This window comes from Styela clava, chromosome 12 (genome assembly GCF_964204865.1).
Source record: "Styela clava chromosome 12, kaStyClav1.hap1.2, whole genome shotgun sequence".
NCBI lineage: Eukaryota > Metazoa > Chordata > Ascidiacea > Stolidobranchia > Styelidae > Styela > Styela clava.
In genome coordinates, this window is record NC_135261.1 from 331,747 (window position 1) to 403,835 (window position 72,089).

Below are 72,089 nucleotides of genomic sequence, written 5' to 3' on the forward strand. Positions count from 1 at the left end.
GCTCCGCGGGCCACAAAATTATTTTTGCATTGTTCGCGGGCCACAATATTGCCAAGAATAGTTAGACAGTGCAATACAAAACAAACACCTTTATTATGCAAACACATAGTTATCAGGCATAGCCATTCTAGGCTAATAGAATCCACATTGATTTTTAGTTTTCTACGATGCCCATATTGTTTGTATATATTCCCAACCAAAAAGTTAGAAAGCCAGCCATAACACTATTTAATTCAGTGGCATTAGTGATGACAATATGTCAAAAGATTTTTCTGATTAATTTTATGACGAAACACCACGAAATGCGATTTTTTGATTACTCTCCGAATGTGACGCGGGCCACAGTTAATGAAGCGGCGGGTCACATGTGGCCCGCCGGCCTGGGCTTGGACCGCCCTGGTGTAAGACATTGGATAGGCAATGCCAAATCCAACAGATCACTGTCTCATTGAACTTAATCAGTGTCTGCTTATACAGCTGCCTTGTTCGGAGCGAAATGCGTCAATACACGTCGTATATAAACAAAACGCTGTCTCGGCCTACTCGTTTATTCCGATGGAAAGATGGTGGCTGTGGTTATGGGCAAGGATTCCTTCTAACGTGCCAACTGCACCATTGCGCAGTAAAATCTCATTTTCACGCGCTTGCACATTGCGTTTTAAAAGCGTAGCTCGTCATATTTTCTTACGCCTCGCTAGAATGCCCATTCCATGTTTTTGAGTTAAATGTGTAATTTGTTAGCATGCTGATAATATATAATACTGTTGTAATATTTCACAAAGTTTGTAGACACTGCCCAGTCTTGAAATATTCATGCTCAGTGAAAGTCATGCTCTCATTTGCCAAGTGTGACATTTTCATTAGAGAGAACACTGGTATGGGCGAATCCATAGACCAGACATATAATCTGTGACGACAACGCAAGGCGGTGAAACATTGCGCATTCATAACAGAACCACGGCACCCTATTTCAAAATCTTTGACAAAACAATGCGCTCACGTAAAAAAGGTCGTACATAAAATTTAGAATTCACGTCGGTCGTTAATCTCAATCAATTATAACCACCATCTGCCAATCAACCAAAAAACGCTTATTCAGCAAAAATTGCAAAGCCTGAGTGACAAGGTATTTTGTCAATATTGCAATAATGCGTCGTGACCTGTGTTACAGAAAGTAAAAGCGTCGTGGCTTTCAAAGTTATTAAATATAATACATTAACATCAAAACTATTTTTAAACATAACATAGTAACACATGCAACTTGGCAACATAACAATAGCGAGTTGGACGCAAAGCAATATGTTTTTGATTAATTCGAGAGCCATTTGCAAAATGATTTTGCGTTAACAAAATTTCATTTCATTCACCGATTGGGCAAATAAAATAGACACCGGCTATCGTCCATGAAAAACGGAATTCGAATGCCGAGCTGTTTTTGTGATTGTTTCGCAAGTTTTAACGTCGAATCTGCGAAGTTTAAAATTAAACTCCGACATCCACCGGGTTTGAAAAAATGACTCCGATTCGACTTCGACCTATACTGGATTCATAAACATGACTCCGGTTTTGACTCCGACTCCTACAAACAAGAGTCCGGTTTCTGAGACTATTTCAAACATAATTTATTAACTGCTGCACAAAGGTAACAATCCCGTTAAGTTCAAGTGATAAAATAATCTATTATTAAACTAACGCCTACACTCTCCCTCAATTACTATGTTCAGGTTGTGCGTCATCTTGGTGCACATACTTCTGGAGCACCGATGCTATACCTTCCAGTCCGTATTTAGTTTTACTATTCCGGAAACTCAGTGTTTAATTAAGATAACATTTCTTCAAAAATAATTTTAGTGGATGCTCCTTTGATATGATTCTAGATTTAATTGCCGTGATAACTAGTTTTACCCCAGAGTGGGGCCCGGATCTGGTTAGTTCAAAATTCAGACTCCGACCTCCACCGGAATCTATGCTGTGAATTCGAAAAAGGTTACTTTCAACTCAACGGAGTCAAAAAAAAAAACTTTTTGTTAAAAAAAATTACAACCTTGGATCCGGATTCACAAATAAAAATTGACTCCGGTTATTGCACCCCTGGAAACCGACGAGGGCAAGCGTTTCTGAATCCGGGGACCTCAAAAGTTTGACGCTGACCTCCATCAAGTATAAAATCCGGACGGCCTTAGTTTATTGTAAATAGTCGAGACTTCTTTTTAAACCTAATTTAGTAACAATCGCACGTTCAGTTCAAGAAATATAATAGTTCGTTGTTAATTACCCAAACGCCCACACTCTCCCCCAATCAGTGAAATAATTCCTAGTCCGTATTTAGATCTGTTAATCCGGAAACAGAACAAGCGTTTAATTTAAACCGAATTTCTGAAGACTGTAATTTCTGTCTTGATAGTTGAAAAAGCTGAAAAAATCTCATCTTCACGCGCTTGCACATTGCGTTTTAAAAGCATGGCTCGTCATATTTTCTAACGCCTCGCTAGAATGCCCATTCCATGTTTTTGAGTTGATTGTGTCATTTGTTAGCATTCTGATAATATATAATACTGTTGTAATATTTCACAAAGTTTGTAGACACTATGCTGTAAATTCGAAAAAGGTTACTTTCAACTCAACGGAGTCAAAAAAAAAAAACTTTTTGTTAAAAAAAATTACAACCTTGGATCCGGATTCACAAATAAAAATTGACTCCGGTTATTGCACCCCTGGAAACCGACGAGGGCAAGCGTTTCTGAATCCGGGGACCTCAAAAGTTTGACGCTGACCTCCATCAAGTATAAAATCCGGACGGCCTTAGTTTATTGTAAATAGTCGAGACTTCTTTTTAAACCTAATTTAGTAACAATCGCACGTTCAGTTCAAGGAATATAATAGTTCGTTGTTAATTACCCAAACGCCCACACTCTCCCCCAATCAGTGAAATAATTCCTAGTCCGTATTTAGATCTGTTAATCCGGAAACAGAACAAGCGTTTAATTTAAACCGAATTTCTGAAGACTGTAATTTCTGTCTTGATAGTTGAAAAAGCTGGGCAATTAACTTGAGATTAATAGTCACTCGATATCTCTCATAAAGCGGCAATTACTTCTATTCGCAATACTAATGAATAAATGCGGGTTTATCACTCAAAATCCACTTAAAATTATTCGAGTGATAAATGAAACCATAAAAGCAGGCGTGCTTATGAGGTTTTTTACACTTTCGCTCCGAATAAGTATCTGTACAGTACATGAGTCGGTGATACGTAAGGAGTAATCAATTTATTGAATGATTGGAGTATTTCTTAATTACCCACTCTGGGGAAAATGAGGGATTTGGCGTTTGAATCCGAGTTATTTTACCCGGGTCGTCATGATGAGAAGCGATAGCGATTCGAGGAAGGAGAGACGATAAGACGGCTTAATCGCATAGCCAACCACGGCCTCCCGTTCGATTACCAGTCCATGGATGATATGGGATTGGTTAGGATAGGATTTACATATTTACCCCAGGGGAGAGGAAGTCGATGAGAATCCTGAATAATATGGTGTACCGTGGCCTCTTGACCGGTTACCAGTCCATGTCGGGTATGGGATTAGTTGGACAATTATTTGTTTTCGGATTCATGGACTTGATGGTGGGGAAGCTGTAATCGACCAGCGCCTGTACAAACCACCTTACGGCGAGGAGTCCAACAATCCTTCTCGCACATAATTATCCAATCCAGCAAAACTCGGACGCGTTATATTTTAATATTTTCGTTTCCAAACCATTTAATTAACAGATTTTATTAGATCAAGCTCCAACACAATAATGCTATGTTTTGAAATGTCACGTAACCGCTCGCCTTCATTTCCACACATTTATATTGAACCACCGTCCTGTAAGGCGTCTGTAATTGGTGGTTAGATGTTTTTTCCTGGCGATCTTGCACGCAACGTTTGACTGTTACTAGTCTGTTACCACTACGGCTGGACATTTCGAATCGAATAGTAAAGTATTCGAATCATTCGAATTCCTTTCATTACAATTTTGATCTCTTAAATGTTACGCTATTTGCAATAACTTATTAGTAGCATATCTTCACAATAACGCCCAGCTTAGTGGAATGCCCACATTCACTCAGAAGTAAAAGACTCATTCCTGAGCTAAAAATTTACAGTTAAACTTACTGAATATTTTTATTATTCTAATCCAGAAACCAATTATCACTTTTGCATCTAATTAAGCTGCAATTAAGCCTAAGCCTGCTAATTAGTCTAAAAACAATGTTAAACATCAGTTTGAATTACTTTGCCGGAAACATGGAACAACATGTTAATATGCCACGACGTTTCCGAAAGGTTTGCTATGAACAAAGCAGTAGACAAGCAAGGAGTTGGATAAACCGTGATAGTCTAAAGCAGTGGTTCCTAAAGTTGATAGACCGGGGGGGACAAAATTAGAAGCGAAAGGATATTCGCGGATCGGGAGAAGGAAGCGTCCGCTAGGAACCGATACCGGTACCAGTATTCATAATTAAGATACCGGTTCAATTGTACTGTTACGAATATACACGTGCTTAATTAAACTGTGATAATGCCATAACATATGGTGTCATCTAGAACGCAGAATTAAAATCATAAAGTGCTAAAATGTCCGGCGGGCCACATCAAATCGTTACGCGGGCCGAAATTTTGAGAACCACTTCCTGTTCCCGAACAATCTGAATTTTTTTTTGCCAAGTTAGATTGAAACAGCAAGCAAGTCCGATCGAACGCTGGAATACGCGTGTTTTTATTAGTCATGGGGTCTAAAAAGCGTTTCAAGCTACGAAAAATTGCTATCTATGATCCCTAAAATGATGTTATTTATTTTACATTTTAAAAGAGGGGGGTTCAACCCGCAAAACCACCCCCTGGCCACGCCACTGGTAGCAACGAATAATGATGCCTTTTTTGCTACGGAGTGGTGATTTACATTTTAATTATTAAGAATTTTTTGTGTTTTTTCTTTCTCTTTCATGAAAAAGTTAATTGAGCCACAGAAGTTGGAAATACCTGCACTAGACATAAAACGATTGAAAAGCGGTTAAAAAACGCGGGAGCTCAGTGATCAAGAGTATCAACAAAATGTTGGAATCGTGGGGTCCAAATCCAACGTCTAACTCCCCACCAGGGTGAAATAAATGCCGATACAGATGCTTCTGAAATATTGGCTGCTTGCACAAAGAACTGCTCGAAGAAAAAGCATGGAAACCCAGTTTTAAAAATAATTTTCAGGTTGTCGTCTTCCCCATGTATGGGGCACAAAATGGCTACATTTCTGTGGTCTCATCATTCAAAAACAAAATACATACAAATTCAACTTAATTTACTGAAAACATTTAATTACATACTTCCCGTCAAAATCTATTTGTGTTGTCATAATTAACCGGCAACCGGATACTCAGAGGTGCAAAAACATAAATTATTGCTGACCGCAAATTGGTCTCAAATTTCACTTTTTCGGAATTATTTTCTAAAAAATCGACCTCAAAAAGGAAACTGTATTTATTGTTCGCTTTTCTATTATTTCAACAGTTATTATAGATTATCTAAACAAGAAAGCCTGCTTTGTGTTTAATAATATAATTTCAACGGCCAATATGCTGCAAAAAATCGTGAATTTAATGTGATTTCACTGTGATTTAAGTTGTGTGCCGATCCCGTCAAAAGCGCCTTGAAATAGCATAAACCAGCTTTTTACAAACAGTGGGCTCTGAAGGATCTGCAAATTAAAACAATTACTCATTAAAGCGACTCATCTCTGTCAGCAAAGTTACGTGCACTCACTCAGAAGTAAAGCGACTCATCTCTGTCAGCAAAGTTACGTGCACTCACTCAGAAGTAAAGCGACTCATCTCTGAGTAAAGTTACGGGCACTCACTCAGAAATAAAGCGACTCATCTCTGAGTAAAGTTACAAGCACTCACTCAGAAGTAAACAAGACTCATCTCTAAGTAAAGTTACGGGCACTCACTCAGAAGTAAAGCGACTCATCTCTAAGCAAAGTTATGGGCATTTACTCAGATGTAAGGAGATTCATCTCTGAGCAAAGTTACGGGCACTCACTCAGAAGTAAAGAAGACTCATCTATGAGCAAAGTTACGGGCACTCACTCAGAAGTAAAGAAGAATCATCTATGAGCAAAGTTACGGGCACTCACTCAGAATAAAAGAGACTCATCTCTCAGCAAAGTTACGGGCACTCACTCGGAAGTAAAAGAGACTCATCTCTGAGGAAAGTTACGCGCACTCACTCAAAAGTAAACTCATCTCTGAGCAAAGTTAAGGGCACTCACTCAGAAGTAAAGCGACTCATCTCTTAGCAAATTTACGCGCACTCACTCAAAAGTAAAGAGAATCACTTTTAGCAAAGTTACAGCTAATCACTTAAAAGTAAAGAAGACTCATCTCTGAGCCAAGTTACAGTCACTCACTCAGAAGTAAAGAGACTCAGTTTTAGCAAAGTTACGAGCACTCACTCAGAATTTAAAGTGACTCATCTCTGAACAAAGTTACGTTCCGGTAAATTTTTGTAAAATAATTTATTTTTAGCGGTCGCACACCTGTGATTCCGAAAACGATTATTACAGCCTTTCGAAAGCACCAAAAGATCAAAGGTTGCGCGACTTTAAATACCTGATCCAACAAATGTAATCTTATAATTAAGAATAAATAGACGCAGCTGAGGAATTTACATTTAGCTAGTAATAAGACACGTGTTTGTGAAAGTTTGCTCAAAGTGAGGTCCCGAAAAATTAATCAAAAGTGGAAAAAGTACTGATAAAGAAGTTATAGAAAGCCAAGAACCACTGACGCACTGAGTTGATATATATCGGTTTCACGGAAGTTTGCAAAATATGACAACACAATTTGAAACGACGTTAATCACTTATTGTGAAACTGCTAGAAAAAACGATCTTCCAATACAAATCAATATTGCCATAGAAACAGCTATGATGGAGAAAGAGTGAATTCCACAGATAAATTGAACATGATGTTAAAAAAACTACGAGTAGATAACAATTTTGATAATTTTTGATGCGACGCTGACGGAATCCCTAATAGCAATCAAGCCAAAAGTTCTATATGTCTCATCAGTGTCGAGTAATAAGAAGTAAGACGTAAACACAATTATCTATCAAACCTACAGATTTCCATAAAAACAAGAATTACCTGTCTGGTGCTAAAATTTCGTCAAATTCTCCACGTCATCAAAAATCACGTGACTTCTATCCTTGAACGACCGGTTCCTCACTAATGGAGTCGCATTAGGTCCCGGGTTATCACAATACACTATCTATAGCAAATTACATGGGTTAGGCTATGAAAATAAAAACAATGTTATTGAAATTACATTTATAATAGAGATACCATCGCTAGTTCGCTGTATTACATGGTATACAGATGGTATCTTGATTTGCTCAACATTCAATTTCAAACGGACCTGTGATTTGAAAGTCTACAGCTTGTGGCGAGGTGAACTGGGGGTTAAAGCTTACATGGGCAAACTAAGGCTGAAACCGGCCCGTTGGGTAATTCAATCTGGCCCGCCCGATGCTGCCACAGGCCACAACCAAACTAAAATCAAATTTTGACGTTTTAGATGAAAAAAATGGCTCAAGAAATTTGTTGAGATTACGATTAAATTTAGTGTTGGCATAAGGTTTATTGCTTTCCACTTTTGTAACACTAAATCTTTTTCCTAAAATTAAATTTTTTACATTACACTTTTATGGCCCGCCAGTCTAGGTGGGGGAAATTGTTGGCCCCTGGTCAAAAAAACTTTGCCAATTCCTATGCGGATACCCAGGATTCCGTCAGTACAGTACGGGGTTCCATTCAATTTGAGATTCTATATTAATCCACGTGTATACTTTATTGTTTGAATATATTCAAATTGAACTTGCCATTAATTTTTCAGTAGGCTTTAAAGATCATTTTGTCTTGTCGATATCGGGATTTCTTATATATATATTTAATGTTTAAACCAGTTTCCAACCTTTTGCGGCTCAGGCCCCCATCCGATGCCTTTTTTTTTGTAAGGTGAAAAGTGAAATCTGTTTTGCGTCTAGCATTATAGCCCCATCTAACTGCTCTGTGGTCACGTGCCCCCGGTTGGAAACCTCTGGTTTAAACAAATAAAGCAATAAAATACAACAACCTATTGCACAGAGGTCCCTAGAGCTTGAAGTGTTTCCGCGCCACCTATGTTGAAAACCATCGGCGTATTATAACGACATGGATAAAACGTGATTTTATGTTCTTACTCTCGATTCCATTGTTTATTATTGTACGGGAAGATAAAACGACGGGATTGCCACAACAACACGAAACTGCAGAATCCGATAGGAATTGACAAGCAAGCGATATACGCGGTCTAAAATAAACAAACAAAACAACTCCATTGAAGATATTCTGTCTACGAAATTTGTTGTTTGAGCAATCAAATGGAAACGGGCAGAAATTTAAATGGAATTTCACTGTCATGCCGCTTGTCTTTTTAGCCAGAATGTATTAGTTGACAAGGCTGAAACGGGAAAACTTACGTCAATTCAACAATAGTATCTGCAAGCATATGACTGTTTGCTTAATCAGGCTCGTTCGGAATAAAATGCCAAGGTTTATCTATATCAGACGTTCCAACCGGGGACTGTGGCCCTCAAAGGGGCGACACAGCAGTTTGGGGGGCCACAATGTTTGGCGTAAAACTGATTTTACTTCCCCTTTGTACGATAAGGTTATTTCACAGGGTGTTTTCACTTTGTAGAGCATGAATTGCTTGAACATAATTTTCCAATCAAAATAACACTCAAAATATCACTGGAATGATAGACAGAAGGCCATGAGTGCCAAAAGCCTCTGTGGAGCCGTGAGCCATGACAGGTTGAAAACCACTGATTCATATAGAGTTGGTGCATTGGGAGGATTCAATCACAAGTAAAGGAGACTTCACGGGAAATAATTGAAATACCAATAGTTATTGAAGAATCTTGGGGGTACATTACCCGCCCATAAATGGCAAACTGTCGCTTTTTTTTCTCCGCAGAATAAATCTCAAACTTCGTTCATTCAAATCTTAGCTGAAATCATAACTGACATAACAAAACCATATGTCTGAAAGCTTTTCAAACATAACACACATGTTAAAGATTTTATCAGACCTGACAGTACAGAGGTTTTCTGTGTTCTGCTGAAGGCGTGATATACATTGTGATAAAATCAGTTATTGCTCTGTGAATAACAGTTTGAATTTGAATACTCCGGTGTCCTAGGTTGGAGATCCGGGTCTAGTATAGTTTAGTACCACAAGTACTTCCCGTTGGCGTAGCATAACGAATTTTGCATATGCTATTCCTAACCCCCACCTGACTATGCCATCCAAAGATTACGTCACTACGACGTTACCATCACGTCATGGGACTTGCCAAATTATAATTACGATTGCCCGAAATGGCATCTGCGCCGCCGATAACGAACTCGCCCAAGCTGGCGATCTCTCTCCTATCGTGATCGTTGTGACGAGAAACGAGATAAATCGCTTGCTCGATTTCGGGTGATCGTCTGCGCGTTTTGGACGACCATCCGCATATTTTGATGGGCCCTGTTACGCCACTGTGACGTCGAAATGATGTAATTTTTTAATGACGTAGTCAGGTGGTGGTTAGGATTGACATATGCCAAAATTGTTGAGCCAGGCAAACTAAAAGTGCATGTGGTACCAAACTATACCAGACCCGGAGATCCTATACCCATCCCCCAACCCATGGTGTAATAAATTGGGAGGGCAATGTCAAACCGGAACGGTTATGGTTCTTATGTTATGTATCAGTGGTAGCCAATACAGAAAAACATTACGATAGTCTAGTTAGGACGAAGGGCAGGGGTGGGCCAATTACGGCCCGCGGGCCACCAAAGTGTTTCATCCAACCCACTTATGTCTGCTGAAATTACGACTATAGTTTCCATGAATATAAAATTTCTGTTCAAAATACCGATTCGTCGGCTACATCAGACCCATTAATCATTGTGTACTTTGGCACAATAGATCAGGGCTACTCAACTATTTTTTACGGAAAATCCGCATGAAACTTGAAAAATATTTGGGTCCGGTCTTTCCAGAAATTATATTTTGGCAACCTTACGCACTTCTTCGGCGGACTAATGATTATTAGCTAATCAAGATTGTTTGTTATGGCATTATCGTTCTTTTCATACGTTTTTGAATCTATAAAAGAGTGATTTTCAAAAAAAAACTTCAAAAGTGGGGCTAATGATCCAAAATAAAAAAAATTAGGCGCGGTCCGAATCGAATACCCGAAAGGTCCAAATTCGGACCGCGGTCCGCCAGTTGAGTAGCCCTGCAATAGATGTTCGTTATACATTATCAGTGACGCTAGTTTTTTGTAAATAACTGTTTTATTCATAGTTGCTTTTTGAGCTTCCGGCTCAGTAACCAAGTCTATTATCAGAAACTGGCCCACTCAAGAAAGTAATTGCCCATCTCTGGCGTAAGGTATTCCCATGTTGGGGCCGCAGGTTTAGAATATCGATAACCAAACACGTGCCAAACTCGAAACGTAACAAATTGGGTTGGCTATGGCGAACTGGAAATGCCCTGTCCTTCTAAAATCAAGGCTTTTTAAGTTTCTATTAGCACAGGGCCTCTTTGATCCCCGTTCAAACGACTGAAATGTATTACGACATAGCACCGTTAATACCTACTAAATTTTGTCTATTTTCTGAAGTTTTAGAGCAATAATTGTCTGTAAAGGAGAAAAAATTTGTTTTGTTGATAAATTTAAAAATTGGATGTTATAGCTATTTTTTTTTTCAGAAACGATTGACCTATAAATTCGTTTATTTTCTGCGATTTTTAATAGGTATGAATAATTGTTTGGAAAAGGAGAAATAAATTGTTTTTGATAAATTTAAAATTTGGACGAAAGCCGACTTACGTAACTGAATATAGATCAGATAAAAGCGGTTTCATGTTTTGCTTGAGAAATGTTATCACAGAAAATATTAGGAAGGTTGCGACTGTTGAGTTTTTGATTCGAAACAGGACTTTGGAATGACGTTTGAATTCCAGTATGCTTCGAACCTGGGATTTCGGTGAACAAGAATTTTAGAGTTTTATAATTTTTCATCAAACATCAAAATGTAATTTCTCAAAATCGGAGAATATTAATTAAAAAATTAATTGAATTTTGATTCGTAACGGGCAATCGGAATTTAGATTACAGCACGCTTCGACATTGAACAAGAATTTTGTTCTAGAAATTCAAGAGTTTTATTATTTTTTAAACCAAAATATAATTTCTCAAAATTCAAGAATACGAACACAAAATAAAAGGAAAAATAATCACTGCTGTGGTGGCATTAACAAGACATATACCGGAAAATGTTATGTGATGTTATAAAACTCACACCAAAGCATATAATATTTTTCTTAATATCATTGTTTGGATTCGATTAGAAACGGTTTGATTATGTCGAAATGAACCCGCCGACTCATCGTTTATGCTTCAACAATAAGTTTATTTTTTCAGCATTGAAACTAGATAACGATTCTCGCTTAATTGTCAGTATTTCGTCTTGCGATTTTATCAGCAGTCGCTTTCAATGTACGGTATGCCGTTGAAAGTAGGAGAAACGGAGAATATTTCATCACGGGTTACCGTTTGAAGTTCTATCGCGCCGATTAGGGGGGGGGGGGGGGGGGGGCGTAGATAATATGGCTTAATCGTATTGGTATAGGATTTTATATTTATCATGGAGGAGAGGAGAGCCGATGGCCCAATCATAGGGTAGGGTTTTTATATTTACTTCGGGCGGAGGAAAGAAATGCCGATATGTGATGGTTTAATCATTGGGATAGGTTTTTCATTTTATCCGAGGGGAGGTGAAAGCCGATAACGTGGGCTTATGATTGGAATAGGTATTTCCTATACAAGCAGGGGTGTAGCCATGTTGTAACCCCCTTTTTAAAATATAAAAAAAAAATTCGCCCGTAACAGAGTGCTAAGAAGGTTAAGTAAACATAATGCTTGTCGGGATTCTCTTGCCTACTCATATCCTGAATGGAAAGTCTGAAATTGCGATTTCGACAGGTTCACGACTTCAGCTACAAATACCAGGTAACCATGCCAACCTCCTGTTTATTGGGTCGTATGCGCAGATAAAGACACAACGCCCTATATAATATTCCTTGTTAAATTAATTAATACTGCATATTTTCACTATTTACGATTTCTTTTGGAAAAAAATGAAAAACTTGGCTAAAAAAAGATCAATACAATGAATAATGGATCGACTTCAATGGAATCATGCCACACTCTGACTCTGCAGACCTGGTCATTGGGTCGCATGCGCAGTTCAATATACAATACCGGATACAATAGCCTTTGTTGAATGAATTACTTTGAAAATTCCCTCATTTTACGATTCTATTTAAAACTGAAAATGATAAAAACTAAGCTGAAGATACAATCTCCATAAATCACGTTGCCATAATTAACTATATCAATTGGTCGCTTCCGTCCGGTTTCAGTACAAAATAAATAAACGATTCCAGTTTTGGATCTAAATGGCTACTGAAGTATGACACAAACACAATTCTCGAATACATAGACAGGATGGTTGTATATCAAGTAAAAATGCTCCCTCATGATATATAAAAGTGTTCCCAGAATAATCAGATAAAACAGTAACGATTCGTTGAGATTTCTGAATACACGGACCGGATGGTTGAATCTCATGCGAGAGTGCTCCCTTATGTTATATAAAAGTGTCACTAAAAAATAGATAAAACAGCAAAGATTTGGGTGACATAGCGGGCCCATAGGATTCGAAGAAAAATTAATGCGCCTTCTTTCATCTTCAGGTATCGAAAATTCGAAACGATTGGTCCGTTAAATTGGGAGAAAAGCGATAAATTATGTCGCCATAATTAACCTTATCGATTCGTCGTCCGGTTTCAATATAAAACAAATAAACGATTCTGATTTACGTCGTTTTTGGACGTTCAGTAGCACCATGGTCACAACCCAGCCCACCATGCCATTTAGTGTGGCCCAACATCCAGATTTTCCATTATCAAGCATGAAATCCTAACTCGACAGTTAATGTTGAAAATAGCACTTACATGGACAAAAATACATAATGTTTTTCTCCTTTATTACTGTATTTCGTTGTGTACATAGAAAAACTATTTTTTTGTGGCCAGCTAGTTGTCTGAAGTTTTCTCTATTTCCCGCCGACAAAAAAATGTTGCACACCCATGGCGTAAAGTCCAGGGCAACTCAACTGGCAGAACGCAGTCCAAATCCGTACCTTTCGGGTATTCGATTCGGTCCGCGTCTAATTCTTTATTTTGAATTATTAGCCGCACTTTTAAAGTTTCCTTTTATAAAATCCCTTTTATAGATTTAAATATATATAAAATTAACTAGAACACCATAACAAACAATCTTGATTAGCTAACAATCATTGGTCGGCCGAGGAAGTGCGTGTTTAAGGATGCCGAAATATAATTTCTGGAAAGACCGGACCCAAATATTTTTACAGTTTTGTATGCGAATCTTCGGTAAAAATAGTTGAGTACCCATGGCGTAAGCCGTAAACCATGCAATTATATTGTGGTGCATTACGCACTGTTAAATGCCGACTGACACAAGACTCGAAGCCACGTCTACGTTAATATTGTCAGGAAAGCAGTGTTAATGAATCAACATAACGTAAATTTCAAGGGAAAACCTCAAAATTGACAGAAAAAAGAAAAACTACTCTCTATTATTAAGAAATTTTCTCCTAATGCATGTTAACATGTCCTGTATATTGATAGCGATCATACTGTTTTGACCAAAACAAAAGTGCGTGAAACAAAAATTTTATCATCAAAGAAAAATCTCATGTTAACATGATGTAGGTTTTCGAATATGTGATGCAGAAAAGCCCGGCAGTTTCAAGGGTGCATATGAAGTATGCGTACCAAGATGGCGAACACCGGAACGTAGTATGTGTACCAGGTTAGGCCATATTTTTATTCCTATTTGTCTTATTTTAGTTCTATTACGATTTCGGGGACTAGTCAATTGATTACCGTAGTATTTGTACCTAAAATTATGGCCTAACCATAACCTGGTACACATACTACGTGCCGGTGTCCGCTGTACGCATACCTCAAGAGTACCGTTTCAAGCTGTGTTGCGACATCACTCGGATAATTGTTTGTTTAGATTAGATATTCTCGCCACTATCTGCGCGTGAGTTTATTTATAGGACTTCAGATATATTTCGGAGGGCGGGAAGGCCGTAAAGAATAATACACTCCATTAAAATGCTGACTAGAGACTTGTCCGGTCCCGAAATAAAGAAGACTCATCGCTGGGCAGAGTTGCGGGCACTCACTCAGAAGTAAAGGAGACTCATCTGTCAGCAACGAAATGCCACGAAACTATAAAAGTTATGGCGCAATACACTCCAGTAAATACCAAACAACCGTAGTTGTGAAGCAATTCGAGTCAATATAAACAGAACCAACTACATGTCTCAACCAGTCGTGTTTTGTTACTTTTGCGCCGTCTTTAACGATCTTAAAAGGAGACAGTTATAGCACTAGTACGCGCCATTTATCACAATATGTTTGTTTTGCTATGAAAACTCCTACTTGGATTCGACATACTGAAATATCAAGGCTGGAAATTTTCTCACACTTTTTATCATATAAGTTCGTAAGCAAGGTCCGACGCCCTGCCTTGGAGCAGACTAATGAAAAAGCGGACCTCCTCTAGGTATTCCCAACTAATATCAATACTTTTTTTTCTGCTTGATAATGCTGGAAATTTTTAAAATTGAGCCAAATAATGGGGAATGCATTGATAAAGATAAATGTGCCCTATAAACAAAATACTTTTATTAGTAAGCGTGAGTATTCATATATTAGTGTGGGAGGGGGAGGGGAAGGTTCGAAAAATCAGTAAACAGACCCTGATTCACTAAGTGCAATATATATTTTTATATACAAAATTTCTCAAAAAAGAGATGTTCCATACAGATGTAACCAAGTCAAAAATAACACCAAACTATTGGACATTTTCATTTATTTTGTCAAATCGAATACACTTAATGGGATTTCTGCTGTTGCATATCAGAAGCAAGTCTTGAAACATGTGGTCTTGTTTTTGATAACGATAGACGCATATCGTCTTCGACGTTTAGTTGGTTACGAGCCTTGGATTTGATAAAGACGAGAGCAGAAAATTCATTTTCACAAAGATAAGTGGAGGCGAATGGAACAATAACACGTAATGCTTCCATCGATACTTTTGGGTACGACGGAAAAATGGCGCACCAAAACTGAAAAAGTGATCACTGTAGCTGCGTTCTCGTATTTATCATTGTTATGTCATAACTCATATTTGTCACAATAGGTCTACGGGAGATAAATCAAAATAGTTTTTGTAGGCTACTGTCACATGGACCTTTCCCCGAGCATCGACTGCCATGTTTACTTCGTGACATTGGCCAATCAGCAAAAATGCAATAAGTGACGTAACAATGCCCCCTTTTCGCATCCGCTCAGACACTTTTTTCACTCAGACAGATTTTCAAGCGTGGTTGTAAACATTATCTCGTTTTCGCGTTGGTTGGTTTGAAACATATGCCCCATTTTACAGACGCCAACTTGCAAAAGCACTCTTAAAATAGCCCCGAAAATTTTGCAATGGTAAAGTATAGAAAGAATTTTCAGGGGGTTAAAGGTCGGGGAAAGATCCATTGTCATAGGCAGCAAATGTTCGATCGTATTACAAAAAAAAGGGTATTGAACTGCAAATAATTTCCTAAAATCTAAGCCGTAACAATTTCTGTGCTTGACCATCGAGGATGATAATGTTTCATTAACAACACAAAATACATTAATATGATGAATGGGGTTGCTTTTCACTGCAATTTGCGACAAGCAAACTCGTAGGCCCGACTCTACGGCAAGTCTCGACCTGTATTTTGTCATCATACTGGTAAAAGCTGAAAACGCTGCCTCACCCACGTAGTTTGTTGCAAAGGGAAATAAAATTTTAATTGCTTTTTCTGACAGCAATAGACGCAACGCCAATCAAAAAGATGCAAGAGCTTTTTGATTGAAAACAGTCATTAAAGATCGATCAGACTCATTTTATATCGTTGCGTAACCCCCCCCCCCCTCGTACAGTCGTAACAGACCCCCAGGGGTCCGAGGAGCCCAGTTTTAGACCCTGTATTAGTGGGTGCTTATACAGCGCCGTTTTCGTAATAGAGTTGCGTGCTCAATTTTATATAAAAAACAGTAAATCTTTAAGAGCGACGGCAGTTACGATTTCCGATTGTGAAATATTAATTTGATATTCAACACGTCGTCAGCTGAATCAACAACAACCAGTGTGAAGTAACAATCGGGTTTATTTTGTCATAAAACCAGTACATTGTGATCTCATAAAAGTCTTGTAATTGTATATCGCTTAGCAACCGAGTAAACAGTCCACCCACACAGTAACGTTTTCAAAATTACGGGGCAAGCTACGAAGTTCTGCTACAAAATTGAAGGCGAATCCACTATTGACTATTAAATTATGCGCAGTCGTAATTCTATATGACTTGTCTCGCCACGGCAGTCGCTTTTAGAACTTCTTTTTATCCTTTTATAGTTAAAGACTCAGGGCTTTGTTTTAAGCTAACTCGCATAAAAACCTATATAGCCTATAGGTAGGATTTAGATACTTTGCTTTGTAAAAACTTTCAATAAGTGCTTACGTACAATAAAATCGCAAAACAGATTCTTAAAATACCAAACTATCTATATTTTGTCAAAGTAAGAAACTTATCTAAGAGTTATAATTGTAATAGTCAGTTATTCCAATACAAAAGCCCATACAAATAAATTATTAAACGCTTTTGAAGTTTTTTTTATTGAGAATTAGGGTTTCTTAAAACTTTCCTATAACTACCCTACTACTTTGAGGTCCAGGACTTTGAACTCGTATTATAACTCTACATATGGCTTTCACGGGAACAGCGTTAGCCTGCATTCTTCTATCAGTACTATTAACATTTTAAGTAAATTATGATGCCCTACTTTTGAGACTTGGGCTAACTTTAAACATAAATAATAATTGCAATGGCACTTCTTCATTATCATCCAACCCTATTTTAGGGAAAATAAGAGAATTGGGTCCCAATTAATACTTTTTCATAATCATTTACAAATATGCATAAATATATATAAAATAACTCCAATTGTAACGCTACATTATCAGATATAACTAGTCTCAGCAAAAAAAATTCTTTCCGAATTATTTCTTCACTTATGCACAAGAGCCGACACAATTACACATCCATAAAATATTCGCATTACAAGTTTTACACAATCAAACTAAACAAGTATCCGACATAATTAAATATCCTCTTCGTACCGATGTCACCCCCCTTATGAAAATAATCATCCTTTTATATTCCGAATATAAAACATGTTTCAGACGCTTTTAAGTGGTTCTTTTGTTAGTCAGTTCGCCACAAGCGTCATTCGGCCCAGTACAAAGAACAGGACATTGTTATTTCGGATTCTTTGTTTGCTTCGTGATGTCATACACACGTGACTAATTCGCTGACAATCGTTTCCAAACTTACCACAAATGTTAGTGTAAATATTTTTGCGTCTATATTGACGAAGTACGATACCCTCATAGCTCCAGATTTTACTAAAAATTCCATGCATGGATTCAAGACATTTGATTTGATAGATCCTAAACGCGACAAGCACTACTTAGAACTTTTTAACACCAGCAAAGTAATGTTAGAAAGTTTGAAGCAAGCCCTATGAAAAAATTTTTTTAGTCAAAATTATCGACAAATTTTCAAATATGCTTCTATCCTGGCCCACCTCAATTTTTCTGGTCTGTTTTCTTCGGTTCAGCCTGTCTTACGTCTGACTACAACCCCATCTGACTATATTGTAGAGCAGGGGGGGGGGGGGTCGCACTTACATGGCCCGCAAGTTTGGGTGATGGGCGGGCTCTTTTGGCCCGCGGTGCAAAAAGCCTCGCCCACCCCATCTGACTATATTGTAGAGTCTTTATTACAAACATTATTCTGTTTGAAGTTCATCTTTAAATTTTTTCATCGTTTTCTCCAAGTTTATTCAAGTCGGATTAAAACCCGTGATTCCCAGACTTTATTGGCCGCGAGCCAGAATTAGAATCGGAGGGATCTTCGCGGATCGGATGAGTGTAGCGCCCCAAAGTGCGTTACGGTTTAGCTGGGGTTCAGTGGATTCACCACTGTTACCAAATAATGTCTGTTTACGGAGTCTAGTTTTCGTTTGTGCTTTTATATCTCTAAGCTTTCTCATGTGGTTGATAACTGCATTACTGCCCTATGTAATCCTAATACCGGTTCGTATGATTAATTGAATTGTTACAATAAACACATGCTTAAACTGTGATAGTGACGTAACACACTAGAACGCAAACAAAATCTGTTGAACACTATTTCACCCGAGCTCGGCGGGCCATTTTAAATCGTTAGGAGCCGGATTTGGCGCGCGGGCCGCGGTTTAAGAACCCCTGAATTAAACAGAGAAAGAGTATGTGTGTACCATCTTGCCAAAGCCCCCCACAAAATTTGTTGATCTGTTCCTTTTGATTAGATCAGGGGTGGTCAGGTACTAGTTACCCCAGCCCTAATTATTTCGGTATTCTTTGTTTATATTATGGTGAGTTAGAATACCCTAATCCAACCTATCTTAAGCAAAATCAATAAATCAGCAACATGACAATAACGAATGGTACTCTACCTACTACAGGCACTAAAGCTCGTGTTATGGCATCGCTAAACACAAACTATTATCAAGCGACATCACGATGCTCTATGTACATAAGGTTAATATATGACTAGGGTAGACAAACGTAAATCATTTTGTATTCTGTTGAACACGCACGGTACGGAGATAATATGACTGATATACTATGAAACATGCTTGATCGCAAGATGTTTAAATTGAAAAGAAAATGGAATAGAAAGCACCCAAACGAAAGCATAAACGTAATTCCAACATGACAGAAACACAGATCCAAACAAATTATCGTTTTATGCTCTTGGTGGGCCATGTTATGATGCGATAGTCTGGCGCCATAATAAGCTAATATGGTGTCATAATACATTTTTGCTGAGGCGACAGATAAAACACCCCACCTCAACAGAACAGTTTGTTCTCTCCTAAGAAGCCTTCAATCAAGCACATACTTCTAAACACCGCGTGTCTCATTTAAACGTTATACAAAGGCCAAAAGCACAAGTCCTAAGAAAATTAGCGTCCGATGCTCTGGGAGGGCCATGCTATGATACAATAGTATGCCCACATAATACGGAGATATTACGTATATCTAACGTCATAATAGAGAAAATCGACGTCATGATACCTTTCGTAAATGCGGATACGAATAAAATCTACCGAATCGAGAAAAAATAATCTGTTTTGAATTTGTAAATTATAACGATAGGAAAGCGTAAGTTCTAACAGATAGGGTGGTCGCGAAGGGATATGTCGCAATAACATGAGCTGACGTCATAATAACGAAATCTGACGTCACGATAACCAGATCCCAAAAAGATAGATAGCAGTTACACGAGGAAAAGTTTGTCAATGAGTTGAATTTTGTACAAATTATTTTCTTTGAGTTGAAGCCTTTCAACTTGCGTTATTCAGGAGTAGTAGACGTAAGTCCCCAAAATAAGTTTGGTTGGGAGGCGCTGGTTTGAAAGTTTTGAGGGGTTGAATAAAAACCATGTTACAGACTCAATGTCGTCTTCATAAAAAAGCAAAATTTGCAAAATACCCTTCTTTCGAGTTAAAATGTGTAGACCGATATGACAGGTTTCGACATGGGGTGTTATTACGGGATAATGGGTTTTATCTGAAGATTTATCATTCAACCAATAGAAAATATAGTTAATGGATTGTTTATTATTTCATCACAATCACAAAATAATCTTATCTGTGACGACATCCAGTGATAATAACTGACTACGCAACGTAAACTTGAAACGGGGTTACCCTACCTCGGGAAATTAGCCAAGCCTAAATTGCAGACTCGTTACTTCTCCGTAGAGTTCAGAAAATTCTGGCTACACACGCTTCATTGATAGTTAGTAAATAAAATACTAAAGTAGACCATTTCAAAAGCTACACTAATTTCTCACTAAGTCACCGAGTTTACCATGAATTACCGCGTTTTCATAGCCTGGTAGCCTACTCCCGAAGTATGTGAGCCAAGATGGCGGAATGGCGGATACCGGAACGTAGTAGGTGTATCAGGTTAGGCCATAAGTTTATTCCAATTTTCAGTTCTATTACGATTTCGGGGACTAGCCAAGTGACTCCCGTAGTATTTTTTTTTAAAGAAGCTAGTGTTCCTAGACTTATGCCGCGGAAATTTGATGAAGCCGAACCGACCATTGATTACGTGAACGTGGCTGCCCTTGTCCAGTGATGAAATGGACCAATATGAAATGGCAAGTAATATGGCGATCTCATTTCGCACATAATTGTGTCTGTTAATTCACAGATCGTTTAATCGGTTACACCTTTTCCATCATCAAGTCCACGAATTCAAAACGAATAAAATGTTCAACTATGCCCCTTACCTATCGACTGGTAACTGAACTATAGTGTCGGGTTCGCCATAAGATTAAACCGTCTTATCACATTCCCTCTCCCCCCTCATAAACATGAAAATTCTGATCTACTGAAGCGTTAATTTTATTTCATACTAGGATGAGGATAAATCAAAAAGTATAACACCAAAATAGACTACACCCGCCAATTCCACTACCTGCCAAATTCCTGTACAACCTTCTCTATCAACTGGTTAACTTTATAAAACTTTTACCTAGGAGAATTCAGTGAGACATGACTGGTCAGAATAATTCCATCCTAACATGCAAGTCCTGTTGCTGTCATTTCTAGCTTTTCTTGTTTCTAGGATTGTATTTATGTCACTGCGTAAGAACATTAACACGACTTCAAGTATATAGCATTTGACACGCTAAATATAGCAGCCACGTAAGCTGTGGTACACATTAACCGAATGCTGTGGTGTGGTCGTCGAACGTCTACTCTTATAGAAAACAAAAAACAGGAACGGGTTCGCTGATTACCTCGATATGGGAAGAACGGGAACCCTGCCACTGCTTTACCGCCTTGCCTACCCATTGCGCGGCTTGCCTACAGAATTTCTCGTTTTCTTACAACCTAACTGTAAACGAAAAAAGTATCCGATGACTCGAAGAATTTGAAGTAATTATAACAAGCATTGTTAAATCACAAAAGAAAGTTGAGCACGTGCTTCAGGCATTTCTTCTGTCACAATGAATAATGGACGGTCGTCCTCGAATAGGTTTCGAGGAGAACTGAGCTGGTTTCAAAGGAAGGTTTGCAAATTGAAACGCTCGACGAGGGTGTGATGGGCGTATTTCAAAAATTATTTGGACGGGAAGGTTTCTATTCCGCGATATTGGTCGCGTGGTTATTATAACTCCAAACTAATTATTACTCCACGAGTCTGCAGTAATATAGGTCGAGGGACCTTGTTGGAAACCAAGCCAGGCTTAACGGTGTGAGATTGCCGGTAAGTTCTATCGATATTCCATTCGTTTTTTGGTATTCCCATACTATGTGTACCAGGTTAGGATATTCCGATTTTCCCTATTTTAGTCCTATTACGAGTCGGGGACTGTCTGTGTTAGCCAAGTGAATATACCCCCTGCCCATAGATTTCAGTCCCTCTACACAACTTGGTGTAAAGTAGAGGAACAAAATTAGTTACCTTCATATTGGTACACATACTTATGGGGCGTCCGTGTCTTGTGTGTAAGGGGGTTAGTGGGGGATGCTGCGGGATTATGCCGTATTGCTGAACTCGCCTAGTTCTGCCAAAGTTCATTAGAGTATTTTACAAAACCCATACGGATTTCCGATTTCTCATTTTCCCAGGGAAACAAATATGCCATTTCAGAACAATGATTCACTAAACATGTCGGCACAGATATTGCTTCTTGCAACTCTTCAATTTTATCCACCTGATGCCGGCACTGGTATCGTTATGAACAACTCTTAGTTTTTTTCTGGAACATTTCTTTGAGCAGAATTGCAAAACATTCTGAATATTATAAATAATATCTTATCGTATTAGTCGGGTTTCCGATTCCGAAATCACTTTGGAATTTCAGACCAGTGATTCACCAAAGATGCCGGTACAGATATTATAGCCGATAACTCATGGGATTTCCCGCCTTTGAAGTTCACGGCCTCAATGATCGTCAACTATTCGAAGCAAATTATTTTGACATTTTTATAGTATCATGTTACAACGGGTTACATTTTACGGTCATTTTTACAAAATGTAAATTTAGCGCAAATATCAAGAATAATTGGCAGCACTCATTACACCTCTATAAAATAAAATAATTCTGACTAGACACGCTTCATTGACTTTGTGGGAAACTTTTTTCGCATTCACACAGAATTGTATTACACCAAAATTTCAATTTGGATGCATAGCATCAGCGTGCGAAATAGTGACAGAATTGATACTGCCGTTTAAAAAGGATAATATTCTGGCCAGACGTGTGCCAATAATTTTGTAGCAAATTTTTGATGCATTCACATAGTATCGTGTTATAGCACAATTTCAAATTCAATTTGCACGCATATCAACGTGAATTATGCGAGTGATATAGTGGCGGCATCGGTACTACCGTTTAGAAGGGAAAATATTCTGACCAGACATGCTTGAATACCGATTTTGCTTTGGATTTTGGTGGTGCCGCATTACAACATTCGCTAGATACAATTCACGCCAATTATTGCCTATAGCGTGATTTATAGAAACACATGACTGGTGAACTATTCCTATGTCATAACGTGGGTAGACATGTGATTAAACTATCTTATTGGCTTTCGTCTCCCACGGGATGGATGTGGAAATATCATTCGTATAAACCATCGCACCCAAGATGTAATGAATTAAGCATGTAAACAGGAACTTGTTCGTACGAAAAAGCGACTTATTATAATTTTCTCGTTTCCAACCTTTATCGTGAAAATAAAAGGACTTGGTTGGCCATATGATTAAGCCGCCTGGACGGCTTTCCTTGCTATGGCATGAACATAAAAATCCTTTCTTCATATGATATATAAAGACATCGGCGCTCCAAAAGTATGTGTACCAATATGGTGGTAACTGATTTTGTTCGTCTACTTCACATCGAATTGTAAATTCACTCGGCTTACAGGCCTCTCACAGACAATCGCCGAGCTCGTATTAGAACTAAAATAAGGAAAAGCGGAATAAGAATATGGTCTAACGCTAACATGGCACACATACTTCGGGAGTACCAAGATATCGGTTTCCATCCGCCAACGCGAAAACATGGCAAGAAATATTCATGTTCGTAATCACGATAAGTGTTTCTGTTTACTAGCGATGGTGAAACATCAATGTTAAATTACGGCGTGGGATTTATTTTTAATAATTCTGCATATGAGTCATGCATGAATGATCATTATCACTGCTTCAATTTGATACTTTTGAAGTTGAAATTATATTCGTTATATGCATGATAAGGTATTAAATAGCCTTACATACTCGTGTGGTGATTCTGATACAACGCGATTAAAATATTTTGATTTTATCGGTGATGACCAAATAATATGAAATTGAAACCGAAGAATCTGGAGTGAAACATTCAATGAAATTATCCGCGCGAGGGGGTAAGAGGGCAAGTAATATGTTTTATTTTGTAATTTGCTTTCTTAATCATCAGCAACGAACAAATTGCCTTACCACATGAATCATAATTTTGTTGCAATGTTGAGTTAACAGCATTAACACAGTTATACGTCTACACTGCAGGTTATCAAAGTAAGCCATAGAAGTCCCAGGGCTTGTTGAGAGAAACGTAAGGGCTCTGCTAACTATTTGTTTACTTATTAAAATACTGACTTGACTAATGTCGTAACTGTCAAAAGCAGCAATAACGACATTAATAAAATTTGGCGACAAGGCGGTAATTCAAATATGGCATCTATAAGTTCCAATACATAATTATTTTTTATAAATTTATTGTGCGGTTCTGTACGTAATAGTCAACCTATTCACGGGCTCCATAACAAAAGTTTAAGAATCTTGGTCTATACCATAATTCTACAAATCCTTGGTATGGAGGTAAAATTGCTCAGAGATGAATCTTTTCTCTCACCTTTCTATAACTGCGAAATCTCATGTATTTTCACGATTTTTTAACAGTATTTAACAGCCACCTCACACGCTGATTCGAAACAACAAAACGCGAAAACTTTTCAAAAGATGCGAATTTTATCGAGATCGAGCGATGAGTGTTTACTTTAGTCAAGTATGTTTTGAAAGAGTTCTTCTACCGGTAGCGCTGAAAAAGCATGTAAATGTAACCAATAGTATAGGTTACGGCATTCGTTCCTAACCTATTTTTATATATTCTTTCCTCATTGGATATACCCTTCCTCGCTACTCATAGAAGCTGTTAATAGATATATTTTAATAATATTACCTCAAATATAATCCGGGGAATAAACAAAATTATAGATTTTGTTATACATGAGAAAAAATAGGTCAACTAAGAGAAAAATGTTATCATTTAAATTAGCAAACTAAGCAACAAACTCCTCAATTTAACGTGCTACCCGTGCAGATGTCCTTTTGGCAAACGTTTCTGTCATTAAAATTTCATTTAGGAGATGAAGTCAAAATTTCTTTTTCCTTGCGTGGGCAAGTTAACAATTTTTACAACCCAGAGTCGAAAAAATAACTACTTATCAACCGGCGTTGGGACGACCGGAGACGACTCAAGTTGAGCTAAAGCTAAGTTAAGTTGGCCTCAGCCAGGCTAAAGGTTACACAACTATACTACGTTTAACACGGTTCCACCGGCACAAAAGTATAGACAGGAAAAGGCAAAGCAGTTTATCTCGAGTAATCCCAACCGACAGCCCTAATACAGACCGTTAACAGACAAAACATTTTAAAAGAACGCGAATTATTGCTGGAAACGATTCGTTGAAGTGTTTGATCAATGCCAAGAGTCCAGGTCCAATGTGCGCAATTTCGGACGACGACCTGTAAAATTTGTTTGTCCTTATGACATCACTGTGAAATGATTTTTGATGACGTTGGAAAACCTTCTTTTCACTGCCAACTTAGACCAGAATATTCTGGACGTATTCCAACAATTCGCAAGCTTGATTCGTTGAAGAAAAAAACAGAACGTGAACTTTATGATGGAGATTTGCCATCTTGTCTAAAAGTGAAAACAGTTTTTTGATTTTGATTACAAAACATTTGAAGACAATCCAGAAATCGACAAATTTATTATCAAAACGATCATACATAATTATGGGAACAATTCAAGAAGCACTCTTCATCACACTATTTACCCGGGGTGCCAGTACACCCCTGTTTCTATCAGAACACCGCCCCCTAATGCCCTTGGATGTTGCTGCCGTGTCCTCAGAATGCCGTTCTTTTATTTATCTTGCTTGACGGTGATTGGATGGTGCACAACCTGAACCCTAAACTGGTACACTTACTATATTCAGGGTGGGCGTCATCTTGGTACACGTACTTCAGAAGAACCTTTTTTCCACTCATTAGCGACATCTGCCGACAAGAGATCGCTCACATGAGTCATTTCGCCACTGGACGTGAGGGCTGTGGAATCGAAAAAATATATAATCGGCTAACAAATCCGGGTTGAAAAAATTGACGAATATTCGGACGAATATTCATTGCTGACAGAAAAATCAAATGAAAATTTATTTGGCGTTACGAAAGTTATGAGTCAGATTTATTCAAAGCATGTGGCCCGCCGCTTCATTATCTGTGGCCCGAGTCGCATTCAGAGAGTAATAAAAAATTCGCATTCCGTGTTGCTTCGTCCTAAAATCAACCAGAAAAATTATTTGACATATTTTTACATCACTAATATCACAGAATTCACTAGAGTTAGGGCTAGCTGAGGAAACTAGCAAAGTTGAATGATGTGCTTGGTTGTCTAAATATGTCTATAAGTCAGAAAATTTAGTAATTACCTTTCTGTACCTCACATATGGTAATCTATCGATCTGAAATTATTTTGTAAGTTTGGAAAGAAAGTTGGCGAATTCAAACAGATTTTTAACTGGACGTAAGAGGAAAAGAAAAATAGGAAATTACCACATGGCTTGCTTCATATACGGGCAAGTTGTGTCGGTGACAACAAAATTGAATTTTAAACGGTATTTTAAAATCTTGTGAGCAATGAGCATTTCCCAAAGTTAAGATTTTCAACGTAAATTTATGTTCATAAAAATTATAGTCGTAATTTAAGTAGACACAAGTGGGCCGGACGAAACACTTCGATGGCCCGCGGGCCGTAATTGGTCCACCCATGTATCAATCACACGCGAACAATATTTTTGTGAGGAATTTTTCAAGGAAAGGTGTTAATACCCCCTGAAATGTCAAATGACCTGACAATTCCCACTTTTATTTACCCCTGCTATAAAAGGTTGCTAATAATCATTTCAAGTCGTAACAAGTGAGAATCGGGATAAAATTGACGCGATAATTCCAACACAATGTATATTTCTTTCAAAAATGCTGTTCGAAACAATATGGTGGCGCCTGCTTGTTTTGTCACAAAGCCAAAACTCCCGAGTGTGTGATCATTGCCTGATTCAACGGTGAGTAACCGACATAAAAATATTTTAACTTCTTTTCAATCAAAAAATTTAAACAATCACTGCTCGATTTACGTCAATGGACCATTAGCTTCCGGGAAATGATCGTTGAAAATTTTTGCTGCTTTGAACTAGCATAACCCTGGCATCAGAATTTTCACATCCCCAACCATTGCGAATAAAAAAAGCAATGCGAAAAATAATCAGAAATCCATCTCGCTTTCGTCTGTTGTTATCGAATTTTTTTTCTCCGCGCTAATTCGTTCATCTCTGTATACTTGAAAGCAAAAGTTCCCAGCCTTCATTCTCTCATACTAACTCTTTGCGAATTTAAAATAAAATGTACCCACACTATGCAATGGGCGACGGACGAAAAAGTCCGTCCGTTTATCTTCTGTTATCCAATAGGCGACGGAAACATCTTTGAAGAAAAAAGAATTTCAACTCAGCCTTGTGCAGACACTTAAATTGATTTCGTATCCACAACTACAGTTATTCCACGCAATGCTAATTTCTCTTTTATAGTGCGATGACCCAGTGCAGGGATCTCAAACTCTAGGCCCGGGGGGCCAGTTACGGCCCGCACGATGACAGTTTGTGGCCCCCGCCTTTCTATACAAGTTTGATGTTTATGAGTAATACATTTTATATAAGTTCTCGGATTCTTAACGTCACAATCACTGACGCGTAGATTTATATTGATACATTGTAACCATATATTCCTTGTCGTGAGACATCACTGTCCATCGGTAAAATATTTGATTGAAAAAATCAAAGTAAGAACAGATTTAAATTTTTTAATTTGAGCTTTTATTGTAAACAACCTGATGTGGCACACAGCCGTCCAAACTCTGCCTCAATTGGCCACTATGTAAATTGTGTTTGATTCTCTTTGACCTAGTGGTTAAAGCGTTATTTCCTATCAATGGTCCAAATTCCATACCCACCTCCTAACCCAGGGTGTGATAAATTGGGGGAAGCAATGCCGAGCCGGAAAAATCTCGGTATTTCCGAATGATAGTAGTTCTTTACATATCGTTATATATCAGTGGTAGCAATACAAAGCCTTGTTCATATCAAACGGCGTGAATGAGTGACCTATATATAAAACTAGTTAACAGACGGTAAAATTATTTTTTTTGAGATTTAGTAGGAAGTTTTGAGTCGTTTTATCGCCCGTGAAAGTCTGCGATTCCGACTCTCCGAGTTACAAATCACGCGATAAAGGGCAAACCTCGCAAATTTTCGTAAGGGCAAAATCCAACTTGTTTTATGTCTATAAATCGGTTTATTTCAGTGCATTTCTACGTATGATATGTCATTTTTTTGGAAAATGTAGTGAGGGCTTCGAGTAAAATTATAATCAGAATATCTCACTGATATATTTAGCGTTAAATTTGCGTTGCGCTGTTTGAAAAGAAAGTAAATGATTGACGTGAGCTTCCGCGATTTTTTTAAAGTTAATGATCTCGTAAAATTACGAATGTGCTTTGGAAATGCGTTACTTCGAAAGCATGGTGTTACTCGTGAACGATGCAGCGGAAACTAGTTGAGCGATAGCGAGAATTGCAAAAGGAAGTTGATAATATTGTCTAGTTCTCATCGCAGGACTTTTTCCATCAATATTTCCATACACTCAAAAAAAAACTAGTAATTTTCCATTGCGCTTTTTTCTCAAATTTCACATTTTTGCATTATTGAAATTGCAATGCCATGTCTCGCCTAAACTTAGCTAACATGAGAAAACATCTTACCGATGTATAGGTTGCGAGATGTTCATAAAACCCTAAATGGGGTTGCGTTTGTTTGAGAAACCCTGGTTTAAATACACATAGCGTAACAATTGTAGCGTAAGTTGTTGGGTAAATTTACTTTAAGCTGGAATAAAAATTTTTCTATATTTTTAAATATTCGTGATATGTCAGAAATATTGCCACGTCATTCGGTACCCCGATTTTAAATTTGATTAACTGACGTTCAAGGGATATTTCCAACGTAAATTTATATCCATAAAACTATAGTCGTACTTACAGCAGACACAAGTGGGCCGGATGAAACTCTTCGGTGGCCCGCGGGCCGTAATTGGCCCACACATGTATCAAACACATGCGAACAATATATTCTCGTGGTAAATCTACCTTGTGTGTAAATTACAAGGGGGCATATAACCCGAGTCCCACTATATCACCTTATAGCAGCGGTTCTTAACTCTTTAGCACTTTACTTATTATTATTAATTTTAACCCAAAAGTACCCAATAGTGTTCATTTATTGGAAAAGAAATAACAAATTACCTCATTATATTTATTTAAAGTGACAGCTGCCTTTATTTATTAGCAACTATACCTGTTTAATGTCTGATTTGTCTAGTGATTCCCCCACACCACTCCCATAGAGGGTGAACACCCCCCTGAATTTTCAGACACCCTGGCGACTGCCACATTTATACACTTAGTTACTGAGACGGAAAATCAAAACTCGATAGGAAAAACTATGAATAAAAAACAGCTAACGTTTATATAATAAGCAGAATGTAACAATCGGGATTATTATGACGTAATTTTCGTCCATATTTTCAACGTAAATTTATATCCAAAAAACTATAGTCGTGATTTCAACAGACACAAGTGGGCCGGATGAAACACTTTGGTGGCCCGCGGGCCGTAATTAGCCCACCCATGTATCAAACACACCAGAACAATATTTTTGTGGTGAATCTACCTTGTGTGGGAGTTAGGAGGGAGAATCTAACCCGAGTCCCACTATATCACTTTAGCGCAGCGGTTCTTAACTATCTAGCACTTTACTTAGATTACTAGGTTTACCCACAATGCACCCAATAGTGTTCATTTATTGGAAAAGAAATAACAAATTACTTCATTATATCCATTTAAAGTGACAGCTGCCTTTATTTATTGGCAACTATACCTGTTTAATGTCTGATTTGGCAGTGATTTCCCCACACCACTCCCATAGAGGGTGAACACCCCCCTAAAATTTTAAACACCCCGGCAAGAGCTGGGTCATATTTGCCGCAAAATATAATTCAATTCCAATTATGTTGGGTTTTTATAGTATTTTGGCTTTCAACTCCCACTTTTACCTCTGCTATAAAAGGACGCCCAAAACCATTTCAAGTCATAAAATGTGTGAATTGAAATAAAATTGAAGCGATAATTGCCACCAAGGTAGATTTCTCTAAAAAATGTTGTTTGAAACAATATGGCGACGATAATACCACGACGATATTAATCACTGGAATTTCTAACTCCTGAGTGCGTGATCATTGCCTGATTCAACAGTGAGTAACCGACATAAAAATATTTTAAATTTATTGCAATCAAAAAATTCAAACGATAACTGCACGATTTACGTCAATAAACCATTAGCTTCCGGGAAACGAAAGTTAAATTTTTTTGCCGATTTGAACTAGCATAACCCTAGCATCAGATATTTCACATTCTAACCATTGCGAAGGAAAAAGGATTTATAGCAAAATTTCCCAGCCTTTATTCCCTAATTTACCTCTTTGCGAATTTCAAATAAAATTCAAATCGAACGTGTTTTATGTCCATAAATCGCGGTATTCAATGCATTTTTACGTGTAATATGTCAGTTTTTGGAAAATATAAAATGGCTTCGAATAAAATCATAATCGGAATATCTTACTGATATATTTAACATTAAATTTGCGTTGCGCTGTTCGAACAGAAAGTGAATGATTGACGTGAACTGCCGCGACTTTTTTAAAGATAATGAGCTCATATAATCACCACGAATATACTTTGGAACTGCGTTAATTTGAAACTAGTTGAACGATAGCGGGAATTGCACCGGGGATTTTGATAATATTGAGTGGTTCTGAGCACCATATGCTACACTATACCTACACCGGCATAATTGATAAATGTTATCTAGTGCCAGGCCTGGGCCAAAGCTCCATAAATTAATTTGGAAGCCAACTTATATTATTTATCTTAGTTTACCTGTGTTACAAACATAAATTCAGCACTAACACACGGCTGTGGAATGTTGTGATCAACTGAACAGTGAGTGACTCGTATCGCTTGCCCATCTATGAAATCAACGCAACTCCGAATAGGAACAAGGGGTGACCGGGGCATTTTCTATACATAAGGCGCACTGGGTTAGAAGACTTAGCCTGTACTGATACTGGTTTTGAGTGTAACGTTACCTGATCCATGCATTTGTAGGCGCTCCCGTAGTATGTGAACTAAGATGGCGCACGACCTGAACCCGAACTTGGTACACATACTATGTTCAGGTTGTGCGCCATCTTGGTGCGCATACTACGGGAGCATCCCTTTGTGTAATTTGCTCATGAGCGCACGATCAATTTTTAAGATAAAAAAGGATTTGGGCGTTACATTTGTTAAATATCAGTGACTGTCTGTACAGGACTCTGTTGGGGCGAAGGACCCGAACAAGCTCGGTATAATATATATTAAGTCGAACGCTTCAACCGATAGGCCATCGCGTCGTCAAAACAGTGGGCTTATATCGATCATCCGGAAATAGCTGTGACAAAGACAATTCTGACAGTGAGTTGTGTGGTAAGTTTACTAAAGTTTACTATTTTTGTTAACAGCTATCATGCGTTGAGAGCATGGATTGCAAAAGTTGGAAAAACGTTCTTTTCTATATTTTTAAATATTCGTGATATGTCAGAAATATCGTCACATCAATTGGTACCCCGATTTCAAATTTGATTGGCTGACGTCAAAGGGTGGGCAATTACTTTTCCGAGTGGGCTAATTACACATATTTACAAATTTAAATCCATAAAAACTATAGTCGTTATTTAAGCAGACACAAGTGGGCCGGATGAAACACTTCGATGGACCGCGGGCCGTAATTAGCCCACCCATGTATCAAGCACATGCGAACAATATTTTTGTGGTAAATCTACCTTGTGTGGGAATTACAAGAAAGACTCTAACCCGAGTCCCACTATATCACTTTAGCGCAGCGGTTCTTAACTCTTCAGCACTTTACTTAGTTTACTAATTTTAACCCGAAAGTACCCAATAGTGTTCATTTATTGAAAAGAAATTAGTAAATTATCTCACGGCTTCCTTTATTTATTGGCAAATAGCTGTTTAATGTCTGACTAGCGCAGTGATTTCCCCACGCCACTCCCATAAAGGGCAAACACCCCCCTACAATTTCAGACACCCTGTCTAGTGTTGGGTCATATTGGCAGCAAAATTCAATTAAATTCTAATTATGTTGGGTTTTTATCGTATTTGGACTTTAAATTCCCACTTTAATTTACTTCTGTTATAAAAGGTCGCCCATAACTATTTCAAGTCGTAACAAGTGGGAATAAAAATCGAAGCGATAATTCCCACACAAGGTAGATTTCTCATAAAAATGTTGTTTGAAATAATATGAACGCCCTGCTTGGTTTGTCACAAAGCCAATTAAATTTAAAATCATAGCACCAAAAATATGCGGCAATTTTGCGCTTATGGTAAATATTTCAAGAAGAACGGAAGCGTTGGGGGTTAAGGGAGATCATCAGGAAAAACAACGTTTCATAACATGTGATAGTCACTGATATTTCCAACTCCGGAGTGTGTGATCAATGACTGATTCAACAGTGAGTAACCGACATAAAAAAAATTTCATTTTATTTCAATCAAAAAATTCAAACGATAACTGCACGATTTACGTCAATAAACCATTAGTTTCCAGGAAACGAAAGTTGAAAATTTATGCCGATTTGAACTGGCATAACCCTGGCATCCAATTGTTCACATTTTAGCCATTGCCAACGGAATAGCAATGCAAATAAAGCCGTCATCTATCTCGCATTTGTTTGCTGTTATCGGGATTTATAGCAAAGGTTTTCAGCCTTTTTTCCCTAATTTACATCTTTGCGAATTTAAAATAAAATTCAACCCGCCATGGCAAAATCCGACGTGTTTTATGTCCATAAATCGCGGCATTTCAATGCATTTTTACGTGTGATATGTCAGTTTTTGGAAAATATAAAAGGGCTTCGAATAAAATCATAATCGGAATATCTTACTGATATATTTAGCATTAAATTTGCGTTGCGCTGCTTGAACAGAAAGTAAATGATTGACGTGAACTGCCGCGACTTTTTGAACGATAATGAGCTCATATAATCACCACGAATATACTTCGAAACTGCGTTACTTTGAAAGCATGGTGTTACTCATGAACGATGCAGCGAAAATTAGTTGAACAATGGCGGGAATTGCACAGGAAGTTTTGATAATTATATCAGATTCTCAGCACCATATGCTATACTATACCTACACCGACATATTTAATAAATGTTATCTAGTACCATGCCTGGACCAAAGCTCTATACATTCAGTTGGAAGCCAATATGATTGATTTAACTTAGTTCAACTGCGGCACAAACATAAATTCAACGCACTAACACACGGTCACGCAATGTTGTGATCAACTTAACAGCGACTTGTATCGCTCGCCCATCTACGAAATCCTTGCACGTAACTCCGAATATGGACAGGGGGATTTTTCTAGGCTAGACGGCTTCGCTCGTACTGATACTGGTTTTGAGTGCAGTGTTGCCTGACCCATACATTTGTGGAACTGACCTATAAGGCGCGCGATCAATTTTAAATGGCTCAAAAATTGCGCGGATGGATAAATAAAACATAACCATACCTTTGTCTTCTATTGCAAGGACTGACCAGGTATGAAAGATGCTGGGTCGCTTTGCAGAGCTGCATACTTTATTGCTGGGTCAAATTGAGTGAAACTTATAACCGCATAACTAAAGTAATGTCATTTTTCCGGTTTATTAGCTTTTAACTAAAAATTTCTAACAAAATCATGCTTAATATTACTTTACGAGTCTTGCGTGTAGCGAATCATAGGGTATTCAAATCTTTTCTTCCCAACGAATGGAATTTGGCGACGCAGCGCTCATATGTGGCTATTTTTTATTTTGCGCTTCTGAAGCAAGTGAACCGAGAATTCGACGTCCGAAATGCTATATTCGATGTCTAAAATCTCATTTTCGACGTTCGAAATCTTATATTCGATGTCTAAAACAGTGCTCTTCAACCGGGTAGACGGTATACCCAAGTGTACACCAGACCATAAGTTGGGTATACAACTGATAAAGGGTATACGAAAAGTGGACAGCCTATAAAATCTTCAATTGGATACAACAATGCAAACGCGGCGCACATGAAATGTAAAATGTTATTAACGCTAAGAACCGACGTGAGCACGTTGTTACATCACAAATTATATAGATAATATGGGCATGTGTCTGGGTTGGTGATTTCGGATGCCATGCACTTTGTTTGACTTACGTCGAACATTATTCCCGTCGACGCTAAGGCAGTCAGTCAAATTTATAACTTGCGGTCACTAGCCTATTAGATTGCATGATGATCTTGCAGTACAATATGTTCTTAAAATTTATTGTTTATTTGAGCCTTAAATAAACATTGGTATTTGTAAGGTATACAAAGTTCTTGAAAAACTGTAAAAGGTATACTTCGATTGAAAAGGTTGAACAACACTGGTCTAAAACCTATATTCGATGTCCGAAATCCTATATTCGACGTCTGAAATACTATATTCGACGTCCGTAAACCTATATTCAAAGTCCAAAATCTAATATTCGACGTCTAAAGTTCAATCAGGCGAAATATTGTATTCGAGATCCGAAATCCTGTATCGGTCGGTGAGCCGACCGAAGCCCCCCGCCAAAAATTAAACACCCCAGATCCCGCTCAAAAAAAAAATTTGTAATTATCCAGTTAGATTGAAAGCTAGGAAAGCAGATTGCGCAGGAAAGTCAAATTTTCAGATCATTTCTGACTCTAAATTCCTGATTTTCAGTTGATATTTATATTTATATCTACCCAGACTGGGCCACGCAATATTAAAATCCGGCAAGACATGTCTGGCCTGGATTTTCATATATAATAATAGGATTCATGGTGTCGGTTAATATGCCATATTGCGCAAAAATTTACCAAAATTCTGTCAAATATGACTCTCACGGGCATGGTAGTGACGTCGTCGTCATCGTTTCATAAAGATAGAAAGAGTAACCCAAACTCTCTTTTTGTGACGCAACACGTCTCCTGAAATTTGAAAGAGAGAAAACAATTTCTTTTCACGCTCAAAAGTAGTGAGTCAGCTTGCATAGGATATATTCCGATGCGAATAGACTGAAGCTTCATTCTAATTTTTGCTGTTCGAAAATTTACTTTCATCGAAGCAAAGTTGACGAAATTCTTGGATTCGAAATGAAGATTCCGATTCGACACAGTTTCATCGGACTCATACTAATGATGGAAGCTTGTTTATTGATTAAAGGTCAGTACAACCGTGCATGCTTTGTTGGGTTTGCTTGCTTGCCTGAGTTTTGTTTTTTAGGGCGCACTAAAACTGACATGAGCAAACTATGGCCGGCGGGCCTATACTTGGCCAGTTTGTTAATTTAATTTGGCCCGCCTGATGCTACCACAACCAAACTAAAACCCAATTTGGATGTTTTAGCTAAAAAAAAGCTCAAGGAATTTGAGGAAATTATGATTAAATTTTGGTAGGAGGCTTATGGTTTCCTCTTCTGCTTTTGTAAAACCGTTAAGACTGTTGATGAAATGTGACTTTTTGCGTCACACTTACATGGCCCGCCAGTCTAGTAAAATTTTTGACCCCCTGTCCAAAAACCTTGCCACCCCTGCACGATAAAATAAATAATTTCGTTGGATATTTGATACCCAATTGATAATTCTTACATCAAGTAAAACTTTTGCCTCAGTATATCAGGCAAGATAATTGAGCTGCTCTAAATGGAGCTGCACATTGAATAATTGTGCATGAATAATATTCTGGAATAATTTGTGTTAAAATTTACAAATTGTTAGTGTTGGCTGTTTTTTGGCTCTCCAGAAGTGTATGTACCAATATTAAGGTGACTAATTTCGTTCGCCTAACTTATATCAAGTTGTATAAAGGGACTGGAACTCATGGGCGGGGGGCGGGGGGCGGGGGGGGGGGTATTTACTTGGCTATCACACACTAACGCTAACCTGGTACACTTACTATCAACTTATAATAATCGCTGATTTTACAAAAGCAAAAAATAAAACAATTACTAAATATTCCCCAGCAATTTTCGAATATAAAAATAAGATTAGTAGTTTATAGAAGGGGTTAGTTATTTAAAAATCATATAAAGACTCAAACAATCAGGCCATTGATATCCAAACGGCATGAACGCTTTATATAGGTATTAAGGGCGCTCCGGTAGTATGTGCACCAAGATGGCGCACAACCTGAACATGGTATGTGTACCAGGCTAGGATTATCAGGTTGTGCGCCATCTTGGTGCGCTCCGGTAGTATGTGCACCAAGATGGCGCACAACCTGAACATGGTATGTGTACCAGGCTACGATTATCAGATTGTGCGCCATCTTGGTGCGCTCAGGTAGTATGTGCACCAAGATGGCGCACAACCTGAACATGGTATGTGTACCAGGCTAGGATTACCAGGTTGTGCGCCATCGTGGTGCGCTCCGGTAGTATGTGCACCAAGATGGCGCACAACCTGAACATGGTATGTGTACCAGGCCAGGATTATCAGGTTGTGCGCCATCTTGGTGCGCTCCGGTTGTATGTGCACCAAGATGGCGCACAACCTGAACATGGTATGTGTACCAGGCTAGGATCATCAGGTTGTGCGCCATCTTGGTGCGCTCCGGTAGTATGTGCACCAAGATGGCGCACAACCTGAACAGGATATGTGTACCAGGCTAGGATTATCAGGTTGTGCGCCATCTTGGTGCACATACTACCGGAGCGCCGTATTAAGATTATAAGTATAGAATCCAGAAATCTAATAATATACGTTCTCATTGTAACAGTGTATTGGTGACATTATTGTAGATATTCCTATATTTTTTCAAAGCAATAATTAAAATAAATACTAAAAACCTCCCCAGCGATTTTCGAATATAAAAATTATTGGTTTATACAGAGGGTTAGTTATTTAAAAATTCTATTAAGACTCAAACAATCAGGCCAATGATATCCAAACGGCATGAACGCTTTATATAAGTATTAAGGGCGCTCCGATAGTATGTGCACCAAGATGGCGCCCAACCTAAACATGGTATGTGTACCAGGCTAGGATTATCAGGTTGTGCGCCATCTTGGTGCCATACCACCGGAGCGTATTAAGATTATAAGTATAGAATTCAAAAATTTATTAATATACGTTCTTATTGTGTGTATTAGTGACATTATTCTAGAAATTCCAATATTTTTTTCGAACCACATCGAAAAACTTGGGCAAAAATACGATGAAAAAACACTTTATTTGTCGAATTCAACAAATTTTAACATTTCATAATGTATTCGTAAATTGGCGATTTAGCCAATATAAGTGACACGGCGTAACTGTGAATTGAAACAATTCATTTGACAAATTTCATATCTGCTTTTTTCGTTTTACGGCTGAAATATTTGTGTTAGGAGGAATATTCATTTATTGCGGCGTAGGGGAAGCCGGTATGACGGCGTAATAATATGACGAACCTCGGTCTCTCGATGAAAGTTGAACCAAAATTTGAATTTTGAAAATAATAATTTTTTATCTGATAGATTTCCCCCTCGAATACCTCGTTAATTTTGTCTCGTATTGGATGCGTTGCTGTACTGTAAACAGGGCTGAGTTTACCGGGCAAAATAGGCCAAGTCTTGGGGCCTCGGCATTCAATTTTGTACTATTATTCGGTTTTAAGTCACTTTTGAATTGTAAAAGATTGTTATAGAATAAAACCAACTCAGAATTTTATGAAGCTGATATTAATCAAATAAATTCCCGTCTCAAATACCCACCGTTTCGAAAATTAAAAATAGTAGACTAACAAATTTGTATAAATTCAAATAATTGTACTCTGGTCTCATGGCGTCCCGCCTCAACGGCGGGCGTGAAATTTAAATTTGATTCGACCAATCATCATCGAGGAAAATAGTGCGTTCGCATGACGTAGGTAGCAGTATAAAATTAAATATGGAATAAGCCGATGCGCGCCATAAGGAAATAGGTACTAAAATAGTCTCTCTATAAAAAAAGTTCAGTGACATAACTTTCGTTTATATGTTAAAAAACCTATTTTAAAATGAACGATTAACTCGATTTCTAATTTATTTATTTTTTCTAACAGGAGAGGAATGCTGGATTCCTATGATTTGCGACGATCAACCTACTTGGAGAGAACTTACGGTGAGAGCTTTAGTAGTAGTTTCATACTGGTATTATTTCACTTTAATCCATGGGAACACTTTTTCACGGGGAACACTTGCTAAGCTAATGCCTTAATGCATGGATGTGCAACCTTCATGTCATTATATTTAAACATTTCTCTCTTGTTCTATTTCAGAATGGACAGTGCACAAAAGAAGAAGAGAAAGCTTTGGAAGGTTCGTGTCCACAATATTACTTCCTTTTAAATACCTCCGCTATTTTTCATATTTGCCAAACGGTATGATAGCTAACAATCGTTTAGGTACCCCTGAAGTATTCGTACCAAGATGGCGGAAATAGGAACGTAGTATGTTTACCATGTTAGGGTGAGGCTATAATTTAAGGTGCAAATACTACGGGAGTTACCTAATTAGTCCTCCAACTTGTAATTGAACTAAAATAAGGAAAATTAGAATTAAATTAGGACCTAATCCTAACCTGGTACAAATATTACGTTCCAATGTCCGCCATATTGGTACGCATTCTTCAAGAGCACCACCGTTTTATCAGTGAATTTCATAATTTTCTATTTTTATTGCGCCATGTTTACCAATTAAATCATGACATATAGTTTAGCAATACCCATCTCATATTCTTATTTTTCATATCTTCAAACAAAAAAATTCACTGAATTCGGATTGTAAAACTGATGGCAATTTAAATTCTTTTTTTATTTTCGCAGCTTTAACGGAACGATTAGACGGAATGAAAAGTGAGCTCAATCAATTAGAAAAGGTGTTGGAAGAAGCTGAGACGAACTCAGTGCAGCCCTCTGTTGTAGGAGTCAAAGAAACGACCAATCCCCAGGGTATGAAAATACATGTATTTTGGTATCTCATGCACTGGATATTGAAAACGTCCTTTTCAGTAATAGTAATCGGTAATAAGGCGATTGTGCAAAAACGCTGACCTTGAGTGTCTCATTCTTACCTTGAAGTACCCGAACCTTCAAATCTTGCTATAAACTTATAATATAAATTCACTTTTTCCCACAGGTAACAAAGTCAAGAACACGACGCGCTCTTCAACTGTCCCTGCTACATCCCCGTGGTCAACTAAGGAAGTCTTTCTGTCTACTGTGCTCCCACAAACTACAAAAGTCGAACAGAGTACAGGTTGGTGTGGCCTTTTCTTTCTCGTTTTTCAATCGGAAAATATTTCTCCCCTAAACGCTTTTTAGTACACGTTTAATATCTTAATTAGGAATTCTCCAGAACAAGTAAATTGCGATGCTTTCCGGAAAAGTAGTGAGATTTGAAAACGAATCACGAAAACACTAAATGTATTTGCTCGATTAAAAGATATCAACGTTATGGCCTCAGATCATCCTTGAAAAAATGACTTTCTTTATCCCTGCAAGGCGCCTTAAAATAGGACTTAGCAAAATTGCCTTCAGATGGCGCCGTAATTCGAGCGTTGCTCCGCTTTATGCCCTATGGTGTTGTTGCTGCACTGTTCGACTCAAGAAATCGGATACTGGTGTAGTTAAGTAATTAAAGCGGGCACCCTCATCGGATTAAGTAATCCCAAAAAAATGTCGTGAAAACGTCCGTATATTTTGTCGTGTTTTTTTTTGGATGACGTATTCAGATGGGGGGTTGGGAATAAAATATGCAAAAAATGGTTAGGCCACACCCATTACATGTGATATTAAACTATACAAGACCCAGAAATCGCAGTTACTCACTTTTTCGTCGATTTTTTTCGATACAGTGGGGTAAACTCTTTACTTTCCGCAAATTGGAATTTTATTAAATGTTGATATTTGTTTTATTTTATCTACCAAATTTACTGTATTGATGAATTGAATGAGAATAAAACAATTCTTACCAAAATTACGTTTCAACTTGGTTAAATTGACGATTTCAAATTTTTTTTTCTCAGTATGGGGGGAATTTCCCTACTTTCCGCACGGTGGAATTTTTCTAAAGTCAATATGTGTTTTATATATGTCGACCAAACTTTCAGGGCCTCATTCAGAAAAGTGCATGTGACATCACAATTACTATTCCCATTCACTATGATAGAATTTAATGGTGGCTGAACCGAAAATGATAAAACATTGACACTGTGGGTCTTGTGTAGTTTCTTATCTGAATAACTTCTAGTGGGTGTATCGTAACAATTTTTGGAGATATTATTCCCGACCCCCACTTGAATACGTCATCAAAAAACCAAGAGCTGATTGCCCGCACGTAAGGGTTGTAGCTTGCCCATCCGGGCTCTAAATCAGGGGTCGGCAAACTACGGCCCGCGGGCTGAATCCGGCCCGAATTTATTGTGAGACACGTGTAGACTAAATTATATTATAACCTAACAAGTATATAATTCACAATTACTCGTTTAATAAGCAGATAATCTAATTATAATTAGACAAATAACAACAAAACGCAGAAAAGTTGATGCTAAATGCAAAGAGTTTAATGGCGCCGAAAATATTCAAATGGAAATGAGAAAATAAATCCATATTCTATTTGAGAGATGTATCATTGCTTGATTTTTAATAGAAAAAGTATCATTCGTTCGGTTTTGAACTTTCTATAAATATGTGTGGCCCGCCAATGACTTGCAATCTTTAATTTTGGCCCGACAAAAGTTTGCCGAGCCCTGCTCTAAATTCTTGTTTTTTTTTTGTTTGTTTTTTATTCGAGGTCGAGGAGGTGAAAATACCTAAGATATCAAAATTTGGCAAAATTGTTGAAAAGTCTGGTCTGCACCTTATAACTGTTTCAATGTTCAGTTACAGTACGTACCTGCCCAGCACCTGAAGCTCTAAAAAACGGGATTGTGGACCTTACGACCGCACCTGATTTAGAGTTTGGTCAAACAATCAAATATTCATGCAATGCTGGATACGTTCTTCAAGGATCAAACATGGGAAAATGCGGAGAAAATGGAACCTGGGGGGAAGTGCCCACCTGCGTAGGTAAGTGTTGACGCTGTGTATTCAAGGATAATTTTTAACTTCAGGGTGTTCGGTTGTTGGTGCCTCGTGTAGTTTCGTATCCCAAGTACTTCTAGTGAGTGTAGCATAACGATTTTTGCACATGTCAATCCTAACCCCCACCTGACTATGCCATCCAAACACTAACTGAAACAAATAACTAGTTAGCTATTTCTAAATCCAACATGGACTGGTAATGAGACCACTGGTGGGATTGGCTATTGGCTATTTACACTTCTTAAGTCCAATTCATGCAAGCCTGACTAAATATACTGTTATGAATTATTAGCAAACCTGTCTTTTGAGTTTTCATTGATAATTTTGACTTGTTAGCATTGAAAGTCTGACATTAGGACATTTCATTATCTCTGGACTTATAAGCCGAGTCGAAGTTAAAATAGTTTTTAACCCGATGTCGATTGTGAATTTCATCTGACTTTACAGCCCTGTTCACAGTAAAATAATATTTGGTTTAGGCCAGAATACGAGGCTAGGTCTCTAAAAAAGTTCTTTTATGTTTTTCAGTCGATCTTACTTGTGATTTTGAGTCTTCAACCAACCCTACATGTGGCTACATGAGAGTTAATGGAACATTTGAAAGGACTAAGGACATTACAGGTATTGTTTCCATATGAAATGAATGAGTGCCTGTAACTTTGCTTACAAATGAGGCTTCTTTACATCTGAGTGAGTGTTCGTTACTTTATTTACAAATGAGTCACTTTTACTTTCTGAGTGAGTGCCTGCAACTTTGCTTACAAATGAGGCTTCTTTACATCTGAGTGAGTGCCCGTAACTTTGCTTTCAAATGAGTCACCTTTACTTTCTGAGTGAGTGCCTGCAACTTTGCTTACAAATGAGGCTTCTTTACATCTGAGTGAGTGCCCGTAACTTTGCTTTCAAATGAGTCACCTTTACTTTCTGAGTGAGTGCCTGTAACTTTGCCTGCAAATGAGTCACCTTTACTTCTGAGTGAGTGCCTGTAACTTTGCTTACAACTGAGTCTCCTTTACTTCTGAGTGAGTGCCCGTAACTTTACTTACAACTGAGTCTCCTTTACTTCTGAGTGAGTGCCTGTAACTTTACTTACAACTGAGTCTCCTTTACTTCTGAGTGAGTGCCTGTAACTTTACTTACAACTGAGTCTCCTTTACTTCTGAGTGAGTGCCCGTAACTTTACTTACAACTGAGTCTCCTTTACTTCTGAGTGAGTGCCTGTAACTTTACTTACAACTGAGTCTCCTTTACTTCTGAGTGAGTGCCCGTAACTTTACTTACAACTGAGTCTCCTTTACTTCTGAGTGAGTGCCTGTAACTTTACTTACAACTGAGTCTCCTTTACTTCTGAGTGAGTGCCTGTAACTTTGCCTGCAAATGAGTCACCTTTACTTCTGAGTGAGTGCCCGTAACTTTGCTTACAAATGAGTCACCTTTACTTCTGAGTGAGTGCCCGTAACTTTGCTTACAAATGAGTCTCCTTTACTTCTGAGTGAGTGCCTGTAACTTTGCCTGCAAATGAGTCACCTTTACTTCTGAGTGAGTGCCCGTAACTTTGCTTTCAAATGAGTCACCTTTACTTCTGAGTGAGTGCCCGTAACTTTGCTTTCAAATGAGTCACCTTTACTTCTGAGTGAGTGCCCGTAACTTTGCTTTCAAATGAGTCACCTTTACTTCTGAGTGAGTGCCTGTAACTTTGCTTTCAAATGAGTCACCTTTACTTCTGAGTGAGTGCCTGTAACTTTACTTACAACTGAGTCTCCTTTACTTCTGAGTGAGGCCCGTAACTTTGCTTTCAAATGAGTCACCTTTACTTCTGAGTGAGTGCCCGTAACTTTGCTTACAATTGATTCACCTTTACTACTGAGTGAGTGCCCGTAACTTTGCTTTCAAATGAGTCACCTTTACTTCTGAGTGAGTGCCTGTAACTTTACTTACAACTGAGTCTCCTTTACTTCTGAGTGAGTGCCCGTAACTTTGCTTGCAAATGAGTCATCTTTACTTCTGAGTGAGTTCCCGTAACTTTGCTTTCAAATGAGTCACCTTTACTTCTGAGTGAGTGCCCGTAACTTTGCTTTCAAATGAGTCACCTTTACTTCTGAGTGAGTGCCTGTAACTTTACTTACAACTGAGTCTCCTTTACTTCTGAGTGAGTGCCCGTAACTTTGCTTGCAAATGAGTCATCTTTACTTCTGAGTGAGTGCCTGTAACTTTACTTACAACTGAGTCTCCTTTACTTCTGAGTGAGTGCCCGTAACTTTGCTTGCAAGTGAGTCTCCTTTTCTTCTGAGTGAGTGCCTGTGACTTTACTTACAACGGAGTCTCCTTTTTCTTCTGAGTGAGTGCCTGTAACTTTGCTTACAACTGAGTCTCCTTTACTTCTGAGTGATTGCCTGTAACTTTGCCCACAACTGAGTCTCCTTTACTTCTGAGTGATTGCCTGTAACTTTACTTACAACTGAGTCTCATTTACTCTGAGTGAGTGCCTGTAACTTTGCTTACAACTGAGTCTCCTTTACTTCTGAGTGAGTGCCTGTAACTTTGCTTACAACTGAGTCTCCTTTACTTCTGAGTGATTGCCTGTAACTTTGCTTACAACTGAGTCTCCTTTACTTCTGACTGATTGCCTGTAACTTTACTTACAACTGAGTCTCATTAACTCTGAGTGAGTGCCTGTAACTCTGCTCGTTGAAAAATACTCAACCTGTATCCCAGTTCTCACACCAGAATTACTCACATTTCTTATTCCAATTCATTCTAGGTTATGTTCTTGCTGGTAATGGTACAATCACATCCTTACCCAAGGCTTTGGCTGGCAATGAGGAACTATGCATGAGTGTCGACATAAAAGGAACATCTGATGGGGAACTGGTGGCTAAGGCTCACAATGGAACTGTAACGTGAGTAGCTAACAATGCATTTATTTTTTACTCAAATATTTCCCGCTTTCACTCCAAAGAAGGCTTTGTATTGGCAGCCGCTATACAGTGAGGATTTAGGAAAGTTGCACGCCCATTTTAGGTTGTTCCAAACATTTTGCTTTGAGTATCATCTGGGAACAAAACCACTGTCAAGCACTGTAATATGAAGATCTGCTAAAACTATAAAAAACTATAGCGGTGATTTTCACATTGGAAAATGCTGATTAACGCGAGACTTTAAGACAGTTAAATTTGATGCGCTCGGAAAAAGAGCTGAGAAATAGATTTCATGTAAATGAGTTCCTTGAAAATGCCGAGTATAACCGATTTTGATTTTTTTGGAAGTCGATGTAAAGACAGCAATTATATGTTTTGTAACTTTTAGGAAAGCAATCTGGCCGTTTTCTGCCTCGACTACCTGGAAAACAGAGAAATTCGTTTTAAAGAAAGCAAACTCTACAGATACCGAGGTTTGTAACACATCTTTTAGCAAAAATTGGGAAAATTGGAATTTTAAAATTGGAAAATTTAATTCGGAATTGCTTGGGATGTGAATCCCATTTCGTAAAACGCGAAAGCGTAGTCTAGCTCTGACATGGGCAAACTGCGGCCCGCGGGCTAAATTCAGCCAGTTGGGAAATTCAATCTGGCCCGCCTGATCCTGCTACAACCAAACTAAACCAAATTTTGACATTTTAGCTGAAAATAACTTGAGGAATTTTTTAAAAATGCGATCAAAATGTTTTTTACTTTTGCTTTTGTAACCGTGAATATTGTTCATAAAATGTAATTTATTACGTCGCACTTACATGGCCCGCCAGTCTAAATTTCAAATTTCTGCCCCAGGTCCAGGTCTACTTTATCAGCGCTCAGAGGGTTGTAATCATTTCTTCGCATAATTGAAGTTTTTCTAGAATTCCTTTACAAACAGGGAACACATATTACCAACCTTTCACTCCGCATGTATAAACCTCAAATGTAGATCTTTTGACTCTGTGAGAATTCCTTTGCAATTACGATACGTTCAAATACAGATGGGCAAAGTACGGGCCGCTAGCCAAAAACAGCCGTTGGGTAATTTAATCTGGCCCGCCCGATGCTGCCACAATCAAACTAAAATCAAATTTTGGTTAATTGTTAAGATTACGATTAAATTTTGTTTTTGGTACGAGGTTCATTGATTTTAAACTTTGCTTTTGCAAATATTTTATGAAACGTAACTGTTTACGTCACTTTTACATGGTCCGCTTTTATATTGCTATTTTTTTGCCCCTTTTCTGAAAACCTTGCCCACTCCTGCTCTAGTCTCTGCCTTGCTCAAACTTCAATCTTTTTTATTTCATTTAGGTCCAACTTGTGCTTGACGCATCCGGGAATGTAGAGTTAGACAACATAACAACTTCGAACTCTTCCGAATGTTATGGTCTAGGTAAGTAAGCAAGATTCCAGTATTTTTAAATATTTTACGAAATATTTTACGGATTTGAAAGAAACAAATAGTCTGCGAGTTAAACTTTTTCATCATTTCTTTTTGTAGCTACACCTTGTGCTAAGCGAAATCTCGAGAACGGAACAATTTCTCCTGAGCATAACTTGTACAGTCAGGATCAGGAGGTCAGTTACTCTTGCAGCAGTGGTTACACTTTGGAAGGGGGGCAGACGGGAACATGCAAAGCTGACGGTTCATGGTCCACAACACCAGTGTGCGCTCCAGGTAGTTTTTTCTTTCTATATTTCCTATTTCTAGCCTGCTGTCTGTATGGCAGCCCAGTAGCCCTGAATGGGGGAGGCCATTAAAATGCCGATTGGGATCATATATCCATCCCTATTTTTAACCTGCTTTCCATAATCAGACCAATGTCCCCGTATGGGAGAGGTACTCATGACGATTGGGTCTGCGTTAAAAACTTCGCAAGTACAATTCGCAATTGCCCAAAGTACTTAATCCATGACCCATCCATTTAATCCACATACAGGCATATTTAAAATATCATGCTTTAATTGTGTTCAATGTAACCTGCTGTTTTGTTGACTAAAAATATGAAAGGATTACTAATCCAAAATGCCGCGGCCATAAAAATGTGTGGCATTGTGTCCGATAATATAATCTTGTTTTCATTCGTAATTTCCGAAAAACGCTTTAGCGTCAAAGACAATCCAACATAATGTGAGCCATTTGCGATTGACAATGTCCAAAAAGCATTTTTGATCTGTCCCAAGCCTCCTAAAACAAAACTTATGGCTTTTCTCCTAGTTTTACTTTTATTATTTTACAATGCCGCTTTTCAATCAAAATATTTGGGTTGTGGATTCACCTCTTTATAATCTCTAGCGTCTCGTCGCCGATGATCATAATATCATGACTTGTTTTTAACAACAATCTCACAATTCCTTGCGAGAACCGAAAACTAAATATTATCGTCCTCGCGTAATTTGTGATTTAGAGAGAATAAATATCAACGTGAAGGTGTTTAAGGCTTTAAGTAGCACACCGCGCTGATGAAAACAATCTGCGATTTAAAGAAAATGCAATGGCACGCGTTATTGGCGACTTTTTCAGTCATCCAAAAAGAACGAAAAAGGAGGTTTCCAACTCTTTCCTAACACTAAGTGCGTTTAGTCAACAATTACGACTTTAGGCAATTTGAAATTTGCCGAGGTATGCGAAAATAAATTTCGTAATTTCGTAAATTCCTCCAAGTCTAGGATTGGGGCCATATATCCATCCCTAAACTACTGTCCATATGTCCTGTGTGGAAGAGGCCATCTAAATGGCGATCCATAACCTGCAATCTGCTATCCATTTGGCAGCCCAATAGACCTGTATAGGGGAGGCTTTGAAATGGCGATTGGGACTATATATCTATCCCTATCGTCACCGTATTCATTCTTGTTGCCTGCGCGCAGATTGGACGCCAGACTTTTTCCAGTTCATTCACCATTACTCATTACCCTGTGGCCTTCGTTTCCTACTCTTAAAAATTAAATTCAGCGGGTGCTCTCTCCTGAATTCGGGGCGGAGCGTATGTCACTGGCGAGCCATTAACTCAGAAATGAATTGAACCTTCCGGTTTTCATGCTTTCACACTGAACAACATTCTACAGAAACAAATATTGCGACGTGAAGAGCTAGGCGTTAAAACACGTTCATTCTGAATGAACAAGCAATTACTGATATATAAGCAGATGCTGTTATTACGGGTAGTTTTCACACATTCTCTCTGAACAAGGCTCTACGGGAGCAACCAAAGATCGGTGAAAGCCTATTGGTTTTAACCATCCCTTCACTCTGAACAAGGCTCTGCACAAACGTTTACAGATAGGCAACGAGCTAATATTTTTGGAAATATTCCTACATTGAAATAAGAAACTGTGCAGGCAACCACTGATACTGTTGATTAATTGCGGCATCCACTGGCGATCGTGTCGGTTGTCTACGAACTCGCTTCGTGACAAAAAGTTTTTTATAGAACTCCAGTTATCTAATATTCAGTACGTTATAGATTTATCATGCTCATATTCTTCAAGTCCCATCGGCCTGTATTATCAATCGCATATTTCACTGCTATGTTTCTTCAGCTCTAATAGCTCAGTGGCTGCACGTAATCTGCTCATAAAAACGTTTACTTTATATCTGAGTAAGTTTGCGAGTCCTTTCTTGAATCCAACAAAATGACGTATGGTCAAAACTACTAAAGGATCACAATCATATTATTGTAAAAAACTACAAAAGACAAATATCCTGGATAAAATGAATAAAAGGTTTCAATTAAAACGTAGAAATAAATATTCTCCTTAATAATAGTTTCATAAATATCTGACTTCAAACATTTTTGAATGTCATTTTTGTTTCAGAATGTGGAGTTGTCTATAATTCAAGATGTATTCGAGCGATCGTTTATGACGTGACGAACGTCTCATTAAGCGTCGCTGAATCTCTTTGCAAAAACAAATTGGCTAACATTTATGACGTCACACACTACAACCGGGTTGTTGATTATTTACGACCAATGATTCCTGATGGATGGGATTACATTCGGGTTCGTACGGGAATGACTTACAAGGTAGGTCGACTCTGAATCATGTTGTTTAGGCGGTCATACATGAAATCATTATAAAATAATGTTTATAATATGAAATATAAATGTTATGGCCGATATTGCTTCCGCATTACCACGTGCTATTACATTTTGTTTTCAAACTCATATAACCGTTGAATAGAAGAGAAGTTCAAATCAAATCCTACAGGATTAGAAAAATTTATTTGGCAGGGTTTTTCGGTTTCTATCAAAAAATTCAACTTCAAACTTTCGTCTCCCTGTAATATTTCCGGGTGATTCAAAATTTGACTCCAACTTCGGTGGAACGCTTCAAGTTTACAGCTCTGTCACCAAATCAAAAAATACTAATCCAAACTAATTTGATTTATGTGTCTATTTCATTCAATTCTTATCCACCAACGGTAATCACTGAAGTGTGACTGAGCAGAACAGTCACGTGATGACGTCACGCTTCATTAGGTTTTTTTTCATATGGCGAGGATTACTGGTTAAACCAAATTTTCAAACTTCACTATGTTATATTTCTGAAAATATATTTCATATCGACAGGGTGGTCAGCTGTATTCAACGACGGGCCAAACTATGTCTCAACCAACTGAGGCTTGGTATAGTGGTCTTCCGTATACCGATGCATCGTACACAACTGTTATTGTTGGTGTCAATCGAAAACCGGATGATCAATGGATTTCTAATGTTCCCCCTTCCCATGCATATCACGGAGCCATCTGTGAAAATGAATTATAACTCTGTACATTGAATGATCGATAAACAAAAAACTATAGAATTACTTGAGTTTGAGACTAAATTTTATTCACCTAAGCCTAATTAAAACTTTTAATTACTATTTCCACAGTTGAAAAAGCTTATGCTATTGTATTCCCAAATATTCGTTTTGCACATTTACACCCCAAATTACTATTTCCACGGCCCACAGTTGAACAAGCATATAAAGTAAATAGATTCTGCATGCGGTATATAAACCTCATATTATATTCATTGTTAGATTTCTAACAAACAAACTATTTTGTATTTTCTAGATGTGTCCAAGAAAAGTTTGAATTTATTATTTTAACTCAATTTGTTTCTGTGTGAATGTGAATAATCTTAAAATTTTGGTAATTTGGTTTATTCAAATATATATTTCATGTTCAGGAAATTTTATTAAATTACAAAAATGGTCAATACTCTACGAATAACGGCTTCGTACTTGTAACCTATTTAGAGTCTAAATATCGTAAAATTCAAATTTTCAAAAATTACAGGAATAAATTGTCTTCAGATATTTGTCATTGAACTTTATTTGGATAAAGCTGTGAAATCGGAGGAAAATCGCAATCGACTCTGAAAAAAATCAAATTTTAACGATTAAAACTTTGGTAAATGCAAACTTCTCCGTTGAACCTCCCAGACTCGCCGCCCATCGACTCTTTAACCCATGAAAAAAAGTTCATTTCTTTTGCTATATCTTTTTTGTGTGTTAATTAGTGTGATATACAATGTGTTTATGGATCTTATCAATTTTTGGCAAAATATTTTATCAATTAAAGTTGAAATTATTTTTCACGAACTAAACTTAACAAATGAAATTCACGGAACTTTCTGAAATTATGAACTTTCAGTGCAGAAATATTATTTGCTACTTTGTGTGAATAAAATTGTCTTGCAAAACGTCATCGATGTATTTTAAAAACGATAGAGACTGAATTCATTGCCCAAAAAACTAAGAAATCAGCTCAATCAGAGAATTGGAATTAAAAAAGACTTATATCCAAATTGTCCAAATAAGACAAAATTTTACCAGGAGTAATCCCCCGAGCATGTCGCATTTTTCACTCGAACTTCCAGAAAATCAAATTTGGTTGAGAAATCCTTTACAACTATCAAGTTGTTTTACCTTAACTTTGGGTTCGAGTTTTCAATTTGTATTTTAGATTTAAAAACTGAAATCAATTACAGCATTGTCTTTGCTTTACAATGGCAAGTTTCATTACTCACAGGTCTCTTAACATTTTATTTTTCTTGTGTGTGAATTCTAAGGATTGATGATTTTCTTTTTATTATATTTGCTATCGTACTTCATTTATTTGAATTGTTCTTAATCACGCCATTAAATAAGATATTTTCCTGGTTATTCAATAGGTAAAAAAGCTGAAAAATAATTTGAAACTTCAGTGAGACAAGAACAAAATACGAGGAAATGTTAGGAATTTATCAAAATTGAAACAAATTACAGCATTGTCTTCTCTATGAATTAATCAAGTTTTATATTTCGTATGCCCCTTTTTCCTCAGGCTCTCAAAACATGGCAAACATTTTATTTTTTGTTTTGTTTTTCAATTTTCTTGTGTGTGAATTAGTGTGATATATAATATGTATATACAGATATTTTGTTTGTTAGATGTGTTTCTGGATCTTATCGATTTTTGGCAAAATATTTTGTCAATGAAAGTTCAAATTATTTTTCACGAACTGAACTTAACAAATGAAATTCATGAAAAATAATGTAAACTTTCAGTGCAGAAATATTATTTGCTACTTTGTGTGAATAAAATTGTCTTACAAAACGTTATCGATGAATTATAAAAATGATAAAGTTCAAATTTATTTTCTCACAAAACTAAGAAATTAGCCTAATCGGAGAATTGGAAATTTAAAAACAGTTTTTTCTAAATTAGACAAGTAGGGAAAGGGAACACTTAGTTGGGAACACTCTTATTGAGGGAATCGTTGTTAGCGAGTTCGATACAAAAGAGAACCCGTTCTTAAAATCGCGAATGCCATCACTGGTATAAGTAACACAGCTATGTCTCGGACCAACAATGCCTTATATTTGTACGGTTTGTGTTAGTTACTATTTTCTATAAAGTGGATGTAACATTTTGGACGCTCCAGAATTGTGTACCAATATGTAGGGTAACTAATTTTGTTCGGCTATTTTACTTAAAGTTGTGTAAAGGGACGGAATGCTATGGGCAGGGGGTATATTCACTTGGCTACACAAACAGTTTTCGAACTCGTAATAGAACTAAATTAAGGAGAACAGGAATCAAATTATGCCTTAACCTGGTACACATACTACGGTAGTGCCACATTTTGAGATACGTAAACATACTGCCAATGAGCAAGCGATATCTCCGTTATTGAAAACAGAAATTACCTTTGTTCAGCCAGAATTGATCTTGAACAAGCTTCTTATTTATCAACTTCTTCGTATATTTCCTATTAAAAGCTCATTTAAACTACGGCATAGACTCGGTTTGGTAAATACTTCTCGAAGAGGTAGGTATCGGTAACCCACAAAAGTCTTTGCTTGGCTTGAAATTGCCCATCCCTTCGGTAGGCCAACAATGCCCTGTATTTTTATTTTTTGCAGATGCATTATAAGATTTAACATTTAAAGATAAATAAACAGAGCAAACGACCACATTACCAAACTGAAACACAGAAATCCTCTCTGTTCAACCAAACTCGACCTCGTACGAGCTCTTGTTATCAACCACTTAATAGAATCCACTCGTTTCTCCGGCTCAGGCTTAATCAAGCATTTATTCATCCTCTCTAGAAGACACGATTTAATTGCAAAATATTTCTACGTTCACTCATGTTCGGCAAACTTATATTTTGGCCTACTCTATATTACGTACCAGTGCCCGTTTGTATACGGACTTTAATCAGAGCACAACCGGTGTTGGCAAAACAATGTAAATTGCAGACATTCTGAAATGTTTTTCATCGTCCCACAAGAGACTTTTCCTTATCATACCTGCGTATCGCAATGCAAATACCCAGTTTTAATCTCCCTCTCTTGTAACAAATCAGCAGTTTATTCTGCCACCATACTGAAAATACACATTGTAAATACAAAATGAAGTAAAAAAAAAGAAAATTTGCATTCCATGGTGAAAGGCGACGCGATAAACAAGTACTGGTTATCGAGCAGCAACACCTATAAAAAAGTCTAACATTAAATCATAGAGTAAGTAGTTGAAATGAAAAAAAAAAACTAACATTAAATCATACTAGAACAAGCCGGTAGGAGCCCAGCTGATTCTCCGCCATTCAGCGTTATCAAACACGGGTTTGAGTATACGGTCTTCCAGCGACATCTGGCGTATTTGGAATTGTGTAAAAAACAAAATATTGAAAAAATTGTGTTCACTAAAAGCTCTAAGGCTTCTCCAGTTTATGAAGATTCGAGACCGAAGATGACTTATTGGAAAGAGTATTTTGCTCTGCAGAAGGTATAATTCTTGGAATTTTTATTTTCGACTTGGTTGGCGAGAAAACGGCCTTAAATTGTGAAAAAAATGAAAATTTCATAATAATCGGCGCGTTTTTCGTTGTTTCCATGGAAATGAAACCGCCATCCGGACTTTCCATAAAACGCACAATACTAAGAGAACATGAGAACATTGTTGCGAAATTTCATCCAGATTGACGTTTAGACGCTACGTCAAAACAGACAGAGAAGAGAGCAAGCAAGCAAACAGACAGACAGACCGAATGATAATAACGGTCTCCTGAAGTGGAGATCCAATAAAAAGTAGAACACCCGTTACTAACATGCAGTGGCGGCGCGTCAATAGGGCCAACCGGGGCAATATCGGTTGCACAAACTGTCTACACTAGCCATATTATCCCGACATGGTTCATTTTTCGCTCGCAAAGCCTTCGCCGAACGTCGACAGGGCGACGCCGATTTTGCCCCGGTTGCTCATTGTATATCGTATTCTCTCTTTTATCTTCCACTCGCCGCGTTTGTCTCGTTTGTTTTCTGTTTCTTTTACTAAATCATCGGGGCCGATCGGGGCTAGCCCCGAAATTATGACGACACAATGCCGACGTTTCTTACAACAACGTGTTGACATATTCTCGCATTCCTTCTCGTTCGTTGGTTGCTTGAAGAGTTGATAGTTTCCTCGCCTTTGTTTTTGTCGCTTGTTTCGCTATTTGAATCAGTTAGAGACCTTTAGTCCATTTGCTTTCGATTTTCCACATTGCTTTTGAGCTCCTCACTTCTTTCCGGCTTCGCATTTCTTAGCCTTAGACCTCATATTGAATAAGGTTGATGCACTACTTCGCACTCCGTTTTCGCAGCTGCCGCTGGAACAAAAATTAGAGGTACAACGTCTTGGGCCTTATCAACCAAAAAATTGTTCACTGGAACAATCCCATGACGGAGGAAAGCGTCGGCGTACATTCTGCGCAGAAACTTGGTATAAAAAACACGAATGGTTGTGTTACAGCGAGGACAAAAATGCACTTTTTTGTTTTTATTGCCTACTTTTTGCTACCGCCCGTGACTCACGTTGGTGTAAATTTGGTTTTAGAGATCTTAAACATCTTTCCGAGCGTGCCAGGGATCATCAATCTTCTATGGAGCATCTGGACAATGCAGTAAAACACCGAACATTCGGAAATGTTAATATTGCAGCACAGTTGGATGGAGGACGCGCGGTTTCTATTCGTCGGCACAACCAAAACGTCGAGAAAAACCGCCATGTTCTCGGTCGATTGATAGATGTTTTGAAGTTCATTGGTTGTCACGAGCTGTCCCTCCGTGGGCACGATGAACGGGCTGGCTCTTCTAATAGAGGGGTATTTTTGGATATGGTGGAATACACCGCATCCCTAGATACAGTATTGAGAGATCATCTTGATGCCGCAACTGTTTCGAAAGGGACATCTAAGGATATCCAAAATGATTTGCTCGACTCAATGTATAAAATTTATTTACAACATTTGGCTCTGGAAATTGAGAATTGCCAGTTCCTTTCGATTCAGTCTGACGAGACAACTGACATCACGTGCGTTTCCCAACTGGCTGTGATTTTTCGGTTTGTGAAAGATAGTAAACCTACCGAGAGATTTCACAGCTTTGTACCAATCGTTGATCGCACGGCTTGCGGGATATCGGCTGTACTGAAAGAAGTGTTACAGCCTTACAACGCGAAGTCAAAATTGATAGCTCAAACTTATGACGGCGCGGCAGTCATGAGTGGGTCGAAACATGGTGTTCAAGTTTATATAAAAGAAGATTTTCCTCATGCGCATTTTTTACATTGTTATGCACACCAATTTAACCTCGTTATTAAAAATATGTGTCTTGATACCCCTCTCGTCCGTATATTTTTTGCAAATGTTTCGGGGTTTTCGGGGTTTTCCGTTTCGCCGAAGCGCTCTGACCTCCTTCGCCAGATATGTAGCCGCCGTCTCCCAGCTTGTGCACCAACACGTTGGAACTTCCAATCACGCGTGGTGCAGGGCGTGTCCGAAATTAGGTCTGAGCTCATTGAGTGTTTCAATGGCATTCAGAGCTCTCCGGTTTGGGACGAACGCTCTGTGAGGGAGGCGGCAGGTCTAAAGCATCTGCTAGAAGATGGTGAGTTTTCATTTTTTCTCCACAATATTCTATCACGTGGATGTATTATACGGCGCATTGCAGTCAAGGCTAATGGATGGAGCGTCTGTGCAGTCGTGTATTTCAGACTTCTGCGATGCTGTATCTCGTATCCGGGAAACAATAAAATACGACGACACATGGAGTGCTTTTTTACGCCGCGGGCAAACAACGCAGCATTTGATTTTGTCTGCAAAGGAATGCTGTGACATTCTGGTGAATCAAATAGGCGATCGTCTGCGCACTGAACATCTTGCCGCGTTCTCTTTGATGAACCCCAAAAATTTTTCAAAATTTGCACGTCAATTTCCCATGCATTTGTTGGCTACTGTCTCCAAATTTTACCCCATGATAAACGTGGGTAAATTGGAAAATGAATTGCGATGTATACACACCAATCAAACTTTTTTGAACATCACATCAACTTGCACGCTCTATGGGTTCCTCATAGATAACACTCTAGTAACTACCTTTGCGGCGTCTGCAAAATTTCTGGACATCATTCTGACGACGCCTATTTCTTCCGCCGACGCAGAGCGAACATTCAGCACGCTGAAGCGTATTAAAACGTATCTCAGAAACACAATGAAGCAAGATAGATCAAATTCCTTGGCTGTTTTATCCATTCACAGAGACGTTATTTCTGGGATGCATGACTTTAATCAGCGCGTTATTGAGCATTTTGCTTCCAAGAAACCGCGGCGTGTTGCATATATGTTCAAGCAGTAGAAGTCTAGCAGCATATATATCTATGAGTGAGCGACGCATGTCCTTATCTTTGCATTAACTTTCCTTTCTTCATAGTAACGTTTTAAACCTTATTTTAGGTTTTGTCTGCTTTCCCGAAGTTTCTGTTAATATGTCATTGTATTTATCTGGGTAAATATTGCCTTTCCTTTAGAAAGAGGTTTCAAAATAAACTATGTCTATATTTATTAATCCCTTGACTTGGACCGGTTTTGAAGACACTTTCTTCTCGTTAAAAATTGTCGCTTTTGCTGATTGGTTGTTACCAAAAATCGCTTGCGCAATGACCCCGTAATTGTTATTGTTTTACTCGGATTGAATTTAAAATATGGAATCAAGGCGATATGCGTTGCAAGCATCGACTTACATTTCAAGCTATTTCCATAGTATGTAAACCAAGATGGCGTACACCGGAACGTAGTATGTGTACCAGGTTCGAGTTAGGCCATAACATCAGGCACAAATACTTCAGAAGTTACTTGAATAGTCCTCGAACTCGCGATGGAACTGAAATAGGGGAGAATGGAATACAATTATGGCCTCAACCTAACCTGGTACACATACTACGTTCTGGTGACCGCTATTTTGATTCACATACTACGAGAGCGGAGCGCCCATTTCAATGCTAATACCTGACGAACAAAATGAAGCGGACGAATGGTTATACCAATCTGCGACAACGAAAAGCGATGAAGCAGCATTGTGCTAAAATTAATAGGAGCTATTATTTGCAAAGCTAACTAAAAGTGTAAATTATTTTGACTTTGAATGAATCCGCTTATTTTTCATACTTTTGTTGCGACGTAAACAAAGAACATTGCGATAATTTATTGCGCAACCCAAGGATGATATTTGTACAGCCCATGTCTGATCACAAAACTTAAGTCCAATCCCTGACCCTGAAAGTTGGTTTTTGGCTTTGTCATCCCGCATGAGTTATGCAAATGTGAAATCTCATTACTAGCGAACCCAATATTACATTTAGATAAATTTTATATTCTTTGAAAGACAATAATCTAAGAGGCTAATTATGATTCTGAAATAAAAATAAAATTTCGCGATTATCCTACAAAATTGGCAAAATTGAAAAGCGTGAAAATTTCTTGAAAATCTTTCCAATTAAATAACAAAAGGGCAGAATAGCAATATTAATAAATCGGCGATTTTCTTTTCTTGGCGAGATTGTAGTGAGAGTATCATTAAAGTAACTATTAATTGATAATCGTATTGTAATCAGTGGCAGATCGGCGGGTTTTAGGCTACGAACTCTGTCTCTTAAAATTTTCTGAAGACCAAAAATGTTGCTAATGACTCACTAACCATTATTTAGAGAATCCTTGTTGACTTTGTTTCCTATTTCTAAAAATTAAATTAGGAGAGTGCTCTCTCCTGAACTCGGGCCGTATGTGTCTCGCGAGCGATTGTCGCTGGACTGCTGGCATAGCACTCTCTCAAAAATGAAGACATCCCTCCGGTTTTCATGGTTTCACTCTGAACAACATTTTACACAATAAACTATTGCGACGTAAAGAGCTAGGCGTAAAAACACATCCATTCTGACTATGCCCTGTACAAGCAATTATTGATATGTGAGCAGATGCTGTTATTACCGGTAGTTTCACATTCTCTCTGAACAAGGCTCTACGGAGGCAACCAAAGACAGGTGAAGGCCTATTGATTTCAGCCATCTCTTTACTCAGAACAAGACTCTGTACAAACGTCCACAGATAGGCAACGAGCTATTATTTCTGAAACGACCAGGAGATTTTTACATATTAAATGCAAATAAGAAACTGTACAGGTAACCACTGATACTGCTGATTAATCGCGACATTCACTGGCGATCGTGTCGGTTGTCTATGAATTTGCGTTGTTGAGACAAAAGAAGTTTTTTTAAAACTTTTGTTATCTGAAATTCAATACGTTATAGCCTTTCCTGATCATAATTAACCACAAGTCCCATCGGTATGTGTTATCCTGCGCATATCTAACTGTTATACTTCTATTGCTTTAAATAGCTCAGTGGTTGCCCGTAATTTGCTCAGAGATATGTTTAATTTATTTCTGAGTGAGTTCGCGTGTGATTGCTTGAAGCAAATATGATGAAGTTTGATCAAAACTACTAGAGGGTCCACAATCTTATTATGGTTAAAAAGTTCAAAAAACAATTATTCAGAATAAAACTTTTTAATTAAAACGTAGAAATATATATACTCCCTAATAATTGTTTCATAAATATCTGTCTTCAAATACTTTTGACTGTTATTTTTATTTTAGAATGTGGCGTTGAATATAATTTAAAATGTTTTCGAGCGATCGTTTACAATACACAGAACGTCACGTTGAGTGTCGCTGAAACTCTTTGCAAAAACAAATTGGCTAACATTTATGACGTCACACACTACAAACTGATTCAAGATTATTTACGACCAATGATTCCTGATGGAGAATCACACATTTGGGTTCGTACGGGAATGACTTACAAGGTAGATCGAGTCTGAATCATTTTGCTTATGCGGCCATACATGAAATCATTATAAAATGTTATTTATAATATCATATATAAATGTTATGGTCGATATTGCTTCCGCACTACAATGTGCTATTACATTTTGTTTTTAAACTCATATAACGGTAGCATAGGAGAGAAGTTAAAATCGAATTCTACCGGATTAGAAAAATTCGTTTGCCAGAGTTTCTACTTTCCACCAAAAAAAGTTCCGGGTAATTCAGCAATTTTACTTCAACACCAGTGGAACGTTTCAACTTTACAGCTCTGATACTAAATCAGAGAAGACTAATCCGAACTAATTTGATTGGACTGAAGTGTGACTGAGCAGAATAATTACGTGATGATGTCACGCTTCATTCAGTTATGTACTGGAAACCAAATAAATTTGTTTTGCTTTGTCAGATCGTAAGGCAAGGATTACTGGTTCAACCAAATTCTCAAACTGCACTTTGTTATATTTCTGAAAATATATTTTATATCGACAGGACGGTCAGCTGTATTCAACGACGGGCCAAGCTATGTCTCTTCCAGATCAAGTTTGGCGTAATTCTCCTCCGGATTCCGATGCATCGTACACACATGTTGTCGTTCTTGTCAATCAAGGCAAAGGGGATCAAGGGATTTATAATTATCCTCCTTGGTATAGAGACAAAGGAGCCATCTGTGAAAATGAATTATAACTCTGTCTATTGAATGATCGATATACAAAAACTGTAAAATTACTTGAGTTTAAGATTAATTGGTATTCACCTTAGTAACTCAGTAAAAAATTCAAATTACTATTTCAACAGTTGAACAAACATATGCTCTTGTATTCCCGAATATTCGTTATCCACACATGCAGCTTGATATACACCCTGACTTACCATTACCACGGCACACAGTTAAAAAAGCATATGAAGTAAATAGATTCTGCATGCGGTATACGAACCTTATATGGTATTCATTGTTAGATTTCTACCAAACGAACTATTTCTTAGTTCTTAGATGTGTCCAAGAAATGTTTGAATTTATTGTTTTAACTCAATTTTTTTCTGAGTGAATGTAAATAATCTTAAAATGTTGGCGATTTAGTTCATTCAAATATATATTTCATGTTCAGGAAATTTCATTAAATTACAAAAATGTTTGATACTTTCGAAATGAAGGCTTCGAATCTGTAACCTCTATATATTTGAAAATTTTCATTCTTAAAAATTATAAAAAGACACCGTCTTCAGATATTTGTCATTGAAATTTATTTTGATAAGGCTGTAAAATTTTGGGTTCGAGTTTTCAAATGTCTAAGTATTTAAACTTGACCTATTGATTGACTTAAATGAAATATAGGAAATTCAATTTTATCAGAAAGTTATCAAAACTGAAATCAATTACAGCAGGGGTGTGCAACCTTTTTTGCAGGCGGGCCAAATATCAATAACCGGGTTAAACCGCGGGCCGCACCTATATTTCACACAGGTTTTCTATTAGTTGCAGGCACAAAATGGTGTCTTTTTGTTATTGATCTCATGGTCCTTACAGAAATGATGAGGTAAAACGCATTAAATTCTTAGAACTGTAATTTAAAAATATATATTGTTGCACCCAATTTAAATGAATTCAGTGAGAAATTTGCTGCTGGATTCTTTTCCCGACTACTTTTATCCAAATTTGCTTAAATGGAAGTGCTAGCAATTCGATGCGACGCCCATTTTAGAACAAAAATATATTACCGAGAAGTGCCATATTTGAAGCTATGACTTTTTCAAATGTGGGAAGTAACTCGATTGAGAAGTTTTCAGTAAAATGCGCCAAGTTTCATTTCCGAATAATTTGGTGTCAAATCTTAATGACTAATGAAATCCATGAAAAATAATTTCAACTTTCAGTAAGGAAATATTATTTGCTACTTTGTGTGAATAAAATTGTCTTGCGAAACGTTATCGATGTATTTTACAAAAGATAGATTTCGAATTTATTTCCCAGAAAACTAAGAAATTAGCTTACTCGGAGAATTAGAATTAAAAAACAGTTTTATCCAAATTGTCTGAATAGAACTAAATTTTTAAAGGAGTAATCCCCGAGCGCTCGATCGATCTCCTAGAAAATCAAATTATACTGAGAAATCTTTTACAACTATAAGGTTTATTTACCCAAACTTTTGGGTCCGAGTTTTCAATTTGTATTTTAGATTCAAATTTACATATTTTTTGATTTTCATTAAATTAAAGTTTTGTTGTGACCTGAAGGAAATATAAAGAATTTAACTTTATCAGAAAAGTTATCAAAACTGAAATCAATTACAGCATTGTCTCCTCTTTACAATGAACAAGTTTTATTACTCATACCTCTATTTACAATTTATTTTCCCTGTGTGTGAATTATAACGATTGGTGATATTTTTATTATATTTGCTATTATATTTTATATGTTTGAATTGTTCACGCCATTAAATAAGACATTTTCCTGGTTATTCAATAGTTGAAAAAGCTGAAATATTTGAAATTTTAGTGTTACCCAAACAAAATATAAGAAAATGGTAAAATTGAAACAAATTACAGCATTGTCTTCTCTTTAAATTAATCAAGTTTTATCTTTGTATGCTCCTCATCCTCCCGAGCTCTCAAAACATGGCAAAAATTTCTATTCTTATCATTTTTCTTGTGTGTGAATTAGTGTGATATACATTATGTATATACAAATATTTCAGTGAAAGTTCAAATTATTTTTCACAAACTTAACTTAACAAATGAAATTCATGAAAAATAATTTAAACCTTCAGTGCAGAAATAATATTTGCTACTTTGTGTAAATAAAATTGTCTTGCAAAACGTCATCGATGTATTTTAAAAGCGATAGAGATCGAATTTATTTCTCAGAAAACTAAGAAATTATCTTAATCGAAAATTAGAATTTAAAATCAGTTCTAACTAAATTGTCTAAATGAGACAAAATTTTTCTAGGAGTAATCCCCGGACATGTAGCATTGTTCAATCGAATTCCCAAAAAATCAAATCTTGCTGATAAATCTTTTACAAATATTTGGTTGATTTACCCAAACGTTTGGGTTCTAGTTTTCAATTTATATTTTGTGACCTAAAGGAAATATAAGAAATTCAACTTTATCAGAAAGTTATCGAAACTGAAATCAATTGCAACATTGTCTTCGCTTTACAATGAGCAAGTTTTATTACTCACACCTCTGTTCACATTTTGTTTTTCTTGTGTGTGAATTATAAGGCTTGATAATTTTTTTTTATTATATTTGCTCTGATATGTTATACATTTGAATTTTTCTGAATCACGCCAATAAATAAGATATTTTCCTGATTATTCAATAGATAAAAAAGCAGAAAAATAATTGAAATTTCAGTTTGAGTTGAACAAAATATGAGAAAATGTTAGAAATTTATCAAAATTGAAACCAATTACAGCAATGTCTTCTCTTTGAATAAATCAAGTTTTATTATTCGTATGCCCCTATCGGGCTCTCAAAAAAGGCAAATATTTCATTTTATTAGCTTTTATTTATTTTTGTGTGTAATATTGTGTGATATACTAGATGCAGATACAAAGATTTTATTTGTTAGATGTGTTTCTGGATCTTATCATTTTTTGACAATATATTTTGTCAGTAAAAGTTCAAATTATTTTTCACGTACTGAACTTAACAAATGAAATTCATGAAAAATAATTTGAACTTTCAGTGCAGAAATATTATTTGCTACTTTGTGTGAATAAAATTGTCTTGCAAAACGTCCTCGATGTATTTCAAAAATGGGAGAGACCAATTGTATTTCTGTTTCGTTCTCAATCTAGCTTTACTGGTTCGCAACACATGACTCGACAACTTATATTATCAGTCAACATAAAGAGCACTGCACAGTAGAACATTAACAATACGACTACCACGTTTTACGAGAACAACCACGGACATCGAACACAGGTGGCGCTATAGGGTATATTACGTCATATCGTAACAATTTCTATAAAAACGTGCACGTCTTAGATCGGAAGTTAAGCAAAGTCGTCCTCGGTTAATACTTGCATGGGTGATCGTCTGGGATTACGTGATTTCGGATCCTCGTCTTTTTGCAAACTTTCCATCATTCAATAATTTCAATAAATTAAAATATTTTTGATCCGGAATACCAAATTTTTTAATGCAGCTCGAAATCGATTGGAATACGGTGACTTCTTCATTGAATTAAGAATGAATACTTATTAAGGACACGTCGATTTCATGCTGGTTTCTTTTTTGACTCGTTTTTCCCACATCTGTAATGTTCGTAGCAAACTTGACTTGCTTTTCACACACTTGTCTTGCTTGCACAACATACGTCTTGTTTGTCTTATACTTGTCATTCTCCCGTCAGTGCTGTTTGCGTCACACTTATATTGCTTCATTCATTCCAATTTTAGCAGGAAGCCACAATTACTGTCTCAAATTCTAGGCGGCTTCAGTCTGCTTTTTCAAATTATGTAATTGCTTACCAGAAGGATATATAAATTAGATTTTTTTTAATAAAATTGACTGGAGTACCAAATACGGCTGGGGTGTATTTCGCTTGAAACAGTGTCCCGTTCAAACGAAATATACTCACATTTATATAGCCTAATATATACTTATATTTATGATAAACACCTGTTGTATACAATATTAAGCTTTGTAGGTATAATCCAACAGTGCACAACTTGCGACCGTTGTGGCAAAATAATGCGGCCGTCCACATACAAAATCCTATGAACAAAAAAAAAGTTCAAAATATAGGATTTGCCGGCTATGCTGGTGCAAAAAGAATGATGAACTGCTTGTGCAGGAGTTTAAGGACGAGGAAAATCTGCTGGACACATGGAAAGGCGCAGTTGAATATCCAGTGCTACAAGAGTTGGCAAGAAAAAACTCTCGTTCTTTTTGGAAGCACTTACACGTGCGAAGCAACGTTTTCAAGAATGACGTACCTGAAGAATGAGTACCGAATCAAATTGTTAAACGTCAATCTGGAGTCTGAACTAAGGCTGATGGTATCCAGCCAGTTACCTGACTTTGCAATTTTATCTGCCCACATGCAAGACCAATGGGGTCATTAAATTGCTACAATGCTTTGCAAACTTTTATAGAATAAATTCATTAAAATATTTGACATTTTATTATACTTTCGGGGACAAGAAAATGGGAGCGACCGCCCCGCTCCCCCTTCCCGACTTTCGATTTTTTTCAAAATTGTGCAACCATTATGCAACTTGCTGCAATATATCTGTCAAGAATAGGTCCACCGAAATAAAAAATCCGTTTAAAATGCGAATATTATACTTCCTAGTAGTCCTACGACCTACATACTTTATAATCGGGCAGTGTGCGCCTCACATGGGTCAAATACGCGGTTATGACGTCATAAAAGCCCAAAAAAATTCGCGCGCTTTAGGCGCGCTCATCCATCCCCTTGCGGCCATATTTAATACAGATAAATGCAATGTGGCCGTCAATAGCAAAAAGGTTGTGCACCCCTGGTCTAAGGTGTTGAACCAACGCCGATGGTTGATCACAATAACTAAACCGAAGCATCGAGTTAGGTCCGCGACCAGGTTAGGTTATTAATTAAACCCGTGCACGTCTTAGATAGGAAGATCGCCCGGGATTACATGATGGAATACTTTTTACAAACCTTCTACTATTCAATAATTTCAATGCAATAAAGTATTTGGGATCAGGAATAATAAATTAAGGAATAACTGATACAACACACATGATAATGCAACAAAATACTGCAATTCAATGACATGTAATAAAAAGTTTAATAAAATAATAATAAAAACGCATTTTCATTGGTGTTGTCTCAGTTTTCAGAGAAATATAGGGAAAGAATTTCGATTAAAAATTTAAAGCAGAGCTAAAATACAGAGTGTTGTTCGTCCCTGTGTCACGATATTTTTATGAATCTGTATGTGTTTTATCTCAGGTTTAAAAGAACTGTGGAAAGTACTTTGATAACAATTGTCATCATAGCCAGGACTCTAAGTGTTACATGTCATTTAATTGCGGTATTTTGATGCATTATCATGTGTGTTGTATCAGTTTTTGAGAAATCTGGAAAGTGCTTTGGTTAATATCATAATCGGGTCATTGACTGATATATTTAGTGCTAAATTCGCTTACTAACACAATGTTATATAGACTGCAAACAAGAAAGCAATGGAAAAGCAACGTTGCATTACAAAACAATAATCACTGAAATTTCTGATTCAACTGTGAGTAATCGATATAAATAATATTTTAACCTGTTCAACTTCTTTTCAACTTTTTTGACCTGTTTAATTTCAGGAAACGAGCGTTTGAAACTTTTGCCGTTTTAAACTAGCATAACCCTGCCATCAGATTTTGCACAATATAACCATTGCTAACGAATTAAAACCAAATATTACTCTCCAAATATTACTGCTTCACCGAAAGGCTTGAAATCCACTCGTGTCGACAACCAAGACATTAACTGAATTGTATTGTTTGCTTATCATGTTTTTATTATTAGTAGAAGATAAAATTCTTTCGAAATTTGAGCTGAAGTAATCAGCAATTGTGCATGTATCACTAGGAAGACGTGATTTCCCTACACCCCTCTATACGGGGTGAATATCCCTCCCCTGACATTTATTTCAACAGTGAAGCTTATGTCAAATATTGCAACGTGGAAGTAGCAGCGCTGTGAAGACTCGAATGACGATTTATCAATGACCTCAATTGACTCGACTTACCCGGAATAAACAACTCGGACGCAACCAACCACCGATGAGACACAACACAGACAACAATAAATATTTTGAATCCGAAATATAAGAAAATAACTTCAATTGAAATTTAAAGCAGAGGTAAAATACAGCAAGTTTTTTGTCCCTGAATCTCAATATTTTAGGAGTCTGTTTATGTATTAACTCAGTTTTAAGAGAACTGTCGAAAGTACTTCGATTAAAATTCTCTTCAGATCCCGGGCCCAAAGTGTTGTATGTCCTTGAACTGTGGCATTTTGTTGCATTATCATGTGTGTTGTCTCAGATTTTAGAGAAATCTAGAAAGTGCTTCGGGTATCATCATAATTAAGTCTTTGACTGATATAATCAGTGTTAAATTTTCAGGAATTGGACGTGAGCAGAGAAAGGCTACGTTGCATAACATAACAATAATCACTTATATTTCTGATTCAACAGTAAGTCATCGATATAAATAATATTTTAACCTGTTCAACTTGTTTTCAACTTTTTCGACCTGTTCGATTTCAGGAAATGAGCGTTTGAAACATTTGCCGTTATTAAACTAACATAACCCTGGCATCTCGCTGTGTATCTCGGGTATCTCAGTTCAAAGAAATATTTCGATTTAAATTCCGATTTAAATTTCAATCAGAGCTAATATCCAGTCCTTTTTGTCCCCAAATCACGATATTTTCATGAGTCTGTAATTATATTATCTCAGTTTTATTAGAAATGTATAAAGTACTTTGAATAAAATTGTCATCAGAGTCGCCGTCGTCCTCGTTTCATAAAGATAGAAAGAGAAGCCCAGTATCTCTTTTCTGTGACGCAACACATCCCCCGAAACCTAAAAGAGAGAAAACAAGTTCTCTTTCCGCTATAAAGTAGTGAGCCAGCTTGCATAGGATATATTCCGATGCGAATAGACTGAAGCTTCATTCTAACCTACGCTGTTTGAAAATCGAATTTCATTGAAGCAAAGTTGACTTAATTCTTGAATTCGAAATGAAGATTCCGATTCCATACATTCTTCTTATGTTCATCGGGGCATTCCCATTGATTAAAGGTTAGTATAGCCGTGCATGCTCTGTTGTGATTGCGTTAGAGATCATATTAGTAACAGTGAAAGTCTAACTAGATCTTCATTGCACCCCAAAAAGGGAGACCGTCACTGATACCAAAAAAAATGATTTTTCGTATTCAATGCGTGTTCCCTGTCATACCGTAGATCATAGGTTCTCAAAGTGCTCCGTACGGAGCCCCAGGGCTCCGCGAGAGAAACCCAGGGGCTCCGCGAACTCTTCAAAATACTGACTCAAAATTTTGTAACTGTTCAAAGAAGCAATAACAGCATTGATAAAATCTGACAACAATATAGCCCTGAAATATGGTAAAGAGGCGGAATTAAAAAATGACATTATTTATAAGCAGGAGCGCAGCCAGGATTCTTAAGAGGCAGGTGGTTCAAAATTGGAATCGGAAATTTCCGCGCAACATTCTTCGCGATTAAAAAAACGGATAACGAGATTTCTGTTGCGTAAAATATTCAATCCATGACCGATGCGAGCATTTAACGTGTCTCATCGTTACTCACGTTTGGTTCGAGATTACTATTAGGATTACTAAAATGAAAATACTATTCTAAAATAACATAAAATATGTGATAAACTGCCAACTATAAATAAATTGGAGTCGTATGTTTGCGATCTTGGGATTTGTCAAACTTGATTTGTTCTTTTGCACTTGAGATTATTTTTAAGCAAGATATCGCCGTTTAAAAAATCACAATATTTGGGCAAAATACGAACAATTGAAATTTATTTTATTGCATTCGGCTCTGCCGGTAGTTTCAGAATGAAAAAAGGTACATCGCGGATCGCGCTCACAATTGACTGTTTCGATTTCGCAGTTACTACGATGAAAACCTAACATAACACCAAATTTTATGATTTACAATGTCTATAAAAGCGTTTTCAATCTGAGGTGAGTCTGCTGAAAACGAAACGTGTGATCTTCCATTTTAAGTTTCAGTTTTAATATTTTAGAAGGCGTTTTTCGATTAAGAAATTTGAGTTGCGGATTTACCTCTTTATTAATTATTATTTTTAGCCTTTCATCGCCGATGACTATAATATGGTAACATGTTTTTCACATTAAACTCATACTTCCCCACGAGAACAAAAAGCAATTAACGTCGTCATTGTGTAACAATACATGTATATGCCGAAGGAAATTTTTGATTTAGGGAGAATGAACACCGGCGTAAAGATGTTTAAAGGTTCAAAAACACGCCATGCTGACGAAAAAAAATCGGCGATTGTAACAAAATGATATCGCGCACGTTATTAGCGGCCTTTTAAGTCTTTCAATGTCAAAAGGGAAAAGATTCGCCCCCTAATTTATCAATATGTTGGTCAAGTGTCAAATTTACAGCTTTAGTATATTATGTTTGAAATTTAGATTTATCTATGACTTGTGTTAACCCTATTAAAAAGGGTTCAGCATTCAAAATAAGTAAAGTACTTTTAACTTGCTCAGGAATATTAATCTGAAAGTAAAATTTTAACATTTATTTTGGGGCTCCGCGAATAATATTCAACTTTTCAAGGGCTCCGCAACACCAAAAGTGTGAGAACCCCTGCCGTAGATCATGCTAAATTGCCGTTCCTTCATCATAATATAGTTTTAAATATATGCGATAGAAAGCTTTAGTTTTAGAATCTGCGGGAAGAGGATCATGAAATGTTTGGGATTTGAACTTTTTTGGTATCGTAATTCTCAAATCGTTATGTTCAGACGAGAATATTTGCTCGTAAATTAGCGGACGTGGTGGCCCATTGGTACAACGTTGGACTCGTTTATTTTGGAATTTGTAGTATAATATCTGGTTTTATACCCACAACCTCACCCAGGGTATTGTAAACTGAATAGGTAATGCCGAATCAACAAGACTGCTGCCAATTCAAAGAATAGCAGTTAATTACGTATCAGTGGCCGTTCACACATAGTTTCGTTCGGGTAGAAAAGCGTATAAAACGTCAAATAAAAGTCATTGAAGGATGTTAAATAAACTTCAGAAGTATTCGGAACTATCTTAATCTAAACGAAAAGTCCAAAGCAGCAAACGGGAGAATTTGACTTTCCCGAATGCAAAGTTCGCCAGAAACATTGAAACGATTCTCAAAAACTCGAAATTGAACAGCGGTTATCGGTCAGATCCTCGTTTATGCCCGTAAGACCGCTAAACATTGGTAGGTTCCGCCAAGGCGGGCGTAATATTTCAAATTTAATTCAACCAATCACAATCGAGAATAATAGTTCGCGTGACAGTGTAAAATTATATATGGAATGGGCAAATGCGCGCCATAAGTTGGGTACTGAATTAGTCTCGTTATAAAAAAAAAAAGTTCAGTAACATATTTTTTGTTTATCTATTTTAAACGAAACAATTCCCTCGATTTCTAATTTTGATTTTCTCTCAACAGGTGAGAAATGCTGGGAGCCTATGGTTTGCGACGGGAAACCTACTTGGAGAGACGTTAATACGGTGAGAGCTTCAGCAGTAGTTGCATATAGGCAGTATTATTTGCAAAAATAACTGTTTTGTTTGAACACTTGCCCAGCTAATCTCTTACTTCAGCTGGGTGCAGCCTTCATTTCCATGTATGCAAACATTTCTCTCTTGTTCTATTTCAGAAAGGACAGTGCACGAAAGAAGAAGAGAAAGCTTTGGAAGGTTCGTGTCCACAATATAATTTCTTTCGAAATACGTATACTATGTTTTCTTATTTGTCAAACGGTCTGACAGCAAACAATGCCCTCAAACAATCGTTTTGGTACTGCTGTACGTAGTATGTGTACAAGGTTAGGGTTAGGCCATAATTTTAGGTACAAATACTACGGGAGTCACTTGACTAGTTCTCGAACCACGAATATTGGAATGAAATTGTGGCTCAACTCTAACCTGGTACACGTACTACGTTTCAGTGTCCGCCATATTGGTACGCATACTTCTGGAGTACCATCGTTTTATTAGAAAAATCTCAATCCTTTTATATTGTCACCGCGCTCTTTTTAACAATCACATCATGACGTGTAGTTTAGCAATACCCATCTGATGTCTCTCCTATTTTTAACTAGAAAAGAAGCGATTCAAATGTTATTACAACAAATTGAGTGAAAATGTATTGTAATACTTATGGCTCAATTTCAATTCTGTTTTTATTTATGTTTCGCAGCTTTAACGGAACGATTAGACGGGATAAAAAGTGAGCTCAATCAATTAGAAAAAGTGATGGAAGAATCAGAGACGAACTCAGTGCAGCCCTCTGTTATAGGAGTCAAAGAAACGACCACTCCTCAGGGTATAAAAATCTATGTTATTTGGTATCGCATGCACTAGAATAAATCTTAAAAAATCCTTTTCAGTTATAGTAAATGGTAATAAAGGATTGTGCGGAAACGCTGAGTAATCAAAACTATAAATCTTACTGAGAACTTGTATTATAAACTCACTTTTTCACACAGGATTCAAAGACAAGAAAACTACTTCTGCCCGTACTTCGATCGTTCCTGCTACATCCCCGTGGTCAACTAAGGAAGCCTTTCTGTCTACTTTTCGCCCTCAAACTACAAAAGTCAAACAGAGTACAGGTTGGTGTGGCCTTTTTTTTCTCTTCTCATTTTTCACTCAGAAAATACTTCTTCCCTAAACGCTCTTTAGTACGCCTTAAATATCTAAATTAGAAATTCCTTAGCACCTGCGGTGCTGAACAGGGAAAATTGCGACACTTCCAAGAAGGGTAGTTTCTTATGTATTAGTAATTGTCTTGACTAGCGCCTTTTTTGGAGCGAGATTTGAAAACGTATCACAAAACACCAAACTTATTTGCTTGAATATAAGATATCAACGTGTTCGCCTACGATTTATTCTTGAAAAAAATACTTTCTTTGTCCCCGCAAGGCACCTCAATATAGGACAGAACAAAATTGCCTTATGATGACGTCCTTAATCTGGCGTAGCCTCGCTTTGTGCCCTTTGCTGCTGTCGTTTCGGCGTTCTACTCGAGAAATCGGGGTCTGGTATCGTTACCCCCCCCCCTTTCCTTTTTTTTAAATGTAAAAAATAAAAGCATCTTTTTGTATCATACATAGCAATTTTCATATCTCGTAACACTTTTTAGACCCTTAACGACATAGCGCTGTGTATTGGGGGGTAATTTTCTAAACTCCAAGTTGTTCGGTGGTTGGTCCCTCGTGCTAAGTTTGAGGCATTACTTCGTAATTGCACTTCCAATCATCTTGTGTGGTTTTCCGTTTGAAATCCAATAACGGACAATTATGTGCGAGAGGATTCCTCGATTCCTTGCTATCATAAAGTGGTTAACGTAACCGCTGGTCGTATACGGCTTCCTTGCCATCAATTCCGTGTATCCGGAACAAATAACTAGTTAACAACTTTAAATCCAACATGCACTGGTAGGACCACACATGGGATTCGCAGTATAATTAAAACGTCTCATTGACTTTCCTCTCCCATGAAATGAATCGGCCCTACCAAAAATCCTATCTTGAAAGATCTAACTCCTAATCAAAATCTGACTCTTATTCAAATAAAATTTTCACTTCTCAAGTCCAATTCATACAAGCTTCAATAAATATACTGTTAGGAATTCTTAGAAAACTTTCTTTTTGAGTTTTTGTTGTTAATTTTGACTTGTCACCATTGAAAGTCTGACAATTTAATATTTATTTATCTCTGAACTTCAAAGCTGAGGTGGTGTTAAAATTGTTTAAATCTGATGTCGTTTGTGAATTTGTTCACAGTAAAATAATATTCAGTTTTGGCCAAAATACAAGGCTCTAAAAATTTCTGTCGTGTATTTCAGTCGATCTTACATGTAATTTTGAGTCTTCAACCAACCCTACATGCGGCTACACGAGAGTTAATGGAACATTTCAGATAAAATACAGAGATGAGGACATTACAGGTATTGTTTCTATGTGAAATGCTTTCTGATTGAGTGCCTGTAACTCTGCTTACAAATGAGTCACTTTTACTTCTGAGTAAGTGCCTGTACCTTTGCTTACAAATGAATCACTTACTTCTGAGTGAGTGCCTGTAACTCAGCTTACAAATGAGTCACCTTTACTTCTGAGTAAATGCCTATAACGTTGCTTACAAATGAGTCACTGACTTCTGAGTGAGTGCCTGTAACTCAGCTTACAAATGAGTCACTTTTACGTCTGAGTGAGTGACTGTACCTTTGCTTACAAATGAGTCACTTTTACTTCTTAGTGTGTGCCTGTAACTACGCTTACAAATGAGTCACTTTTACTTCTGAGTGAGGGCCTGTAACTTTTGCTTACAAATGAGTCACATTTACTTCTGAGTTAGTGCCGATAACTATGCTTACAAATGAGTCACTTTTACGTCTGAGTGAGTGACTGTACCTTTGCTTACAAATGAGTCACTTTTACTTCTTAGTGTGCGCCTGTAACTATGCTTACAAATGAGTCACTTTTACTTCTGAGTGAGTGCCTGCAACTTTTGCTTACAAATGAGTCACTTTTACTTCTGAGTTAGTGCCCATAACTATGCTTACATATGAGTCACATTTACTTCTGAGTTAGTGCCTGTAACTTTGCTTACAAATGAGTCACCTTTACTTCTGAGTGAGTGCCTGCAACTTTTGCTTACAAATGAGTCACTTTTACTTCTGAGTTAGTGCCCATAACTATGCTTACATATGAGTCACATTTACTTCTGAGTGAGTGCCTGTAACTTTGCTTACAAATGAGTCACCTTTACTTCTGAGTGAGTGCCTATAACTTTGCTTACAAATGAGTCACTTTTACTTCTGAGTGAGTGCCTGTAACTTTGCTTACAAATGAGTCACTTTTACTTAGGAGTGAGTGCCTATAACTTTGCTTACAAATGAGTCACTTTTACTTCTGAGTGAGTGCCTATAACTTTGCTTACAAATAAGTCACTTTTACTTCTGAGTTAGTACCTATAACTTTGCTTACAAATGAGTCACTTTTATTTCTGAGTGAGTACCTTTCTTTGCTTACAAATGAGTCACATTTACTTCTGAGTTAGTGCCTGTAACTATGCTTACAAATGAGTCACTTTTACTTCTGAGTGAGTGCCTGTAACTTTGCTTACAAATGAGTCACTTTTACTTCTGAGTGAGTACCTTTCTTTGCTTACAAATGAGTCACTTTTACTTCTGAGTGAGTGGCTGTACCTTTGCTTACAAATGAGTCACTTTTACTTCTGAGTGAGTGCCTGTACCTTTGCTTACAAATGAGTCACTTTTACTTCTAAGTGTGTGTCTGTAACTCGAAAAATACTCGTGCTTTATCCCGATTCTCACACCAAATATCCCCACATTTTTTTTATTCTAATTCATTCTAGGTTATGTTCTCACTGGTAATGGTACAATCAGATCCTTACCCAAGGCTTTAGCTGGCAATGAGGAACTATGCATGAGTGTCGACATAAAAGGGACATCTGATGGAGAACTGGTGGCCAAGGCTCACAATGGAAATGTAACGTGAGTAGCTAACACTGCATTTATTTTTTTACCCTACTATTTGCCACTTTCACTCCAAAGCGGGCTTTGTACAGTAAAGAAATATTATTTTTCCAAAACCAGTGAGGAAATTTAAAAATTATTGTTT

At 37.4% G+C, this 72,089-nt stretch overlaps 1 protein-coding gene across 1 annotated transcript; it reads left to right on the forward strand.

Annotated features, from left to right (window-relative positions):
* The first annotated feature begins 34,715 nt into the window (after positions 1-34,715).
* On the forward strand, positions 34,716-48,765 carry LOC120329737 (uncharacterized). The gene is made up of 13 exons (XM_078118337.1): positions 34,716-35,159; positions 38,019-38,077; positions 38,235-38,274; positions 38,781-38,906; positions 39,094-39,213; positions 40,839-41,024; positions 41,568-41,660; positions 43,801-43,939; positions 44,346-44,430; positions 45,308-45,389; positions 45,498-45,674; positions 47,816-48,024; positions 48,571-48,765. The coding sequence occupies exons 1-13, from the start codon at positions 35,090-35,092 to the stop codon at positions 48,763-48,765; spliced, it is 1,581 nt and encodes a 526-aa protein (XP_077974463.1). The 5' UTR covers positions 34,716-35,089.
* The last annotated feature ends 23,324 nt before the right edge of the window (positions 48,766-72,089 follow it).

Bases quoted from the DNA above. Each gene is read 5' to 3' on its own strand.
- LOC120329737 (XM_078118337.1), top strand. From the start codon at position 35,090: ATGAAGATTCCGATTCGACACAGTTTCATCGGACTCATACTAATGATG. The intron at 38,078-38,234 runs GTGAGAGCTTTA...GTTCTATTTCAG, and splicing joins CTACTTGGAGAGAACTTACG to AATGGACAGTGCACAAAAGA. The intron at 39,214-40,838 runs GTTGGTGTGGCC...TTCAATGTTCAG, and splicing joins AAAAGTCGAACAGAGTACAG to TTACAGTACGTACCTGCCCA.